The sequence below is a fragment of the Prionailurus bengalensis genome, chromosome A2 (genome assembly GCF_016509475.1).
Source record: "Prionailurus bengalensis isolate Pbe53 chromosome A2, Fcat_Pben_1.1_paternal_pri, whole genome shotgun sequence".
In the NCBI taxonomy this organism is placed as follows: Eukaryota; Metazoa; Chordata; class Mammalia; order Carnivora; family Felidae; genus Prionailurus; species Prionailurus bengalensis.
Window position 1 is genome coordinate 30,758,250 of NC_057348.1, and position 72,089 is coordinate 30,830,338.

At 40.6% G+C, this 72,089-nt stretch overlaps 1 long non-coding RNA gene across 1 annotated transcript; it reads right to left on the reverse strand.

The window, feature by feature from the left end:
• Positions 1–12,624: 12,624 nt before the first annotated feature.
• On the reverse strand, positions 12,625–49,786 carry LOC122487390. Its single transcript, XR_006298364.1, has 7 exons — positions 49,611–49,786; positions 30,655–30,782; positions 30,111–30,291; positions 29,350–29,677; positions 23,401–23,524; positions 16,877–19,402; positions 12,625–12,739 (listed from the first exon to the last, which is right to left on the reverse strand). It is a non-coding gene; the product is annotated as an uncharacterized LOC122487390 (long non-coding RNA).
• Between the last annotated feature and the right edge of the window lie 22,303 nt (positions 49,787–72,089).

Genomic DNA, 72,089 nt, shown 5'->3' on the forward strand with positions numbered 1-72,089 from the left:
TTGTCAAAAACCTAATACCAACCCAAATAAGTTTCAAGTTTATGTGCTCTATGAAAATATTCAATTATTAGTTTAATTACAATAACCATGTTTTTAGAGTTATCAGCACTAAATTTAAAACTTTTATTCTGCCCTGTTTACTTAAAATTCAAATAAATTGATGATATCTGTCACAGAGTGTTTTTTAAAAATATCTTGATGACTGGCTTTGATGTCGCATGAAGCTTTTATGAGTAACCTAAGCATAACTGTTAAAAACAAGTAAATTGAACTGATGCAAATAAAATTTTTAGGAAAACTTTAAGTAGCTTCCCAAGTCTCTTTGGTAATCTAAAATCTTAAAGTTTTACTGAGTTGGTTTAAGTGATGAGTTAATTCATTAAACATGTAGATCATTTCCAAATAAGACAAAATGCTGAAACATTAATTAGTGACCATTGGCTTATCTAATTTTAGCTTTCTAATTACAGAGGAACTAAAGATAAATCTGGATCTCTTAGTAAACATGCTTTTGTGCAATACTAGAAGACTGTATCATAAAAAAGCATGTTTCTAGAAATTATGAAATGTGTTCATAAGTTTGTTAATCTAAAGAATGCTGGTGTAACAGTTCACAATTGCTTACTAGTTTTACTTGGTTTGGGTTTTTGAGGGTTAAAAATTCTAATTAATATATGTAACTAAAGCCACTGGAAATAATAAGGGAAATATTTTCTTATGCCAGGAAAGTAGGATGTGTGTTCTTGGTTAGAAAATATGAGGAATGGAAACATATTTTTGTTGAGGGAAAAGAAAGTAATTTTGTCCTCAAGTGAGGCTGGTTATTTAAAAAGGGAAAAGTTAGAACAAAATCTGATTGTAAAAAAAAGTTGTAGAAAGATTATGGAAAAGGAATCTTTGGAAAGAAACTTTCATATGTTATCCAACTGACTCTTATGCAAAGGCAGCAGTAAGACAACCTATAAAGATCGTGGCATGTGGATAAAGTCCATTCTGCTCTTGCGAAAAAAAAAAAAAAAGGGCCCCTCATTGCCAGACTTCTGCCATTCTGATGTCTTTGTAACATGGCAAGTCTGCTCCTGAATCAGAGAAATTAAGGTTGGTAAACAATGGCTGTAAATTAAACTAATAGTTGGAACAATGGGAAACTTGGTTCTTCCTGGCTCCCTGGAAAACCTCATTTTTTTTTTTTGCATGCCTTCACCCACCATAAGGCATTTAAGATGACTTAAATTACGAATAGACATTTGTGGGGAGACTCCTACAATATTGCACAGTCTACCAGCAATTTCTGACTTACCAGGTTCATAACCCTGGAAAAACTTGTGTTCCTAAAGACCTCAGCCCTCCTCCTTTTGATCAGTCCTGCAGCTGGACTTTATTCAGTTGCCACTTAGTATAGGTTATCCATATGTATTATTGTACTTTATTGGACATTACTGTATATAGGTCTTCTACATGGGTTGAAACCTTCATCTGCTGCAAGGCTGATGCCTTCACAGTAGCAATATAAGTGTGAGAAAATGTGTTTCCCACTTGGGGTATACCTTACATGATCCCCAGTGATCAAGGCACCTATCATATGAGCATGAGCAAATCATATGAGCCTTAACATAAACTTTGCAAACTTTTTGTAATTCTATTAGAGTCAACCTTCTGCTGACCTCTTGTTGTCTCATGTATGACCAGCCACTATAAATTTCTAGTGTCTTATACTCAAGCTTATCACCAGGTTAAAAAAAAAAAAAAAAGAAAAAGGCTTCCTGCATCCCAATTTAAAGGATCCTGTTGGACACAGTTTAGTGCCTGGTGATTGGGCATTCTGGAAATGTCATCAGAGGATGGCAGCGCTTGAGGTCCATTAGAAAGGACCTTACCAAGTGCTCCTAATCACTGACTGTGCTGCAAAACTAGAAGGCATTAAGCCTTGGATACACACAGCTAACGAAGGCTCCATGTGACACCTGGTCCTGTACAGATTTTGGAGACCTCCAAATCAAATTGACAAGGAAGAGATGTAGTTGACATTGAGGTGGACTGCTCCTACCCAAGATGACAGATCAAGACCTAATACTTTAAACATAAAATCATTCTCCTTATTTTCCTTTCCTTTACTCTGGCACTGACCTGGAAAGATAACACCTTCATCTGTATCTCCCAAACCACTGCTAAGAGGGGTAACCTTTGGAATTTACAACATTTTGTTGAGTATAGTTGACACATCATGTTACATTAGTTCCAAGTGTACCACATGGTGATTTGACAAATTTACACATTATGCCATGTTCACCGTAAGTACAGCTACCACCTGTCCTGTTACATTGCTATTACAGTATCACTTGCTGTATTTCTTAAGCGGTGTGACTTTTATATCCAGGATTTATTCATTCCATAACTGAAAGTCTGTATCTCCCACTCCCTTTCACTCATTTTGCCCATCCCACCACCTCTCTCCCTTCTGGCAATTACCAGATTGTTTTCTGTATTTATAGGTCTGATTCTGCTTTTTGTTTGTTAATTCTTTTTTTTTTCCTTTAGATTTCACATATGAGTGGAATCATATGCTATTTGTCTTTCTCGGTCTGACTTATTTTACTTAGCATAATACCATCTAGGTCCATCCATGTCTCAAGTGGCACAATCTCATCCTTTCCTCTGGTGGCATAATATTCCATTTTATATATATATATATATATATATATATATATATATGTGTGTGTGTGTGTGTGTGTGTGTGTGTGTGTGTATACACACACACATCACATCTCCCTTATCTATTATCTACCAATGGACACTTAAGTTGCTTTCATAGCTTGGCTATTGTAAATAATGCTATAATAAACACAGGAGTCTATATATCTTTTCAAATTAGTGTTTTCGTTTTCTTTGGGTAAATAGCTAATAGCGGGATTAAGAAATCCTATGGTATTTCTTAACTTTTTATGGAATCTTCATACTGTTTTCCACAGTGGCTATACCACTTTACATTTCAACTGACAGTGCATAAGGGTTCCTTTTTCTCTGCAACCTTGCCAACACTTGTTATTTCTTGTCTTTTATTTTAGTCATTCTGACAGGTGTGAGGTGATATCTCATTGTGGCGATTTGTATTTCCCTGATGATTAGTGATTTTGAACATTTTTTTCATGTGTCTGCTGGCCATCTACATGTCTTTTTTTGGGAAAAATGTCTATTCAGATCCTCTACCCGTTTTAAAATCGGACTGTTTTTTGGGTGTTGAGTTGTGGAAGTTCTTTATGTATTTTGGATGTTAACCCCTTATCAGATATATCATTTGCAAATATCTTCTCCCATTCAGTAAGTTACCTTTTTGTTTTGTTGATGGTTTTCTTTGCTGTACAAAAGCTTTTTATTTTTATGTAGTCCCAATAGTTTGTTTTTGCTCTTGTTTCCCATGCCTTAGGAAACATATCTAGAAAAATGTAGTTTTGGCCAATATCAGAGAAATAACTTCTTGTGTTCTCTTCTAGGATTTTTATGGTTTCAGATCTCACATCTAGGTCTAATCCATTTTATGTTTATTTTTGTGTGTGGTGTTAAAAAGTGGTCAAGTTTTATTCTTTTACATGTGCCTGTCTAGTTTTCCCAGCACCATTTACTGAAAAGACTTTTTCCCATTCTACATTCTTCTACTCCTTTGTCATAGATTAATTGACCTTATTATTTCTGTGCTCTCCATTCTGTTCTATTGATCTGTGTGGCTATTTTTGTGCGTGTGCCATGCTGTTTTAATGACTACAGCTTTGTAGTATATCTTGAAATCTGGAATTGTGATACTTCCAGCTTTGTTTTTCTTTCTCAAGGTTACTTTGGCTATTCTGGGTCTTTTGTGGTCCATACAATAGAATTATTTGTTCTAGTTCTGTGGAAAACACTGCTAGTGTTTTCATAAGGACTGTGATGAATCTGTAGATTTGCTTTTGGTAATATGGACATTTTAGCAGTATTTGTTCTTCCAATCCATGAGCATGGATATCGTTCCATTTGTGTCATCTTCAATTTCTTTCATCGATGTCTCATAGTTTTCAGAGCACAGGTTTTTTACCTCTTTGGTTAAGTGGATTCCTAGGTATTTTATTCTTTTTGGTGCAATAGCAAATGGTGTTCTCTTAATTTCCTTTCTGCTACTTCATTATTAGTGTATAGAAATGCTACTGATTTCTGGTATTAATTTTGTATCCTACAACTTTACTGAATTCATTTATTACTTCTAGTAATTATAACTTCTAGTAATAATGGTGGAGTCTTTAGGGTTTTATATATATATAGTATTATGTTATCCACAAATAATAGGAATGTAACTTCTTTAACAAGATGGATGCCTCTTCTCTTTCTTGTCTGATTGCTGTGGCTAGGACTTCCAGTATGGTTACAAGTAATGAAATTATATTAGTAATCAAAAAATAAAAGCCTAGGACCAGATAGATTCACAGGCGAATTCTGCCTAAGATATTGATTGATTGATTGAGAGAGACAGAGAGCGAGCATGAACAGGAGGGGTAGAGAGGGAGAGAGAGAATCCCAGACAGGCTCCACTCCCAACGCAGGCCTTGATCTCACAACTCTGATATCATTACCTAAGCCCAATTCAAGAATTGGATGCTTAACTGACTGAGCCACCCTGGTGCCCCCTACCACACATTTAAAGAAGAGTTAATACCTATTCTCTTCAAACTATTCCAAAAAAATAGAAGAGGAAGGAAAGCCTCCAATACATTCTATGAAGTCAGCATTACCCTGATACCAAAACCAAAGACAGGACCAAAAAACAAAAACAAGAACAAAAACAAAACAAAAAAACCTATGGTCATCACTGATAAATAAAGATGCAAAAATCTTCAACAAAATATTAGCAAACCTCATACAACAATTCATTTAAAAGATCATTCACCACAGCTATGTGGGATTTATTTCGGAGATGAAGGATGGTTCAATATTTTCCAATCAACATGATATATCACATCAATGAAACAAAGGATAAAAATCATATGATCATCTCAACAGATGCAGAAAAAGCAGCTGACAAAATTCAACATAGATTCATGATAAAAACCCTCAACAAAGTGGGTTTAGAGGAAACAAACCTCAACATAATAAAAGCATATATGAAAACCCACTGCCTACATCATATTCAATGGTGAAAAACTGAGAGCCTTCCCTCTAAGATCAGGAACAAGATGAGGATGTTTACTCTTACCACTTTTATTCAACACAAAACAACCTTTTATTTCAGGTTAGGAGAAACTAACTGTGACCCTCACTTTCATAAGCAGAGCAAACTATCTTATAGGTTAACTGCCCTGAATTTACATAATCAAGTTAGAGAGAGGACCTACCAGGAGGCTTTCATAATTCAGGGTCCATTCCTTTGGCAAGTTCCTACTTTCCTGGTTAGGGATAAAGTAAATGAGGCTAAAATCAAGAACCTCTTCATTCTTGAAATTGTTGCACAATCCACTGTTAAAGCAGTAGCTGCCCAACAAAGATTCTTAGAGTTTCTGGCCAAAGCTGTTCTTGGTAATAAGATAGCCCCTGATAATCTTTTAGCTGGGCAAGGAGTCTGTACCTTTTGCTGCATATGGACAAATACTTCACAACAGGTAGAATCAGAAACTACTAAGCTACTTAAATTGGCCAAGTCCCTAAGGGACCTTCAAATTTTCCCTCAGGATGGTGTAACTTTGTACTTTCTGGTATTTTTAGTTGGTTCTCTTCAGGACTTGGGGTTCTTTTGCATTCAGATTTACAAGTTTTACTATTAGTCATTAAGCTAATCTGGATCTTAATTTTTATGTTTAAGTTGTTTATAATGTGGATTTTCTGATGTTGTTCTGCTACTCAAAATGCCAAAATAATGGTTGTTCAAGGACTTGAAAATATTCACCCAACGTACTTTTTGACAACAGGAAATGAAACTTTACTTGATGTAGCCTAAAGTCCTTCTCCCTAAAAGGCCTCTTTGTTACTCAAATGTGGTCCTAGGACTCCCACATGACAGACGTAAATATATATAAGAACATGAGACTCCCCATTACAAGGGACATGATGGACCCAGAGCAGGTACTAACCATTCTAGCAACACAATGGAACCAAACGGAAAGGATTCACCATTGAAACTTCTTGTCAAAAAACAAAACAAAAGGAAAAAACAACAAAACAAACAAACAAAACTCAATCAAAAGGGGAAAATGTACAAGAAGATTTCAATATGGAGCAAGCAAACCTAGCTCTTTTAAAAATAGGGTCTCTTTTTAAAGAGAGCCTCTTTTTAAAATAGGGTCCAGAGGCCATATGAGAGTAGGAATTGATGGACATCCTCTTTGCAGAAGCCATGAACTTTTTAAAAACTTTTCAGCCATCTGCAAGCCCTCAGTCTGCACTAAAGTTCCTCCTCACCAGGACTCCTGAATCATCTGCATTCATCACTTCCAAAGGAGCCGGTGCAGTGTAACAAATTTCGATCCCTCATTTGTGTAGTGACCTAATCAATTCCAGTTAACCTGGTTTCAATTCGTTTTGCACAGAGGACCCACATAAGAACTACATTTGTAGCCTTTTGCCTATTTAACCCTGCTCCCACTTTGTCTTCCTTCGAACACAGTTTAGCTTTCTACCTAAATAGGTGTCTTCCAAATTGAAATTATAATTGCCCCAAATAAATGCCTGTTTGCTTAAATTTTCAGTGAATTCTTTCTTGGTCAACACTGAGAGGTCCTTTTTTTAGATAACCTGGTCAGAGGAGGCCATTTCAGAGGGGCTAATAGACCAGAGGCATAAATGACAGAACCACCTTCTTATGCGGAGGGAAATACAAATTAAAAGGCCCTGAGTGGGCAAGGGCCTATTCTGTTAGAGTGTCTGAACCAGGCAATATGGTTTTAGGGATTACAGAACAGTGATTAATTGGGTGGGCTCTAAAGCCAGATGCTACCACTTAATAGCTCTGTGATCTTGGGCACACCATTTAACCTTTGGGAGCCTCAGTTTCTTCATTTGTAAAATGGAATAATACAGTTACTACCTTGTAAAGATGTTGTAAATATTAATAATGTATGTTAAGTGATTATCACCATACTTGCACATGATAGGGACTCTACAAATGTCATTGGGTTGGTCATAACTCCTTTTCTCTCAAAAAATTCAACTCAAAGTGAGCTGTGTTGTTTCACATAGCAGAGCGTTCTATGGTAAGTCAAACTTTCAGGTGTGGTTTGATCTAGAAATTTACAAGGGACTCTGGCTCTCATTTCCCTTAATTCTTGTAGTTATGTCCTGGTGAATCTACATTTTCATGACTAGCTCCCCACATAATGACAAAGCAGGCTGCATCTGCTATGGGGCTTATTCTGCACATTCCTGAAGGTGGTCTAGGCCTCAACTGACATTCCATTCTGTCTACAGAAAGAAAACAGGTTGGGGGTGGTGGGGAGCTGCATGGCTCAGTCAGTTAAGTCTCTTAACTCTTGGTTTCGGCTCAGGGCCTCATCTCATGGTTGCATGAGTTTGAGCCCTACATCAGGCTCTGTGCCCGCAGCGTGGAGCCTGCTTGGGATTCTTTCTTGTTCTCTCTTTCTCTCTCTCTCTCTCTCTCTGTTCCTCTCCCATTCATTCTGTCTCTGTCTCTCTCAAAATAAATAAACTTTAAGAAACAAGAAATTATATGCAAGAACATCTATTGTTGAAGTTCATCAGAGTCATCTGATTGGATTGTTCAGGGTCATGCTACCCTGAACAAATCACTGCAGCCAGAAGGTGGCTTAACTTAGGTCATGTGCTCCTGGAGTTGGGAATGGAGTCAGATTTTAAAGACCCTATGGATTTCCAATGAAACTTGGGAGCTGATGGGAAAGCAGAAGGGGAAATGATGCTGAAGATACAGCACTATATCCAGGGATATTGTATTTTATTATTATCATCCTACCTAGAAATTAGAACATTGGCTTGGGGCAAATTAACAGAACTGTGTTGTAATTTTGATCTTCTTGTAGCTCTAAGACTTACATACTCAACTGACCCTTAGAGCATCAGATTCCTCATCTTAAATTTATTCGCTCAACAAATTTCTTAAACCTCTATGATGGGCAAAAAATAAGCAGAACTATCCTGTCCTCACCAAGCTAATGTTTTAGTATGGTGGGACTTAAATATGGATTTTATAGCCTCAGCAAGCAGATGTTCCAAACATCAAGGTACAATAAAATTTGGTGCAATCTGTTATTTTGCCCTTGTGTCTTGATTCTCCTATTTTACTTTGCATGAGGGCAGAAACTGAAATATAATACCAAAACTGTTAAAAAGTTCATTTTAGCTTCCTTTTTTTCTTTTAAACTTTTCAATTCAAGGGAATTTGGAACCAACTGGAAATTATTCTTTCATGATTACATTTTGGTGTTTAATTAACAACTGGTTTCCATAAGCATTTGTTACGAAAAAGGTTAGGTTGTAAAAGCAGAAATAATACCACAAAAATGCAATTTATTTGTCAAGAAAGATAAAAAGGTAAATAAAGATTTACAGCTTCCCTTGGGGGGAAGTGTTTGATTTAATAAGGAATCCTAATTAACTGGTAAAAATCAATCATAGAAAATAAAGCATGTAATTTGCACCCTGAAACGCAAACTTTCATTTCTGTTTTTCTTTTAGAGCTAGTTGGAGATGTTTGCTGGTTTTGTTTTACACAAATAATCTTTTTTTTCCCTGCTGAAATTTACTGCTCCTTATAAGAGCTGAGAATGGTAAATTTTGCAGTGAGTTCCCACCACAGAGATTATTACTGTCACTGGAGACAAGGGCCAACAAATTATGATAATGGAAAACGATGGGATGTCTTCTTTGGCCATGGCTACCATTTGGAGGGAAGACTGATGAATTCCTTCTTCTGGCCAGTATAAATGACAAGCACAGGGGCACCTGGGTGGCTCAGTCGGTTAAGCGGCCGACTTCGGCTCAGGTCATGATCTCGCGGTCCGTGAGTTCGAGCCCCGCGTCGGGCTCTTGCTGACAGCTCAGAGCTTGGAGCCTGTTTCAGATTCCGTGTCTCCCTCTCTCTGACCCTCCCCCGTTCATGCTCTGTCTCTGTCTCAAAAATAAATAAACATTAAAAAAAAATTAAAATAAATAAATAAATAATAAATAAATGACAAGCACATCCAGCTTATTCTCCCTTTGCTTTGTAGTACGTGAGCCCTACTTCTGCCCTTTATTGGACCAATGTCTCACCAACCATAGGATCATGTAGGACACTTACTACTTCTGAAAAAAAGTTTTTTCATTAAGCTTTATTGAGGCATAAATGACCTATACAATTTTTAGATATCTAAGTGTACCTTGTTGTGATTTGATACATGTATATACTACGAAAGGATTCCCCCCATCTAGTTAAGTAACACACTTATCACCTCACAAATTTATCTTTTCTTTAGAATGTAACTGTTGTCACAAAAAAAGAAGAAATGAAGTCATATCAAAATTTGACTCTGGCATTAGGCATCCAGAGGCAAAGACTGACTTCTCACTTGATGTTATCAGGGAGCACAGAATGGCCAACATCTTTAGGTTTCCCTAAGAGCAAAAGTGGCTCCGGGTGAGCACCTGGGTGGCTCAGTTTGTCAAGCAGCCAACTTTGGTTCAGGTCATGGTGTCACAGTTTGTGGGTTCGAGCCCCGCACCAGGTTCTCTGCTGTCAGCACAGAGCTGGCTTTGGATCTTCTCTCTCTCTGCCCCTTCCCTTCTTGCAGTGTCTCTCTCAAAACTAAACATTAAAATAAAAAAGGCGCAAAAATGATTCATTAGGCTAGGATGTTGAACTTCCTTGGGGACTCCTCCTCCAGTCTCAGTCACGAGCTTCTGAATGAAGCAGATTCCACCCCAGCTCCAGGGGTAGATCTTGTGACCCAGGCCTCTGCCCACTGAAGACTGTTCCCCTTGCCTGTGCTTTTAGTTCATAAATGGGTACGCACTACCTAATCAGCCCAATCAGAGATTCAACTAGAGGCATTTTTTTTGGTAAGCTCCAAGAAGAACAAGCACTCTCTGCCCCACTGGACACAAACGAGGAATTCTATATTCAGAAAAGTGTTGATGCATGTGTTTGGAGCACAGGGAGTGAGACTGCCAAAACCAATTTTCTACAAGGAGAAACGAGAAGTAAGAAATGGAAACAGAAGCTAAAACCTGGTAACATATCTTAAGCACCTGGATCAAAGTTTACCTGAAGCCTGCTGGGCTTTTCAATGACATGAACTAATAAATATTTCTTTATGTTTCCAGTTTGCACTGGGGTTTCTTCTGCCTTCAACAAAAAGATTTTAATGGATATGCTATAAAATACCAATAACATCATGTGAGTCTCCTCTTTAAAAATCCCCCAGTAGTTTCTTATTTTCTTCAAGATAAATTCAAACTCGTGAGCTTAGCACAAGTTCTGACCCCTCTTATACTCAGCATCTTCCCTCTGGAAATACCCAATTTCTTTGGATTTTTTTTTTAACCTGTGTGCTTTGCATGCATCAGCATAGCATAGCTTGGGTCTAGAGAAAGTCTCAATTCCATTAGCTGTAAATTGGGGATAATAGCAGCTTGTTCCCTATAGGTTGTCCTAATGGTTCCTGTGAGATAGTAATATGTGTAAACTATTTAATGCATGGCTCCTTCTCAATAAATATTTATTAAATGGAAAAAAGTGACTGACAAATTATTATTTAAGGAAGCAATTGTCTGAAATCCAGGATGACCCACGTGGTAAGTTAAGTGTTTCTGAGGAATATGTACATTTCCAGACCTTCTGCCCACCATGTTGGAATTTTTACACTGGAATGATCCAAACGTAAAATTTCTAACAATTAAACATGCTCTCAAATGTAAAGGGGAGAGGTGATCTATTGGCTCCCTTAACCTCAGAGGTAATCACTGCTTCTCTTGTCTAGTAAGTACTGTCGTTTGCTTCAGAAGTCCCAGGTGTCTTTATAGATTTGTTCATTCTAATATTATATTCTTTGCTTCTGCTGGGTACATATTCTTTGCTGCTACCGAGACTCCATTCTTTTTTTTTAATTTTTTTTTTCAACATTTATTTATTTTTGGGACAGAGAGAGACAGAGCATGAATGGGGGAGGGGCAGAGAGAGAGGGAGACACAGAATCGGAAACAGGCTCCAGGCTCCGAGCCATCAGCCCAGAGCCTGACAAGGGGCTCGAACTCAGGGACCGCGAGATCGTGACCTGGCTGAAGTCGGACGCTTAACCGACTGCGCCACCCAGGCGCTCCTCCATTCTTTTTTTTAAATACCAGTATAGTTAACACAGAGTGTTATATTAATTTCAGGTGTGTAATATAGTGACTTAACAATGCTATACATTACTCAGCGCTCAGCAATATAAGTGTGCTTTTTTAACGTTTATTAATTTTTGAGAGAAAGTGCAGGTGCACAAGTGGGGGAAGCCCAGAGAGAGAGGGAGACAGAGGATCCGAAGCACGCTCTGTGTTGACAGCAGGGAGCCCGATGTAGGGGCTCGAACCATGAGATCATGACCTGAGCAGAAGTTAGACACTTAATGAACTGAGCCACCCAGGTGTTCCAATACAAGTGTGCTCTTAATCCCCGTATCCTATCTCACCCATCCCCCCACTCAACTCCTCTCTGGTAATCAGGGGTTTGTTCTCTACAGGGGAGAGTCTGATTTTTGTTTTGTCCCCTCTTTCTTTGTTCATTTGTCTTGTTTCTTAAATTACACGTATGAGTGCGATCATATGGTATCTGCTGAGACTATTCTTAATGACTTCACCGGATTTTTCATTGAGGCCCTTTTCACATGAGTCCTGATGAAATTTATGGGTCTACCCCACGCCTCAGTTAACTCAGCTGGGGAGGAGCCAAGATGCCCCAAGTGACCTGAGTGAATCAGAACGTGGAGCTCAATTCTCATTCTCCTGGTGTCTACAGACCTGGCCTTGCAGCACTCTGACAAGGTCAGAGTCGTGATAAAGGACGCAGAGTGTAGTGGTTAGGGCTTTGGCTCAGGAGCTGGGCCCACCAGTGCTCTAGGTGCAAGCCACGTGTAGTCCGCTGACTCCTTGAGCTGTGGCTGCTGGGATTGCAGAGTTACATTTTTTATTTTATTTACTATTACATTAAATTTAAATTAAAAGATAGATACCCCGTCCAGTTACAGGAAACTTTTAAGTACACTTAGAACCATTTGGGTATGTGCGTCTTCTTTTTCAACTCTACATTTCATGAGATCTAAGTATCTAGGTATTTCTGCTGAAAATTCAGCATTCCGATGGAGATGCGCTCTAAGTATAAAATCGTGCTAGATTTCAAAACTTAGTAGGATTAAAAGGAATGTTAAATATCTCATTAATAAACATTACATTGATTATACATTGAAATAATATATATATTTTTTTTGGGGGGACAGAGAGAGACAGAGCATGAACGGGGAGGGGCAGAGAGAGAGGGAGACACAGAATCGGAAACAGGCTCCAGGCTCCGAGCCATCAGCCCAGAGCCTGACGCGGGGCTCGAACTCACGGACCGCGAGATCATGACCTGGCTGAAGTCGGACGCTTAACCGACTGCGCCACCCAGGCGCCCCATCTGTGTGACCTTGTTCCACTCACTTTTTGTGTCTGGTCTCCGTTTCTTCTTATAAAAGTCACTAATGCTGGAGATGGTGATGTCTCAGCTCCCTTTCAGGTATAAAATACTGGAATTCCTCTGAAATTAAAGGGCATGAAGTCATATATACATTGGAAAGAAACCCAGTTGGTAAATTGGGAAGAGGGAAAGACGAGTGGAGTATTTAAAAATGTAAGTTCTTTCAATGGGGCTCTCAATATAGGTCTTTTCCAAACCAGTTCTGCTCAAGTTCACTTAACTCAACTAAGGAGGACCCAAGATGCATGAAGTGGCCCTGTGTGAACTGGGTTGTAGGATTCAGTTCTCCTTTTCTCAGATTCTATCACTCTGTTAGTGTAGCATTAAAGAGGCGGAGTGGAGGGGCACCTGGGTGGCGCAGTCGGTTGAGCGGCCGACTTCAGCCAGGTCACGATCTCACGGACCATGAGTTCGAGCCCCGCGTCAGGCTCTGGGCTGATGGCTCGGAGCCTGGAGCCTGTTTCCGATTCTGTGTCTCCCTCTCTCTCTGCCCCTCCCCCGTTCATGCTTTGTCTCTCTCTGTCCCAAAAATAAATAAACGTTGAAAAAACAAAAAAAAATTAAAAAAAAAAAGAGGCGGAGTGGAAAGGTGGTAGTTTACCTAATAATACTAGTAGTTAATGCACGGATCCCTTACTATGAGCCAGGCACTGTTCCTTCAATTGATAAATACTCACAACCCTATGAGGTAAGTTTTAGGACAGGGCCTAGTTCCTGAAGGGACATGCAGGCAAAAGAATTTAACTGCCCAAGGTCATCCTTCTGGCACTGAATTCAAACCCTGGTGGTCTCAAGTGCAGTGCCTTCCTGCTGAACACTGTGCAGTGCTGTTCTGGCCTCCTAGTGCCAAGTACCACGTCAAGTGTTGGGGTTACTGGGGAAAACGTGACATGTGGCTCCTGCCTCATAGAGGTTAGAGGGTTTTTGCAGAGTTGATACACATTAAATACACTAGGGAGCTACTGTCTATTGCATATTCATGAGGTCCAAGGCATCATGTGATGAGTATGTTATGGATCATCTTGTGTTATTTTTGTTACAAAAAAAGGGGGAGGAAATCTATCATAAATACTAGAAAGATTTGGTGAGTAATGTGAAAGTATAAAACTGGGGACCTTGACCTACTTTAGGTGCATGAAGAACATCCAGGGACTTCCTCCTAAAGAAAGAAATTTCATCTGACATCTGAGGTTGCATAAGAGCTAAACAGCAGTGTGTGTGTGTGTGTGTGTGTGTGTGTGTGTGTGTGTGTGTATGGCTACTAGCAGGAATGATGGAGAGTATTCTGGGCAAACGGCCTCGAAGTGTTGCACTCAGTTTCTGTGGATGCAGTTTGTAAAATTTCAAGGGTGTTTTACATTCTAGCATCATTCTTTTGTTACTGTGCTTTTTTTTAAGTAGGCTTCACACCCAGTGCAGAGCTTGAACTCATGACCCTGAATTCGAGACCCTGAGATCAAGACCAGAGCTGAGATCGAGTCAGACGCTTAATCCACTGAGCCACCTAGGAGTCTCTGTTATTGTGTGTGCGTGTTTGTGTATGTGTTCTTTTTTTTCAATGTTTATTTTTGTGAGAGAAAGAGAGAGAGAGAGAGAGAGAGAGAGAGAGAGAGAGAGAGAGTGAGCAAGCAGGGGAGGGGCAGAAAGAAAGGGAGACAGAGGATCTGAAGTGGGTTCTGTGCTGACAACAGAGAGCCGGATGCCAGGCTCATACTCACAAACCATGAGATCATGACCTGAGCTGAAGTCAGCCACTTAACCGACTGAGCCACCCAGACTCCCTCTGTTACTGTGTTTTTAACATCAGCCCCACTATCACATCTGTGGGGAAACGGTCTGTGACTCTCACAGTCTTGTCAGTTCCCCCTTTTGATACATCTTCATAGGGCTGTGCCTGCCTCCTTCAGCTCTGAATGTCACGTTTCAGTTGACTTGCAGGGCTCTTTGATTAACACCTGACATTCACCAGACTTAAAGATCCATCAGGGCAGGAACCAAGTTTCTTTTTGCTCAACATTCTATTTGTAGCACTGAAAATTTCGTTAAATAAATCAATCAAGAGGTATTTTCAGAATGAGATTGTTACTAGCTTAAAATGATCACCATGATGGGGGGTGTGAGGTGATGGGCATTGAAGAGGGCATCTTTTGGGATGAGCACTGGGTGTTGTATGGAAACTAATTTGACAATAAATTTCATATAATAAAAAAAACTGATCACCATGAGTTCACATTTATCTCTTAAAGCATATGACCCCAGATGAAATAAAAATGAATTTTGGATTATGGATCATTATAATCTGTTAATAGGACACAAAGAGTGGGTCCCGTTTGCCTTTCTAGCAAAGCCTTTAAAAATGATCTATCTTTACATTGTTTTCTAAGTAATATACATTATGCAAAAGCACACTGACAGGTCTACGAATGAGTTGGTAAGATAGGTAATCTAAAAGTTTCTTTATTCTTTGAAGAAAAATGGGTAACTGTCTTCTAAAAAATAAATTATAGAACACTTTTCACTGATTCTCTGATTTTTCTAGGTAGTGAATCAAATATATTATTTATAATTAGTGTCTTTTGGTTACTTTTCTGCATGGTTTTCCCTTTTATAACTCTCTTTTTAAATCTAAAAGAGATTAAGAAGTAATGTGTTTTGTAATATGTCAAATGAAAGAACCGGATCAAAGAGTATATATAATTTTATGCATGTGAAGGCCAAATAGGCCACACTAATCCACTGTTAGATGTCAGGTGAGTAGTGACCCTTTAGAGAGTAGACCCTGGTGGGTTTCTTGATCAGGGTCCTTGTCATGTGGGTGTGTTCAGTTTGTGAACAGTCATCTAGCTGTACAATTATGATGAGAGCACTCTTCCTGATATATGTTGTACTTCAATAAAGTTATACAGGGGTGCCTGGGTGGCTCAGTCGGTAAAGCGTCCGACCTTAGCTCAGGCCATGAACTCACGGTTTGTGAGTTCGAGCCCCACGTTGGGCTCTGTGCTGACAGCTCCGAGCCTGGAGCCTGCTTCGGATTCTGTGTCTCCCTCTCTCTCTGCCCCTCCCCCACTCGTGCTCTGTCAGAAATACAAAATTAAAAAAAAAATAAAGTTATACAAATTCAGACACATAATGAGTGTTCTGAAGCAAGGAATTCATTGTGTTTTTGGAGATTTCCCATGACTTAGGTGGAAGGCCCTATTAAAATAACTGAGAGTTAAATATCTCAGGAAAATGGTGTCAGAGAGGTTAGTTGAAGGAACGGCATTTGATTCTGGTCAGTATCTTTAAGAAGGGATGCGGTATGCTCCTCCTCCCTCGAGTGACTAACTGTGGTGTCCAGGAACTGTAGAAACTCTGGAGAGATTTGGAGGCCGTGTTCCAATCCTGGCAGCCTGACTCCCGACCACAGCACTTTATTGAGGGCAATGCCCCTGGTCCTACAGCCTGGCTGCAATTGAAAGTACCTGGGAACTTTAAACAAACAATGCAAGGGGCTCACCTGTAGGGATTTTCAGATGAAACCCATGTGGGATCTGGCCATCAGGATTTTTTAAAGCTGCTCTGGTAATTCTGATATGAAGCAAAGTTTGAGAAATACTGTTCTTTTCTATATGATCATACAGTTGCCCCTTGAACAACACAGGGATTGGGTCACTGACCGCCACTACCCAAATGAGAATCCACTTAACATTTCTGACTTCCCCAAAACTTCACTACTAATAGCCTACTACTGTTGATCAAATAAATGCCTACCTAATAACAGTCCATGAGGTTCCGTATTTTGTATGTTCTATATATTACATACCGTATTGTTACACTAAGGTAAACTAGGGAAAAGAAAATGTATTAAGAAAATCATAGGGAAGAGAAAATACATTTACAGTACTGCACCGTAAAAACTCCACCTATAGGCAATGTGCCCAGTGATCTCTGGATCTGTCTCTTGCTTCAAAGTGTATGCACAGAACAGACTCAGGGATGTCCCTTCCCTGAGGTGCCTCAGGGGTGCCTCCCACCACCCTCCAACCTCTTTTCCTTTTTCTTAGCCATCCCCTGACTTCGAGACCAGCCAGCACCATCTTCTGAGCTTAACTCCTTACTGCTCATCAACCAGGAGCTTCCAGATTTCTCAGAATTATTCCAGAGGTGGAAGCTGTGGCCAACCACTTGGTCAACCTGTAGGCCTCCTACACTTACCTTTCTCTGGGCTTCTCTTTTCACCTCGAGGACGTGGCTCTGGAGGGCATGGGACACTCATTCGAAGAGTTGGCTGAGGAGAACCTTAAGGGCACCCGGCATCTTTTGAAGAAACCAGTGCCCTCTTCGAGGACTTGCAGAAGCTGTTTCAAGATGAGTGGGGTAAAACCTTGAGACCAAGAAAGTTGCCATGATCCTAGAGAACCTGAAACAGGCGCTTTGGGAGCTGCATGCCCCGGGTTCTGTAGCTTCCGGGAGAAGTGCTTTCTGGATGAGGAAGTGAAACTCATCAAGGAGATGGCAACCACCTGACTCACCTCTGCAGGCTGGGTTGGGCAAGTAGCTCTTCGAAAGGCTCACCTTCAAGCATGAGTAAGAGCCTCAGGAGCTTGGCAGCCCTGGAGGGTCCCCTCTGGCATGACCCTGGTGTCGGGGCTGCTGCCTGAGTGTCTTCCTGTAGCCACTAGGCAGCTTTTTAACCATCCTGGAGCGCTCTCTCTAGCTGTGGACCAAATGGAAACAATAAAGCTTTTTGCAGAAAAAAAATCCAAGTATAAGTGGACCTGAGCAGTTCAAACAGTTCAAACCCATGTTGTTTAAGTGTCACTGTACTAAATTATATCATACTTTACTACACTATAATACTACACTATGCCATGCTGTGCTATGGAATGCCATGCCACAGTACAGTGTACAGCTACCCAATGCTATGTATTGCCTAAAAACACATACATATGTAAGATAAAGAAATGCATGAAAATGATAAGCCCCGCATTCAAGATAGTGATTACTCCTAGGAGAGAGAAAGGGGGCTGAAACCAGGAAGGATACGTGGGTCAACTCAACATACATACGTACATAATTTTTATTATGTTTATGTCATATTATTTATAACTTTCTTAAGCTGGAACGTGCGCGCTGATAAAGCTGAGATCAATCATTCGTTAGTTATTTGTTGAGCCCTGCCTTGTCTCAGGTTTTTTTTTCTAGGTTCTGCAGGAAAAAAAAAAAAACAAAGAACAAAAAAAACGACAATACCCAAACAGACAAAATCCTTGACTTCACGGAACTAACATTTTAGTTATGGCAACCGGGTAATAAGTTAATATACAACTAAATATATGCTTTATGTGGTCAGTGTTATGGAGGAAAACAAAGCAGGTTAATGGGATTATGAAAGGTAGAGATTGGGGTGGGCCAGAGATGGCTCCTTCATGCAGGGCTTGTGAGGAAAGGCTTCTCTGATTAGCAGAGACCTGAAGAACTCAGGGAAGGGAGTCAAATAGATATTTAGGAGAAGAGTGTCGAAGGCAGAGAAAGCTCTAAGTGCTAATGCTCTGGGAGTGAACACGGGGAAACAAGAGGAGCGGGAGGGGGCAGTGAGAAGGGGGAGAATGGTTGGCAGGTGGGGGAAGTGTCTCACGAAAGGCTGGGAAGCCAGCGTTTTGTTCTCCATGAGACAGGAAGCCTTTGGAATATGTTTCATAGAAAAGCCCCTATTCTTTGTGCCTGTTGTATATGCCTTCAACATTTCTAATACATTTTTAAAAATAGAGGTGTTATCACACACAGACACGGCAATGTTAATTATTCTATTAGATTCATCATCTCTGGTATAAGAAGGGCTGGGGACAACTTGAGGGCCCTGTTAAAGGTGGGGCAAATGGACCCAAGAAGGGAGTGTGTGGGTGTGCATGTGTGTGTGTGTGTGTGTGTGTGTGTGTGTGTGTGTGTGTGTATAGGGAGCAGCTGCCGAATACAAATTGTACTTTCTCAATATGACAGCGTGCAAACAATGTTCAGGGATGTGCAGGGAGTCCTGATCTCCAGGCAGCAGGCTGGTGCAATTCTTAGGAGACCAGAAGGCATTTTCAATGAAGGCAGAGAGGGATAACAACTCAGGTCAGCATACAAACAGGACAAACTGCCTTTTTTTAAAGCTCCTATTGTAAATGTTTCCCATTGCTTCTGTGTCAGTTCAGCTACGATTGTGGAAGAAGGGCAGGTATGTTGCATTAGAATTCGAAATGACTTGGCTGTTCTTAGAAGAGACTCTAGTAAATTAACTTTTTACAGCCTGACACCACCTTCAGTCCATTTGCTTTGGGGCCAGCATGCTGCTCTGAAGAATTTCCGAGCATTGGAAATTGGTACTTTCCATTTGAAAGTCCTAAGGAATATATTGCCTTTGCTACACTCCCAGCTCCTACTCAGGGGAGATGGAGAATTCTCAAAGCCACAGGCTGAACTGCTTACTTCCCTTAGAGGTTTTCAGACAGCACACACAGGTTCTGATGCAAAGCAGAAAAAAATCCACGAAGAAAGCGCTGTTATCCCCAGCCCAATGCATACTGTCTCCAAGCTCTGTTAAAATATGCTCAAGGAAACTAGAAATGATCACCTGTTACATTTTCACCCTTTGTTCCCTTATCTTTCATCTTTTTCTATCAATTGTGGGTATGGAAAGTGGTGATCAAGCTGCCAGAGTGTGAAGAATCCATTTAAAACCGATATATTTGTTTATGGCTGTGGGGAGGGAAAAAAAGTCGATTAATAATTTCGTTTTAATGTCAGCCTGCCAGCTTGGATGAAGCTGTGAGTTTACAGTCCACAATGAGTTCTGGCCCAGTGATAAATGTCTGCCCTTCAATTCTAGTCTTATAACTGATCATCAAACCTAAGGAAGTCAGAGTTCACACTGAATACTGTATAGGAAAACACTGTTGATCGTTGCAATGATGAAGGAATTTTCAGAAGACGAAAGTCATGCACAGTATGGTAAAGAAGTGCACCCATCATGTGGGAGAGGATGAAACTCAGTATTATTCATATGTCTAAAATTTTCCACAGAATAATAGCAGTGGATATTTATCGAGCATTTACTGTATGCCTAGCATGTGTAATATGCTTAAGATCCACGTTTCAAACAGTGATGGGGTGCAGGTCACATGGGGATCTTGCTAAAAGGTAGTTTCTGATTCAGTAGGTTGGGGGTGGGGCTTAAGATTCTGCATTTCAAAGAATTTATTTTCTTATTTTTGGGGGGGGGTTACAATACACTCTTTTTTTTATTTAATTTTTTTATTTTTTAAATTTACATCCAAGTTAGTTAGCATGTAGTGCAACAATGATTTCAGGAGTAGATTCCTTAGTGCCCCTTACCCATTTAGCCCATCCCCCCCCCCCACAATCCCTCCCGTAACCCTCAGTTTGTTCTCCACATTTACGAGTCTCTTCTGTTTTGTCCCCTCCCTGTTTTTATATTATTTTTGTTTCCCTTCCCTCATGTTCATCTGTTTTGTCTCTTAAAGTCCTCATATTAGTGAATTCATATGATTTTTGTCTTTCTCTGACTGATTTCACTTAGCATAATACCCTTCAGTTCCATCCACATAGTTGCAAATGGCAAGATTTCATTCTTTTTGATTGCCGAGTAATACTCCATTGTATATATATACCACATCTTCTTTGTCCATTCTTCATCCATCAATGGACATTTGGGCTCTTTCCATACTTTGGCTATTGTTGAAAGTGCTGCTATAAACACTGGGGTGCATGTGTCCCTTCGAAACAACACACCTGTATCCTCTGGATAAATGCCTAGTAGTGCAATTGCTGGGTCGTAGGATAGTTCTATTTTTAGTTTTTTGAGGAACCTCCAGACTGTTTTCCAGAGTGGCTGCACCAGCTTGCATTCCCAAGATTCTGCATTTCTAACAGGCTCTCCAATGATGCTGACAAGCTGGACCTCTGTCCACAAGTAGCCTAGCAAGGCATCATACAATGCATTCTACAATCCAATCAGAGCACAGTCCAGTGAGGTGGTGAATATTAGCATCTTTTTTAGAAGTCAGGAAATCAAAGGTCAGAGAGGTTAGGTGCATTGCCCCAGGTCTCAGCTAGGACATGGCAGACTTCATTCTGACTCCAGAGCCTCAACGTGCAACATCTTTTAACTCCCTTTTATCAAAATGGAATTCCTCTTGATGGCTTTTTCCCATAATTAATGAATGACTTTTAATAGGTAATAATATGCCTGAGCCTTTCAGTTTGGTCAGGTCAGTTTCCCTTCATCTTAATAGGTTTCTGCAGCCTGAGTAAAGCTCAGTTTATTAAAGGGAGCTTGTTTTCTTCCTTTAGACCAGCTTGTAATCACACACCACACTGACATTTCTGAGACCACTTCTGGCATACTAACTGTTTTAAATGTTAGTCTGCTTTCATGGGAGATATTAAGGAGAACATCAATCTCAGCTGAGAAATGTGCCCTGCATTAAAATGCAGGCTGGAAAAAAAATTGCAGGCTGGGTAAAGGGTTCTTTTAGCATTTCCCAAGCTAATCATTACGGATAAGCACATTTTAAATGTTCATATTTGCTATTGAAGCAATTTGTCTACATTCAGTTCAATTGCAGAAGCATTTATTAAGCACCTACTAGATTCTTGATGCCGTGACTCGGGCTACAATGGAGGCAGACATAAATAACGGTAAGCCAGGTTTTCCTAAGGTCTTATAGTAGTGGCCTCAACTCTCTATGCATCTGAATTTTGTGTAATTAACATTACTGTTAAAGTGTAAGAACCAACCATGGGCACGTTTAGAAATGGGGCAATAGGAGTGTCTGGGTGGCTCAGTTGGTTAAGCATCCAACTTCAGCTCAGGTCATGATCTCATGATTTGTGGATTCAAGCCCCGCATCAGGCTCTGTGCTGGCAGCTCAGAGCCTGGAGCCTGCTTCATATTCTGTCCGTCTGTCTCTCTCTCTCTCTCTCTCTCTCTCTCTCTCTCTCTGCCCCTCCCCCGCTCATGCTCTTTCTCTCTCAAAAATAAACATTAAAAAAATTAAGAAAAAAAAACAGAAATGGGGCAACAGCTTCTTGTGTTAGACACACTTGATTTTAAAGAGTCTTGATTAACAGGTATAATCTGCTGATGGGATTCCTTGCCTTCACCCCAAATGAATCATTTGCCTTCTGTGGAAATATTCAATTGCTCCTGTCTTTTACTAGCTGAAATTCATATCTACTTAAGTTGAAAAAAAAAGAGTCTATGTATATCGTGGGTAAGGACGTTGGAAAGAGAACAATGGGTATTATCTGTGAGCATAAAAATTCATCCAATCAGCTAATGTGTATTGAATACCTGCTAACTCCAATATTATCAGTCAAGTTTTGGAAAGGACAATAAATGTATTAGTCATTGCCCTGTCCTTAAGGAACTAACAGTCTAACTCAGTGATACCTAAAATCTCATGTGCATAAAAAACACCAAGGGTATATTCATACACTCAAGTTCTACTTAGTGATAATAAGAAATGAACTATTAATATGCTTGGCAATATGGATGCATCTTAAAATTATTATACGAGAGAAAGAAGTCAGACATCAAAAGTGTATCCTGGGTGTACTCATTAGCTATTACGAATACACCAGACAACTGTCTAAGAGCCTCATGATTTTGAAGCTGTTTCCTAGAAACTATCCTTGACTACTCAATCTAAAAGGGACCTTGTCAGTTTGTTTTCTTTGTAACATTAACCATAAGTTGTAATTATACGTTTATTTACTGATTTACATGTCGAGCTCCTGTCTCTGTTCTAGACTGTAAGTTCCAGGAGGACAGGAATTACATGTTCATTGTTTGCTACTATATATCCAAAGGCTTTTACAATGTTCACTATCAACAGAATGTTCCCTAGGAATTTGTGGCAATAATGATCACAAAGTCCTTGGCTCATTTTTCTTTGTCTCTCATAACTGACAGTGAAACACAAAGGGGGCTTTCAAAAATACTTTTTGAATGAAAAATCACCAGAAACGATTGTATAGCTCATCTAGAAACAAAGAAAGCAATGCAGGATTCTTTAGGGAATCCTAAAGGGTCTGAAGGGAAATGAATTCATTGAGTAAATGATGCAAAATAAGCCTTTCATTTAAGCTAATTAATGAAATAAATAATTCAAAAGCTGCTCCTTTAAGTTAATCTTTATTTTCCACATTTCTGAAATTAGCAGAGTTTAGATAAATGCTCCTCAGTCCCAACTGCACATAGAACCACCTGGAAATCTTTGTAAATTGCAGGTGCTTGAGTTTTCCCTCCACCCCCTGAGGCTGTGATTGAGATGTTCTGAATGGGTCCTGGGTGTTAGTTTTAAAGGCTTCCCAGTTGATTCTAATGTGTTGTCAGGGCTAAGAACCTCTGTCTAAGGAAAAAAATGTATATACAATATAATGTAGGCTTTGGTCAGAACTCACAGGATTCAAAACCCATCCCAGTCACTTTGTAGCCGTATAGATTACTGAACCTCTTGGAGCTTCAAGGTTTACATTTACAAAATAGTATACTAATGTCTGCTTTTTAAGGTGGTGAAGATTAGAAATTATATAACGTTCCAGTAGGCTATCATAATTGGTCACTTTTGTCATTTCTATATGTAGGGAAAGTAATTTTTGCTTGCTGTCTTCAGTTTAATCCCAAACAAGTCAGGTGCGTGTACGTGGAGCATGGGGTGATAGCATCTTACCTGGGCTGTGGAAATGGAACTTGCAACTTTAAGACATCAACTGGCAAATAAGGTGACAGCTTTATTATCAAAGTGAACTTTTGAGTGGTAGACCGCTCTCAACTCACACTATTCCAAATGAGATCTAAAGAAATAAGGTAAATTGATAATAACAGAAAATCAGTAATGATATTTAACCTTTCTTATGTATTCGAGCTATAAACTCTCCATTTCATTTAATCCTTAAAGCATCCCTACAGGACTGGGTGCTTTGGTACTCTTATTATTGCCTCAACTACAATTAAGGAAAATGAGGCACAAAAGATGAAATAATTTGCCTAGGTCCCTCAGTTGGTAGGAGGCAGGGCAGAGATTTGAACCTCAACAGTCTGATTTCAGTTGTCCTGTTCTTAACTCCCCCACTCCGATCACCTTTTTCCAAAAATAGCCCTACTATATAAGTATATTTACAAATCCAAGTAAGGGAAATGATACCTAACTAGACTGATAAAACATATGTTTGAGGATTGGGTGACTAGGATTTCAAAAAAAACAAAATGGACAGTATGTGAAATTACAGAGAATTTTTTGAAAGCTATCTGTTGAACAATTTTGCATCTAAGTTTTTATTTTTTTTTGTTTTTGTTTTTGTTTTTTGTTTTGAGAAAGAGAGAGCATAAGTGAGGAAGGGGCAGAGGGAGAGAGAAAGAATCTTAAGCAGGCTCCAGGCTTAGCACAGAGCCTGATATGGGGCTCAATCTCACAACCGTGACCTGAGCCAAAATCAAGAGTCAGGAGCTCAACTGACTGAGCCACCCATGCACCCCAACATCTAAGTATTTTTTACATGTAGTTTTCCTTGGGAGATAAGAAACATCTTCGAATACATTTTGCCATTTTAGTATTTTTGGCTATAGCTCTCCCCTCTTTCTCTCAAGTGAATTGTGTCTGAGACAAGGGCCAGGAAGGTGTCACTAATGGAGGTGAATCTCATCTACATTCAAGCATCTTGTCAGGACAGCCCTATAATTACCCTGAGCTCCTTTGCCCACTTGATGTCTAATGTACATGTTAGGGTGGGTGGACCAGTGATGACAGTTTGGAATGACTATGCTTTTTAGGTGAATACATAGATGTTTCTGGAAACCAAAGTGTATCTGCAACTTTTATCTCTAGAAATTGGCAGCAATGTGTTGTTCCCCTGAAATTTGAAAACTGCCAAAGAGAACATAACTTTTGGTTGAATTCCCTTATTCTGTCATTCAACAAAAACTAATTGATCAATAACCTAAGGCCTGACTATAGTAGGCATTGGGCATACAACTGGAAGGAATGTAGTGTCTTCTCCAAGAAGCTCATAGTCTGGGGTGAACTCAAAGTAAAGGACTTACGTTCTTGTCCTGTGGCCCTATTAGGCAACCTTATGAAAAAGGGAAACTAAAGGGTGTTGGGAAGAAGGCTAGGTCCTCATCCTGCCTCACCACTCATTGTAACCCAGTCCTTCCACCTGCTGGAGTTAGGCCATAGGAGAGAGGTCTGCAGGCCAGTGGAACCTGGCCTGAGTCCCTGCTCCTCCCCTTACGACCACGTCATCTTGAACAGCTCATTTAGCCTCTCTAGGTTTCTCATGTATAAAATGGGGGCAACAAAAAGTCCTTCTCTCAGTGTGACAATTCAAGAGCTGCCATGTAACGCTTTTATCGGGGTATGGATACTTGGATACTTGGTAAAGGCTCAGGATGATGATTTATCGTGTGTGTGTGTGTGTGTGTGTGTGTGTGTGTGTGTGTGTTTCTCCTCTGCAAAGGAGATCTCTGAGATTTCCTCACTTAGAACAACCTCAGATTCCCCAACATCAAACGAGGAAACAATGGCTAGCAAATTGCAAAAGGATCAAAGGACCCCTATGGCAGTCATGGCTATGAAAAGGCCTTAAACCCTGAATATTGTCTAGCTGGAAACACTGCTGAGCCAATAGTGGGAAATAAAGATACATTATTTTAACATTTTAAGAAAATCAGTATCTCTGCTGGTGGGTTAGTAGTAAAGGAGCTACTTCTTGCTAATCAGGGCTTTATTTATTTACATATTTGAGACATTTTCTGGTTTGTCCCCTCACACAGTAGAGTGTGGTGAGTATGCGGTATGGCTTTATTTTACCCTATTGAAAACAGACTTCCCTGAGGTTTTGGGCAACAGTCGAACTTGGTGTTTTTATTTATGGCATTCTCTGCTGCATGCCTGACTGACGCCAAACACAGGAGCCCTGATTAATTTTGTGCTTGTCTTGCAGAGTGATTTACAATAATTGAGGCTCTTCAGATTCTCAAGAGTCATTTCCTTTGGAAATGAATACAGTTTGGGTCTGGACAAAGCAGAGCAATTTGAAAGTAATGGTGTGCCTTACGTTTTTTTAGAAGGCTACATTTTGCAAACCTTTGGAGTCTGGGAACTGGTGGGCCTCAGTGAATGTCAAAGGTCTGGGTCACTGGAAAAATATGATCCCTGTGCTTAATGGATGGCCCCTTGGGAGTGCCACCCCCTGGCTTCACCCTCATTTCCCAATGCTTTGAGTTGGGTACATAATAGTTTGCTGAGGAATAAAGTGCAGTATTGATAGAGTGTAAATCTGCTGCTAAAAATTCAACTCACCAGCTCATTTCTCTCTCTTTGGTATTATTTCAAGGGGCTCCTAAAGGGCCAGACACATGCAAACCACCCTGTCTTCTCCCCCTACTTTGCCTACCCCCACCCCCAGCCTCTGGAGACAAAGACTGGGCTCTAAAGAGGAGGGAGGCCCCGGGTCTGTGCCTACAAACTCACAATCCCCTGGGATGATTTCTCTCCTGAGAGTGACAAGCTGCAACTCCATGATTCTGCTCCTGGGATTTGCTGACTAGGTAAAGTGGCTAATGGAGAAAATACCAACTAAGGAGAAATGCAAAACCACAGAAACACTGTCGAGATTCTGAAGACAAACTCTACATACCCTTTCTCACCCTTTTTATTTTTGCAAAGAAAATAACATTCCTCTACTTAAGATCCCCAACCTGACCACCTTCTAGTAAACTTCTACATATCCTTCAACACCTTGTGCAAATTCCACCTGTCCCCAAAGCTTCACTAACAGCTGTTTACATGTTTACAGCAGTTATCTCCCCCCACACCAGCAGGTGACCCTTTCCAGGACAGGGACCTGTCTTGTTCAACTTTCTGTCTCTGAGCATTTTACTGGAGAGAGAATGTGAACTGACACTCAGCTCATGTCTGCTTCACGTCTGACATGGTGGCGTGGGCTCTCTCTTTCTCTCCTGTGTCAGGAAGCTTCGGCAGCTCAGGGGCTAGGCACTAAGGATGTCTCACTTTCTCTCTCTCTCTCTCTGTTTCTCTCTCTCTCTGTCTCTGTCTCTCTCTCTCTCTCTCTCTCTCTTTTTAACAGGTGTACAACTTAGTGATTTGACAAGTTTAGGCATTATATGCGTTCACCACAAGTATAGCTGCCATCTGCCCTGTTCCCTCGTTATTACAGTATCATTGACTGTATTCCTTATGCTGTGCCTTTTATTCCTGTGTCTCACTCATTCTCTAACTGGAGGCCTGTATCTCCCTCTTCCCTTCACCCATTTTGTCCAGCCTGCCACCGCCCGCCCCCCTCCCCCCCACCGGGAACCATCAGTCGGATCTTGGTATTCGCAGTTCTGATTCTGCTTTTTGTTTGTTTATTCATTTTTTTTTATTTATGAATGAAATCATAAGGTATTTGTTTTTCTCAGTCTGACTTATTTCACTAAGCCTAATATTCTCTAGGTCCATCCATGCTGTCTCAAATGGCACAATCTTATCCTTCATTATGGCTGCATAATATTCCATTGTATATTTACCCCACATCTCCCTTAGCCATTTGTTTAATGATGGACACTTGGGCTGTTTCCACACATTGGCTGTTGTAAATAATGCTGCAATAAACATAGAGGTGCATATACCTTTTTGAGTTACTGTTTTCTTTTTCTCTTGGTAAATATCCAATAGTGAAACTACTGGATCATGTGATATTTCTATTTTAAATTTTTTGAGCAACCTCCATACAGTTTTCCATGGCTGCCGCAGTTTACCTTCCCACCAACAGTGCATCAGGGTTCCTTTTTCTCCACATCCTCACCAACATTTGTTGTTTCTTATCTTTTCAAGTTTAGCCATTCTAACAGGTGTGAGGTGATCTCTCATGGTGGTTTTGATTTGCATTCCCTAATGATTAATGACATGGAACATCTTTTCATGCATCTGTTGGCCATCTGCATGTATTCTTGGGGAAAATGCTTGGCTACTTTTCTTGTCCCTGGTAGGTATCCTTTGGATTCACTTTTTTTTGTATAGTAGTGGTCAGACCTCATTCACTGGTGGGCCTGGGAAAGAGGTCTGGGAAATGGACAAGAGAACATTTCTCACCAATCATTTGATTCCAAGTGTTTAGGTGTTTCAAAAAGACATCTGGGATTTGTTTTAATCAAATATGGTAATACATGCAACCATGGAAATGATGGTCATGAAGGAAGAATTTGTGGTACTCACAGTTACCTAGAAGTAGGAAGCACATCACTCCATGAAGGGCTACATGGGGAAACAGCAGCATTAGTCAGGAAGTAGAGGGAGCCAGGGGGAAACATGGCAAGAGCCCCCATTGTGGTTTCTGCAGGAAGGAACTTGTGAGGCACGTAAACAGCTTTAGGATTGGCCAATTAGAGTAATTTCAGTGGATTCTGCAGCAAAGAGGCTGACGTAGTCCTCCAGCTTCTAGCTCTGGGGTGATTAGGGCTAGTGGATATTGGGCTAGAGTATAAGCTAGACAAAGGAGGTGAGTGTGGAATATGGACTCTGCATTGGTTGGTTTGCATATGAAAGGCACACTCTTGAAGAAGTTGTTTGCTTTCTGAAGGAATTAGCTAACTTTGGGAGGGACAATCTCTTCTGAGTGAGCAAAGTTCCATGATGTCAAAGCATCAGAATAAAAGCCCTTTAGAACCTTAGACCTAAGGCGCTCACAGGAGGCCACCTTTGCTTTGTCTTTTCTGAGGAGAGTTCTGTATTGAGCTTTGGACCTAACATCATAATGACACTTTGGAATGAAAAGAAAAAAAAAATGAAAAGGAAAGAAGAAAGAAAGAAAGGCAACAAGGAAGAAAGGAAGAATTTACAAAAGAAAAAACAAAGAGGGGAAAAAAAACCTGATCGCACAGTACATACTCAGAGTATAGCTGATGAATAAACAAATAAGTAAATAAGTATCAGTCTATCTATCATTTTCCTATCTCATCATAGTGTATCATTACTATGAATGCAAGTTCCTGTGGTAGACCCAACAAAGATATTTGCAATTTAAGCCTTATGTAATCAGAGCCTTTGTGTGCTGTAAATTTGTGCGATCACTGAGCAGATGGATGGATGTATTTTCCATAAGCCCTAAAATTATAGTTTATAAGGAGTAAGCTTGCTGGTCTACTTGGAGGGTAGTTTCTGCACTCACTTGAGGGACTGTTCAGTCAGTCACTTAATCACTGAGTGTAGTCTGTAGGTTTAAGAATGACACTTGTGATTCTAGGTGAAATCTCAGTGGAAACACTGCTCAGACTCTCAATCCTGATTCTACCTACGAGTATACCCAAGGATGTCTCCATTTTTTTTTTAAATCTTCCTTTCCAAGGCAGACAAATGACTTCAGCAAGGACGTGACACTGAGTTGCTTTACAAATAAACACCTCCAATAAATGGAAGTGTTTATTTACAAATCATTATAAATCAGCTTGTCAGAGAGGCTTGGACCGGCGAGATCTGGGAGCTGAGAGTTACAAGATAGCAGAGACTCACAGATCTTGCCATGATCAATCAGCAGTGACGAGAACACAAAAAACAGGTCTCTGAGGAAACAGGATCAATTTACAACAATGTCACCTACATACAACTTTTTAAGTTTACCTCTGCAGGGTGGGGTTCTCGGAGATGATGGTGGAGGTGAGACAGGGACGCTGCATTCAAGTAGCTGGAAACTTAATTTTTCAATCCTTAGAAAGGACGTAAGTAACTCTTACCGTCAACAGTCAATCTTCCGGAAATTTGCAACAGATGACCCAGATATGCGTAATAGGGGACTGGAGTGTGGACACCCTTTCTCCTCCATGCAGGCACTGACTTACATAAGTTAATGCATGTGGCAAATTGAATGCGGAGTTGTCCTTAGTTCTTCATACCTCCTCTCCCTTGTCTTCATGCCCATTGCGTGGCCAGTGCTTGTCAACAACCAACTCTGGCAAATAGAAAGTGATAGAAGAGACAGTGTGCCAGCTCCGTGCTGAGGCCTCGAGGGGCCCGTGTGCTTCTGTTTTCTCTCTTGGGAACCCTACTGCACCTGGCAAACAAGTCTAGTCTGCGGGATGAGGAGATGGGGGCCCTAGCATGTCATCGTTCCCGTCAACACCCAGCCAGCCCTGACTGGCCAGGCCCCAGAAGGCCCTGCCTGCATACGCATGAGGAAGTCTAGCTCAGGTTCTCCCCGCCTGGCCCAGTCCAGCAGGGCTACCTGACGGCTGAGTACAGTCAACAAGCAAAAATTAACTTTTATTACATGCCATTGAGGTTTCATTGCTGTTTACTAGGTAGCATTATTACAGCAACAGCTGCTGCAATGTGCAGAAGCGCTTGGCTCTTGGGTGGAAAGAGGAGAAGGTATGTGCACTCACTTTTCAGTTCTGATCAGTCACCAGGCGGTGCTCATCTTATGTCCCAGAACACGTCCACTGCTCATCATCCTCACTGCCACTCAGCCCTGAAACTTCTTGAGCTGTCTGGTACCACTGGGCACCTCCCTCCATGTATCATTATAATCTGCTCCAGTTTGGGAAGACTTGGAACCCGATTTTACTGAGAGAGAAGGGAGATGGGTTAACATTTATTGGGCATCTACTTTATTGCAAGCACTTAATTAAGCTTATTACACATATAATCAGACTCATAATAAAACAGCAGACAATATTTATTGAGGACTTTCTATGTGGCAGGCCCTAAGTTAGGGACTTCTATGCTTTACTTCACGCTTCATAAAAACCCTAAGAGGTTGGTGTTGTCAATGTCCCCATGACAGAGTTAAGGGAAGGAGCTTTCCTAGTTCCTCTTTAATGTGGCCTAGGTCACACAGCAGGTAAATGGGAGAACCAGACTCTCTCTCTCTCTCTCTCTCTCTCTCTGTCTGTCTGTCTAGATAGATAGATAGATAGATGCTCTTACTTGATGATCTCTATGAAATCAGATCTGGTCCAAACACGGCATCACTCCTGTTTGATTTGTGGTGGTTGCTAAGGATCACACTTAGGTGTGTGGTCACATGTTCATGTATTCAAAACCCCAGGCGTCTCCTCAAGGACAAAATACATGTATTTGGGTAGAGAGGGAAAAGGAGAAATTAGGTGCAAGGAAATAGCTTTTTCCCAGATGCAGAGGGAAACTTGTGCTGAATTGGTATGCCTTTATATTTTCTGCAGCTTAAAAAAAAATTAGTCATTAGAGCAAAACAGGTAGCAGATCTCCCGAGAGTTCTACATTGACCTCCTTGTTGTTTCTGTAACACAGCTTGCTCCGACCCCAAGGCACTTTCATTTGTTGACCCCCAGATAACCCTTAAGGGCCCTGCTTAATGTCTTTGCTCAATGCCACCTTTGCTCTGTAGCTCTTCCTAAGACCGCCATGTTTATTTTGTTTCATTATAACGTATCGTCAAATTGGCTTCCACACAACACCCAGTGCTCATCCCAACAAGTGCCCTCCTCGAAGGACCACCATGTTTAAACACTGTCACCTCCCACTGTACTCCCTACCGACGGTCATGCTTTTTCTTGCTCTGTGGCACTTACCATCTTCCAAATATTATACAATTCACTTGTTTATTGGCCTTCTTCCTCTACAGACCAGAGCCTCATGAAGCCTTTGTCTCTTTGTTTTGGTGGCAGTGCCTGACACATACTATATGTTCAGCGAGTTTGTGCTGAATTAATGAGTGAACTTCAACAGGGCCTACTTTAGCGCAGCATTTAAGAACATGTGCCTTGGAGCCATACCACCTGGCTGAAAATTCATGCTCTACCGCCTGCTAGTCTTGGGGCGTTTATCTCCCCTCTTGAAGCCCACTTCCTCATCTGCAAAATGGGCAGGATGAGAGAACACAACTCAGAGAGAGGATGCCTACAGAATGTTTAACTCAGCATCTGGCATATATTAAACACTCAATGTACATATTAACTGCTACTATGTATTTTGAGAATCAGTACTCAAATGCTTCTTTTGCCTTCTTTGGAGGTGATTTCAGAACAAAAGTGAAGTACGGAGGAAGGGTATTAGTATTCAATGAACACCTCAGCTCATCTAAGCCTCACAACCCTCCTATGAGACAGTGCTATTTTCCCAGTTCAAAGAATGAGGCCATGGCATCTCATGAGTGAAATGCCCAAGGTCACATAGAGGCAGAGCGGGGCTTCACATACATATTTGGTTTACCCTTTTGGCCTTACTCTTGCCACTGCAGCAGGCTTGCTTCTCTATCCTTGCTGTAGCAACTTCCAACATCTTCACTTGCTCCGAATACCTCTGAAATCCTAGTCCCCTTGAAATCCTCTCTCTTCAGTCCCTGCTCAAATGCCTTCTGCTCCCAATAGCCCTTCAAAGAGCCCTCAGATTCAACCCCTTCCTCTGCTCTACTTAAGACATTCACTGACTTCTCCCTTGTGCTTTCATTACACTTCTCCCCCATGAGGCTTCCTCCCACATTCAAGGATGCCCTTGAATTTGGCAAGTGCACTAGGATCATCTCAGGTGTCTCCCTGGTGCCTGGTGGAACACAGTGGAGTCGTAACACAGGCAAACCCAACTTGCAGGCTAGTGTGCAATGTCACCACTACACTTGTTATTTTAAACAATCAGTGGATGTAAGTAAGCCTGCTGGAGTGGCCAGGCAAATAGGTCTTGATATAATAATATCAATATCCTCAAGGGAAAAAAATCAAGTGCTTATTGTTAGTCATGGAGTAATATTGAGTAAAGAGAATATAGGTAAACTGCTATAGGGCTGTAAACACAAAAGTCACAATACAGTATGGTACACATTGGGTGAGTAAGGAGAATTCATAGGTAATTTTAGCATATGCGGTTTTTGTCTAAACAGAATAGACATTCAATAAATGTTTGCTAATATGTGGAGTTGGTCTGAAGTGAAATAAGCCATACATGTATGACTTTGAAATTGAGAGGATACAAAAAAACACCCAGAAAAGAAAATTCCGTTCTATCCCTTATATAGTTTTCCATAATTTGGTATATAAATAGAGATAGATCTTGAACACTAAAGACAGCACAAGTAATGGAAGGTGGATGGAAGGATGACAAGTGACTTGATTAGAAAGGAAAATTCATCTTGTCACTTATTACCTGAAATCCAAATTTATGCAAGACCAGCCAAAAGGCAATTTTGGTTTTATTCAGGACAAACCAGAGCTTAAACTACCAAAAGCTGGTCATCTTGAATGTCACAGTCACTGAAATAAGTTGGTGTCCTCTTGTTATAAGTGTCAAGACGCCTTGATTTTTTAAAAATATTGCAGAGTACGAAATCATTATAACAGGATTTGCTATAGGATGACACTTCATTTGCTGGTTGTTGAGTTACAAAGACTATTGTATCTTTTTGTAAGGCAGACAGTCTTGGTGGTCCTACGTCATGAAACTCCTGCCTGCCTAGGACAGTTTTACGGTGGGACATTAGTTGTGTATTGATTTCCTGCATCCTTTATGTGACTATTTCCCTTAATTGATGTTTCAACAATGGCAGATCATCAGCAGCAGCAACATCAACCCAGCTCTTTATATCTCATAATGGCTATTTTCCTTTGGACCTCTGTACACATTTCCACCCTTCTCCACTGGGCTTTGCACCTTGGGAGGCTGGTCCCTGTGCATACAGCTTTCAGGATCCCCGCCCCTTGGCTTCTGATTGGGTTCCACTAATTATGGGGCAATGGGAGAGGTTAGAAAACAGGAAGAGAATGATTTGGGGGTGTGTATTTCTGATGAGACATGATCCAGCTGGGTTTTGTTTGTTTGTTTGTTTTGTTGTTTTTAAACCACAGCCTCTGCTGAGCATCTCTCTTACAACTATAACAACACATTCCAACTTCCAAAAACTCCTCCCTCTCCTTGGGCCTCCATGCCTAAACGTGGTAGAGGGACCATCACTAGCCCTTTTCAATTTCTTTTAATCCTACCCACAGCTTTGTAATCCCTCATTAAACTCTCTTCAGTACCATCACTTAAGTGTGCCATCTGTTTCCTAATAACTGTGTTTGGTACGTGCCCTAAAATCCGATGACGTCAATAAAATAACAATGAAATGCCTATTTGTACAGTGTTTTCCCTTATACTTACTTCTTGAAACAGCCCATGATCATCTCTGACTATATCTACAGTAGGGGACTGTACCTTCCACCAAGTCACCCTGTTTATTTTTCTCATAGCACATACCACTCTCCAGTGGTATATTATAGATTTATTCTTTTTCTTTCTCATCTTTTTCTTTCACCAGAATGTAAACCTCATGGTGCCATGTATCATATTTATTTTGTAAATTGCTCAGTAGTAATTGAGACCCGGTAGAAATAAAATTTCTATCTGACAGAATCAATAGGTAAAACAGGGCCAGTTACCAGTTCAGGCTTGGTCAGAAAACCTAGAATCAAACAAACACATGGTCATGAGCTAATCTTCAGGAACTGTGCCGGTCCCAGTCTCAAGGTCACCTTTAGGGGGGAAAGGACAGTAATATTTGGGGTTCTCTGCATTCTAGATTCAGGTTCAAGTTTGCACCAGTCTATCCATTGTTAGAGATTATAAAGAAGAAGGAAGAATGAGATTCCTTCAGGCTGGAATGGCTGCATAATGACCTTTAAACAACATTTGAGGGGCGCCTGGGTGGCGCAGTCGGTTAAGCGTCCGACTTCAGCCAGGTCACGATCTCGCGGTCTGTGAGTTCGAGCCCCGCGTCGGGCTCTGGGCTGATGGCTCAGAGCCTGGAGCCTGTTTCCGATTCTGTGTCTCCCTCTCTCTCTGCCCCTCCCCCGTTCATGCTCTGTCTCTCTCTGTCCCAAAAAAAAATAAATAAATGTTGAAAAAAAAATTTAAAAATAAACAACATTTGACTTAGAAAAGAGGTTTAACAGGGGTGCCTGGGTGGCGCAGTCGGTTAAGCGTCCGACTTCAGCAGCCAGGTCACGATCTCGCGGTCCGTGAGTTCGAGCCCCGCGTCGGGCTCTGGGCTGATGGCTCAGAGCCTGGAGCCTGTTTCTGATTCTGTGTCTCCCTCTCTCTCTGCCCCTCCCCCGTTCATGCTCTGTCTCTCTCTGTCCCAAAAATAAATTAAAAAACGTTGAAAAAAAATTTAGAAAAGAGGTTTAACAGATATCATATTGTAGTAACTGGAAACATCATTGGTACATGAGATTTCGAAGGGAGAACAAGTGGGGCACATGTGTGGCTCAGTCAGTTAAGCGCCAAACTCTTGGTTCAGCTCAGGTCATGATCTCATGGTTTTGTGAGTTCGAGCCCCACATCAGGCTCTATACAGCTGGCAGCGTGGAGCCTGCTTGAGATTCTCTCTTTTTTCCTGTCTCTGCCCCTCTCCCACTCACGTGGCTTCTGTCTCTCTCAAAATAAACTTGAAAACAACAACAACAAAAGAAAAAAAAAACAAAACAAAGGAAGAATCAGTTATAGCATCTATGACCAACATGGGAGTCCAGAGGACTCACTACCATGTAATTCCTCAATGGGAAGATTAAAAATGTTCATGTGATTTCAAATGATTGTCATGGGTATTCTAAGATGTTGTGGCACAGTGGTACCTAAGGGCTTTACACGCGAAGGAATGCCATCCATACACCTATCTGATATGGGATACCTTCTCTGCTGAGACAATTGGAAAATTTTCTTTCTACCAAACGAATAAGCAAAAACCACTGTGAAGGTGACAGTCCCGATGCAGAACATACAAGTAGAATGCAGAGAGGGCTCAGAGAGATACCAAAACCTGCAAAGGCATGGAAACTGAAAGGGAAACCATTACTGGGTTAATGGGCAAGAGGCAATTTGCAGAATGCAGGAGAGGGAAGCAACGTCAATTTTTAATTTAGTTGATCAAGACTTTATTGTGCTTCAAGTGAACTTACCACATGGAGATTCATAATATCAATAGAAAAGCATATCGTGAAGGTCAGAAGAAAGCAACTGGGGACTTGAGTCCACAGACTTCCTCAGAAACAGATAATTCAAGTTCCGCCTTTAATGTTCCCTTGAGAATCAGCCTAATCAGTGTAAACGCTTTACAAATGCTGCCTGATGTGCTTAGGTTCCTTTCTGTAGGACTCTTAGAGCTGAACCATGTCTCTCTTAATAATAATGATGAGCACTTAGCAGCATCTAACAGGAGGCCCTTTGTCTCTTCTGCAGGACCTACATCACCATTATAGATGAGTGTTTACCAAGGCTTTCAGAGAAATGCCAGGTAAACTCTGAATCTAGGGCATTAGCCACACTGAAGCTTAATGGGTCCCTAGGAAAGGGAGGGGTGCAGGGATGAAACTAAAAATTATGGATGAAGATAGAAATTGGGATCATGCTATTAAAGGGGTTCACTTTCCTGATATGTTATTTAATAGCCTTTCCCCCTCTCTTGGATCACAGGTTCTAGGCATCCCAATTTCTACTTGGAAATATAGTTTTGCAAGTATAAACTGGCATTTACAAATCAAAACATCTTGCTTTCGGGGCTCCTGGGTGGCTCAGTCGGTGAAGCATCTGACTTCAGCTCAGGTCATGATCTCACAGTCTGTGAGTTCAAGCCCCGCATCAGGCTCTGTGCTGACAGCTAAGAGCCTGGAGCTTGCTTCAGATTCTGTGTCTCCCTCTCTCTCTGCCCCTCCCCTGCTCATGCTCTGTCTCTCTCTGTCTCAAAAATAAATAAAAAACTTTAAAAAAATTATTTAAAAAGAAAACATCTTGCTTTCCCATTTTCTCATCTAACTGCAATGGGTGGCCTTGGTTATATTATGGTAAGGCGCGGTAGGCTTCTAAATCGTTAGGAAGAATAGATTCTCTATGTCATTGGATCTGTTGGGAAAATGACTTGCCTATTACTCTCTTTCTCTGTTTCTTTCATGGAGGGGAGAATGGAATACCTTAGGAATTGCCCATAAATGATGAATTGACATTCAACCCATCACGTAACATCACCTTGTACTTTCTCAAGAATGGAGACCACTTAAAAAAAAAAAAAAAGGAATGGAGACCATTTAAATTCTTATCATTCCCTTAGGTTTGTTGATCTTAAAAGCTTACCAGTTTCCTTGTGCAGTATGAAATTTCATCACTTCCAGTTTTAGAAAAGGTTCATGAAAAAATAATATATGAAGACGAAGCATTCAGTAAGATGTCCCCCTAATCCCCCAACTCCTTCAAATTAAATCTTTTAAAACTTTTATGCTATCAAGTAACTTGGCTGTGAGTGCATCAGTAGCAAAGATGGCACTCAATGCATCCCAAGTGTTGCTACTTAATTGGATTCAATAAGTGGGTTGAATAAATGAAATATAAATCTATATATAGTCACCCTGAACTGAAATGTATTCTATTAAGTTTATTTATTTATTTTGAGAAAGAGAGAGAGAGCATGAGTGTGCGAGAGGGGCAGAGAAAGAGGGACAGAGAATCCCAAGCAGGTTCTGTATGGTCAGCACAAAGCCCAACGTGGAGCTTGATCCCACAAACTGTGAGATCATGACCTGAGCTGAAGTCAAGAGCCAGACGCTCAACTGACTGAGCCACTCAGGCGCCCCTGAACTGAAATGTCTCTTAGTCACACTGTGTTCATACCACCCAATTCCCCCATTCCTTTTCTCCCTACTGAGCTTGATTTTAAAAGCATGAAGTGAGTCAAAATTTAATAATTATCTGGTTAATTTAGCTAGAAGACATGGCTTAAGTAGATGAAGGCACCAGGAGATTGATATTTACCTGGAATGTCATCCATATGATCAAATCAAAATCAGTTATGCCCATACAAAGATTGTACAAGAATGTTCATAATAGCTGTTAATAACAGCTCCAAACAGGAAACAATGCAAATGTCCATCAACAGAAGAATGAATAAGCAAATTGTGTCTATCCACATGATAGAACACTATTCACTAATAAAAAAGGAGCTAACTACTGATACATACGACTACTTGAATAAGTCTTAAAATGTTTTGTTGGGGTGCTTGGGTGGCTCAGTCGGTTAAGCATCCAACTTTGGCTCAGGTCATGATCTCACGGTTCTTGAGTTTGAGCCCCACATCAAGGCTCTGTGCTGACAGCTCAGAGCCTGGAGCCCGCTTTGGATTCTGTGTCTCCTCTCCCTGCCCCTCCCCCATTCACACTCTGTGTCTGTCTCTCAAAAATGAATAAACATTAAAAAAAATTAATGTTTTGTTACATAAAAGAAGCCATACACAAAGAACACTCACTGTACAGTTCCATTTATATGAAGCTCAAAACCAGGCAAAACTAATCCATGGTGATGATAGCAATGAGAACCAAGGTCCTTGCATGGGGTGATGTGACCCGCTGACAGGGGAATTTGAGAGCTGCCTGCTTCTACCAGGCCAGGAAAGGGACAGAAAATCAGCTTCCTCCTTGGCCTCATGGACATCAACTTGGGCCCAGTGAATCAGAGTGCTGCTTGCTGCTTAGATGGGCATTCAGCTCCCTGTCTGACTTTGCTTTAAACCCTGAAAGGGGGTGACTTTGGAGAGGGTGCATTTGCTCTGTTGGTGTTTGGTTAGCATAGGGTGGTCATTACCCAAAGGTTTTCTATTGCTAGTCTGCTCTTTTCCTGGTCCTTTGGTTAGGAGAATAGGCTTTTATTGGAGTTTTTTGTCTGTAATATCTGGTAGTTCAGAGCTGAAGGCTCTGATGTATGGATGTAGAGATGCCAACAAGGGAGTCCAAGGAACTCAGTGATATGTTATTCTTCAATTCCCAAGGTCCTTGGGCAGCCCGCCCTCTTCTTTGTACTTTTCAAAGTCATCCTGTACTGTTTATTATGGTAAGTCCAGAGATTTTTCATTGCAAGAGGGGGGCCCCAGATGGAGTAGAGCTACTCTTTGGGGTATGTGAATTACAGTCCTATGAAACTGTAAATTGTTACAATTATCATTATGATCTTGATGCTGGCCCAGTGAAAACAAAAATGTGGGTCTCCATAGAACTGTTTTTGTGATTTTTTTCCTTGTATGGGAAGTTGTATTTTCAGCAGGTGCCTCATAATTTTCCAAGGCGTTTCTAGTTTTAACATTCATAATATACTTTTACCCTTTGTGTGTGGGGCAGCACGTAAAGAGGAAGTACATTGTGCCTCATTTTAACCAGTGCAGTGAGAAGAATAATAAAACTTCTCCAGGGTAACACCAAACAGGAGCTCTTGAGAGAATGATACATTCTCACCCCCGTTGGAACAGCACCACACTCAACATTAAAGGGAATATACTAACCAAGGCGTTAAATGGATTTGCTTTAGATTGTACATTTTCTCATTTTCTTATACACTACTTTAAAAAGGCAGTGGTGAAATTATAAAAACCCACCCCTATTACTGACCCGGACCTATGAGCTTTCTATTAAGTACAAGTGATTCAATAAAAAAAAAAAAAAAATTAACTATTCAAGGAACTCTACGTGCTCCAGCGACCGGCCCTCCAATGGCTTTGATATTTTCATAAATGTCGCTGAAGACAGGACACACACAACTCATGGGTTCCTTGCTGATTCTCACCTCATCGGCCCACTATTGTGGCCTGACCAGGAGACCACCAAGACTAATCGTGTGAGGCTCTACATGAGACGTTGGCAAACTACAGTCCATGGGTTACGTGTGGCCCCACCAGCTGCTTTTGTAAATAAGATTTTATTGGAACACAGCCACGTTCATTCTTTTATGCACTAAGGCTTCTTTCAGGCTGTAACAGCAGACTTTTGTAACAGCACCTGAGTGTGTGTGGCCCACAAAGCCAAAAACACTTGCTATCTGCCCCCGACCCCACTTGCTTTACAAATAAAGTTTTCCAACCACTGGTCTACATCTTACTCACCAACGTCACTGTTCTCTTTGCTTCCTTCTCTTCATCTTCCTGACTTATGAGCTCTTGAGTCTTCCAAGGAGTAGTTCCTACATGTCCCTTCATCTCTTCTGACTTCTTAGGTCAATGGTTCTTAATCCCAAGAATCACTTGGAAAGCTTTTTAAAAATATTCATGACTTGTTGTCATGGCAGAGGTTTTGATTTAATTAGTCAGGTTGTGGCTCAGTCCTCAGTATTTTTTAAAAACTCCCAAGGTGATCCCAACGGTATAGCCAGGGAGTGGGAACAGTTACTCTAGACGATCTGGATTAGCTTCAAAGCTTTATATTAACTACCTATCAACAACTTCCAAATTCTATCTCCAATACCAACATCTCCTCTGAATTCCATATTCATGTGTCCAGCTGTTTCCACCTGCAGTTCTAACAGGCATCTCAATCAGAACACGTGGAAATCAGAACTCGTGATCTTCTCTCCTTCTCTCAGCGAATGATATTCCATTCTTTCAGTTGCTCAGGATAAAAATCTTAAGGCATTTTTGACCCCTCTCCCTTTTTTAATGTCCCACCTGTAATCCACTAGCAAATCCTACTGTCCCTTCAAATTACATGAGAGTCCACCTGCTTACCATCCCTCCTCTTGTCCTGTGCCCCAAGCTATGATCATGTGTCGTAGGGTTCCTATTGCCATGGTCTCCTGGTTGCTGCCCTTGGCCCCTCTGAAGGTTTTATTAAAACAGAAGCCAAAATGACTGTGATAAATAATGAGTCGGATCAAATCACTCCTGTGTTCAAAGACTAAGAACGGCTTTCTAACTTTCTCAAAGTAAAAACCAAAGTTATTACGCTGGCCTCAAGGACTTGAATGACGCAGCTTCCTGTTATGTCTCCCTCTGTCTCTCCTCCCACCTTGTTTCTTCTCACTCTGGCTGAGCCACACTGGACTCTTGGACAGTCCTTCAATATACCCTCTCCCCAAGAATATCTGCACCTTCTCCCCAGAGTGCTGCCTCTACCTTCGGATAGCCTCATGATTTCCTCTTGAGTATTACCCTAAAGGGGATGCGTGCTCAGACCACAAAATCTCAAATAGCTTTCCTAAATATTTTCTTTCCCCTTATTTTATTTTTTTCCTCAGAACACTTACAGTGATATTGTTTGTTTAGGCTTTGTCCCCCTGCTTACTAGAATGTATGCTACAATTACAGCATAGCTGCTGTGATGCACAACCCCAGTGGGTGCACATCATTGTCTATGTGAATGTGTCCCTGAGAATTGTGCAGTGCACAGCATGAGCAGCTGCATGTAGTAACCATGCATCAAAGCAAAGAGCTTAGTTTAGTTTGCTGTATTTCTGGGGCCTTGAACACTGCCTGAGGCAAAATAGGCTGCTATGTTTGGTAGATGAACTGTTGAACATATACCATTTATAATTTTGTCTGGATTGATATTCATGGAAAAGATGCTTTGAGGTACTTTTCTACACTGTTTACAATATGTTCTCTCTCATCTTGACATTTTATATAATTTTATGTAATCCATATAATATATAATTATATATAATTTTATGTAATATATAATTAATGATTTATATTATAAAATTTGTACAGTTTTAGATGAAGTTTTTTCTTCATATTTTTTAATACTGTGATATCAATACCTATTTTTCTCTTGCTTGTTTTCATGAACAAGATGAAGTCTTCCATAAGTTATTTGACTAGCAGCCCCTATCATTCATTAACATTGAGCTCCAACTTTAAAAAAAAAATCACATTGGGGTGCCTGGGTGGCTCAGACAGTTAAGCATCTGACTTCAGCTCAGTTCATGATCTCGTGGTTCATGGGTTTGAGCCCTGCACTGGGCTCTCTGCTGTCAGCACAGAGCTCTCTTCCAATCCTCTGTCTCCCTCTCTGCCCCACCGCTGCTCCTTCTCTATCTTTCTCTCAAATAAATAAATAAAAACTAAAAAAAAAATAAAAAAATAAAAAAAAAAATCACATTTTTAACCTGTCATCATAAAAATATTATTTATGGCATGCCTGGGTGGTTTAGTCAGTTGAGCATCTGTCTGACTCTTGATTTTGGCTCAGGTCATGATCAGGGTCATGGGATCCAGCCCCGGGTCGGCCTCCACGCTGAGTGTGGAGCCTGCTGAAGATTCTCTCTCTCTCTCTCTCTCTCTCTCTCTCTCTCTCTCTCTCTCTCTGCCTCTCTCACCTATCTGTGCTCTCTCTCTAAAATAAATTTTTAAAAAAACTTACTTATTTTATGTCTCCCTCTATAGTGGACAGTAAGCTCCAGGGATGTAAAGATTTTATTTTGTTCACATCTTGGTCCACAATAGGTGCTCAATAAGCATTGGTTAAATGAAGAAAGGAAAAGAAAAAGAAGGAAGGAAAATTAGAAGGAAGGCAGACAGATATAGAGGAACTCAGAGGGATCAGAAAAGTTGGTACTAACAGAGCTGGAGGCTTGCCTATTAGTCAGTGTATCTGATTCATACACAGACCAAAATAGAGTCTGTTCTCAGCTATATGGGTTGATGGTCTGTATCAATCAAATTCCAAAGATTATTTCCAAATATTATCTTCTGAATCAAAAAAGAAAAAACTAAATACGTCCCCATAAAGATCATAAACATTTACAGATGAATGGATAAAGAAGAAGTGGTAATATATACAGAGAAAGATTATTCACCCATAAGAAAGAAGAGAATTCCACATTTGTACCAATATGCATGGGTCTTGTGAAATAAACCTGGTATTACTTATAAGTGGAATCTGAAAAGAAAAAAAAAAAGGTCAAACTGCAGGAACAGAGAGTAGAAAAGTAATTGCCAGGGGCTGGACAGGCAGGGCTAGAGACAGGGAGAAATTGGCCAAAGGTACAAACTTTCAGTTAAGATCAACAGGCTCTGACGACCTAACGTAAAACATGGTGACTTGGGACCCCTGGGTGGCTCAGCCGGTTAAGGGTCCAACTTCAGTTCAGGTCATGATCTCACAGTTCGTAAGTTTGAGCCTGCCTCGAGCTCTGTGCTGATAACTCAGAGCCTGGAGCCTGCTTCAGATTCTGTGTCTCCCTCTCGCTCTGCCCCTCCCCAGCTCACACTGTGTTTTTCTCTCTCTCAAAAATAAATAAATATTTAAAAAAAAATGTGACTTGCTGGTAACCCTATATTATATCATTGAAATCAGCTATGAGAGTAAAACGTAAATGTTCTCACACAAAAATAAAATAAATAAATAAATATGTAAGGTGAAGGATATGTTAATTAGATGGGGGAGGGAATCTTAGGCTATATATATATATATATATATATATATATATCTCCAGTCACCATAATGTACACTAAATATCTTACAATTTTGTATGTCAAATGTACTTCAATAAAGCTGAATTTTTTAAATGAAGAAAAAAAAGACGAATTAGCTGGAGAATCACAAAAGGGAGAGGTTAAGGGAATATATTTTGCAGTCATACTGACCTTATCATCATTGCCACTTAAAAAAAAAATACTTGATGGTTTTGGAAATAGAATCAATGGGGATAGTCAAAATTAAATTAAAAAACATACTTAAAAAAAGTCACTTATAAAATCTAACTTGTTGAATATAGGAGAAAAAAGTTAATGTCATTAAATAATTAGAAACAATATTATAAAAATTAGGCCTGAGCATAGGTCCTTTGCGTCAAATAAAACTCTAGATACTTAGTATTCTGGAAATCACATTGATTTTGTTTATTTGTCTATTTTTCTAATGCATTTATTTATATTGATTATCTTGATGAACTTTGTTGTTATTGTTTTGATAATTTGCCTTCTTTTCTTTCTACTTCTATCTTGAAAAGATGCATCCCCTGAATTTAAAGAGCAGAATGATGGACAGGAATCCATACGAACCAAAAGCTTGAGAACACATTTTTCCCCCCCCATTGACAGCAAATCTTGATCTGTTCCAGAAAAAAAAATTCTTCCTTATGATAATGAAGGGAAGAACAAACAAACTGATATATAGAAAAGGATTATCCCACAAAGGTTGAAAAGAAATAGTGGTGCTTTCTAAAATTTTTCCCAGTGTCCTTATATTGCTTTCATGTTGAACTCTGCATCTTTTCATGAAATGTCACCGATGACTTTTCTCCAGTCAGCTTTAACTGCTATATCTGTGAAATTTTTGTCTTGAGCCACATAATTGCAAATTGTGAGCAACTCATCTTTCAGATGCTAGAGGAAAGAAACTCAATCTCCAAATGATACTTTTCTTATCTATGGATAAGGGGGAGAAAGTCTTATATATACTGTCATGTTTCCTCAGAAAAACTGCCATCTCTTTAAAAAAATACTGTTTGAAAGCAGTAAATGGTACAGAACAACAAGCTGTCAGAGGAAAGACCAGGGATATTTTAAGACCTGGCATAACATTTGTAGAAATTCTCAGCACCGGAGTAGACATCATAATCTTGGGAAAGGTTGCACTGAATTCAAATGACTGATCTTCACATGGATGGAAGGGTATTTCTCTGCCTTAAAGGAAAAATGTTCTTTATTGGAAAAGAGATCTGCTCAATTTATGCCTTTTTTAGATTCTCTGCTTCAAACAGATTGTTGTAAGACTGTTAACTGATTTTTTTAAAAAGTCTGTTAACTGATAATATTTTAATCAGTTTATCTTAATTCCTTCAGGCAACTCAAGGACAGGAAAGACTAAACATTACTGGGATATTAGGAGTGGTGATGGGGAAATTTTTTTTTTTTTTCTGCAAGAAGCCAAACAATGTAAGGAAAGAAGAATAAGGTGCAATTAATGATTACTTTTTAATGTGAACAATGAAGAAACATGTCCAGAGGGAACATGTGAATTTTCAAATGAGAAGAAAGTGATTTCTTCTCTTATACGAATTCTCTATCTGTAATATAAACATTTAATTAACTACTTTATCTGCCGTTGAGAAAAAGAAAAATAGAAGACTGAAAGATAAAAACTAAATTATACTGTATCAACCAGGAGTGAAATACTAAGTAAAACTATAAAGAAAATGCCTCACACTTAAAAAGAACGAAATACAGACAACAATGAGATGAGAACATTTCCCTTATTTCCTTCTTTAATTAACCAACCTGAGCTGGTAGCAAGATACTCTGAGTTCAAAGTGCTGCAGAGACTGAAAATGATCCACCTTCACTGTGCAATCCTTTCACAAAACGATGGGCACTAAAGAAAACCGTCTCTAACAATGAGAAGTCTATCATTTCTCACAATCAAGCTTTCTACGCTTGTACTGCAAGTTTTATCTGTAAGTATTTTTACACCTATTGTCTACTGGATTGGACAAAACAAAGGGGAAATATCCACAAAGCTAATGTTGGTGAGTAATTGAAGCGATAACTAAGTTCTGAGTGGCATTTCCATTTCTGTTCTGCTAAAGTGAATGATGTTAAGTAGATGTTAAGTCGAAAACTCTAATTGCTTTTGAGATGGGGATTAAATCTATCAATGATTTTTGCCCTGTTCTCTTATTTTAGATATGGTTGTGAATCCTATATGAAAGTATATTCCTTTCCTCTTCACTCCCACACATTCAGGCCACACACAAACTCACGTATACATTTACGGTTTTGTATATGGTTTGCAGACACACTACCTTATAGAAAAGGCAAGTAACATAAAGGAGGAAAAGCCTGTATATGAGACAAGAGTGAGGACTGCAGCAAACTTGAGTAAGTCAATCACTTGAGGGGATAACTCCTAATTATCTCCAGTCAATTACTGACACAGGAGAATGTAAGTCAGTACTGCTAGACTTTCTTATTTTGCAAGAGAAGCCATGAACCCATATGTTTTATAAAATCTCTCAATATTTATACAGTGTCAATTAGTTCAACCTAACTCAACAAACTAACAAGGGAACAGAACACCTTCCTCACTAAAAGCTTATGTCAGTAGGTTGTTTTTAATCAGTTCCCTATCAGGATATTGCCTCTGGCTTGGCAGAGAATACGAGGAGGCTTATATTTTAATTTCTCCTTTTCACTCCCCTAGGCTGGGAGGTCTTGGACAAGTCCTATAAATATAAGGAATTTGTATCACAAAAACAAACTGATTTGATGTTTTAAAGGATAAGAGAATTTAGAGAACATTTTATCCCACTTATTTATTTTAGAGATGAAGGTATTCAAGTCTAGATAGACCGCTTGATTTATCTAAGGTCCTAGGGGAAAGTAATGTAAGAGTTTACACTAGAAACATAACTTCAGGACCCCAGTCCATGGAGCTACTCTTGTTTAAAGCAACGAGAATATTCAGGTCAAGCAGGGATGAAATCATAACTATAATTTTTAATTAAAAAAATTCACTGTTTAAGAACCACTAGAGAACCTCTCCAGCAATACAGCATAGTCTCTATCACAACCTTTTTTTAGAATTATTTTTTAAATGTTTATTTATTTTTGAGAGACAGAGTGCAAGCAGGGGAGGGACAGAGAGAGAGGGAGGCACAGAATCTGAAGCAGGTTCCAGGCACTGGGCTGTCAGCACAGAGCCCGATGTGGGGCTTGAACTCATAAGCCGTGATAGCGACCTGAGCTGAAGTCAGATGCTCAAATGACTGAGCCACCCAGGTGCCCCTCTATCACAATTTTACTCTGAAATCTGCACTGAATGGATCAATGAGTAAATGAATCCATTATGAGAGAAATCATTGTAGTCAGGACAAAAAGGTTGTCATTAAGAAGCCAATGACCAAAACAACGGAGGGAATCTGTGGTTCAGGGATAAACTGAACTCATGAAAATGCCTTACTTCTCACTGGAAACAGTATTAAATAAAAGAGAACAAAACAGCTCCTTCCTGATGAATCTCTGATTTAGAGCTGAATGGGAATGAATATAGTCTTTCCTAGATATGATTTCTGACTGCTCTTTACTAATGCTGGAAATTCAATTTATTGACTCTATCAAAGTGCCCTGCAGAGAAGAGTATACGCCCCGGCTGAATGTAGGAGATAAAAAGAAACTCGATATTAAAGATGGTTTACATGATAGGCCACAGAAAATATAGCCAAGTCAAGCATGCCCTTGCTTGTGGCTTATTAAAATTCCTTTCTTTTTTCAGGAAAATGCATATACTTTATGGAGCTCTGGCCTAGAATTTAATGCACGTTGTTTTTATATTCCCTGTGAATTCCCGCTGCTCCCAAGCTCAAAAAAACTTGTCTCCTGCCTTCCTCTCCAGTTGGCCTACTGATTAACTTTTCTCTTTTATGAAAAATTGAAATGCGAGACGAATAAGACAAGCATTGTCCAACTCTTAAAAATGTTAAGGATTGGTTTGAAATATTCTTATAAAGTATCAAGCAGAATATATAAATGATACAGATGACAGTCAATGAATATGATAAATTATGCCATCAATATTCTAGTTTGATGTAACAGGGTGAAGCTCCCCTCCGTAAAATATTTCTTGTTGCATAAAATTTTAGCTATCATTTTTCCACCTTGTCCTTTAACACCTCCATAAAATGGGGTGTTAGTAGAACACGTAAGAGAGGATTGTAAATTTTATTTACGATTATTTGGTTTTAGATTTGTAGGTAGCTGGCTGGAAAGGTCAGGTATGAAGTCCGGGTGGAAACACGTGACGGGTGAGTCAGAGCCATGGTCAATGCCACTGCAGGACATCCACACAGTGCCTACACTCAGTATGAATGCTTGTGGAGTTTCTGCCCATTGTGGTTCAAATCACAGAAATGGGGATTTTGAGTCAATGCAAAAAAGACCCTCTACTGAGATGAGAAATGCGTTGCATTGGTTCATGCCGGTTCTTTGCTTTGTGTATGTGTTTGTTTTCAAGTCTCCTTTTCCTCGAGATGAGTGTAAGCAGGTATTTCAACTCATGAATATCTATCAGTTGGCCTATGTGTATCCCATTCTGAGACACAATGGCTACTCTTGGAGGCTACGAAACATTCTTTGGGAAAGTGATAACTGGCATTTATTGAACACTTACACGTGCTAGGCACTAGGCACTAACTTCCATGTATTATCTCTTGTAAATCTTACAATAACTGTATCAGTTTGAGTCTACTGTCGACTTCTTTTAGCCTAACACTTAGGTTAAGCCACTTGCCCCATCCAGATCTTTCTGCCTAAAATGTTAATCCTCGCAAGGTTTCAACTTCATTCTTTAGTGTCACGATTGCAGAATGACTGGGGACTTGGTAATGGTCATAACATTAAGATCATTCATTTCAGCCATGAAAATAAACTCTGGAAAAATACCTGAATCTATCGTGAATCGGACAAGAGCTTTAAATATGTTTTCTGTCCTAGGTTCTTAATCCCCTTTGGTTTTATTTCCATGGGGATTTATGTTGTTTTGGCAGCCACAGCTCACTGTTGACTCAGAGTATTCCTACCAGCCATTAAAATCCCCATCTTTTTTTTTTTTTTTTTTTTTTTTAAATCCATGCTACTTAGAAGTCTTGTTTTTTCCCTTCTCTACTCACACTGGAGGAACTTTTGGACATAAGTGCTGAATTTAGCTTTGTTAACAATATTCATCTAAATTTTTCTGATCTTTGTTTTTAAATAAATTATAGACAGTTCTAGGAATTATGATGTTTTGGTATTTTCTTGATCTTCAACAGCAAAACATCCATGGATTTTGGCCATTTCTGAACTGCCCAGTTTGAGCATCGTTCCTACTTGGAGTGAATTATTAGTCTAAATCATGGTGGGAAGCAGATCCTCCAGCCTCCGACTATAGAACTCAAAGGAGGCAGAGTCCCTCTCCCTGTCCCTGGCAGCCTGGGCATGAGCCCGTGACTGGGACTGGCCATTCACATGATCCTGCCAGGGCCCGAGAATCTTTTTTTTTTTTTTAAACATTTATTTATTGTTGAGAGACAGAGAGAGACAGAGCATGAGCAGGGGAGGCGCAGAGAGAGAGGGAGACACAGAATCCGAAGCAGGCTCCAGGCACTGAGCTGTCAGCACAGAGCCCGACGCGGGGCTTGAACCCACGAACCGCAAGATCATGACCTGAGCCAAAGTCAGCTGATTAACCAACTGAGCCAGCCAGGGGCCGCGGGGCCCGAGAATCTTAAGGGAATGATATGGAGATGTAGGAACAGTGCAGACATACTCACAGGGAGGTGGCAAGGCAGAGGATGCAGCTTTGAAAGGCCGAGGCATGGGGCTGGCTCCTGCGTTTTCACAGCATGGCCTGGGCTGGTTCCTGCTGCCCACGTTTCTTCAGTTCTTGAGCATCCACAGAGTTGTTTCTTCAGCTTTCACATACGTGCCTCTCCCACCCCCGCAACTCTCTTTGGTGCTAAAGATAGCCAGTCACTTTCCAGCACTTGCAACTGCAACCCTGATGGAGGCAGTTCACCCCTCTGGTCTTCTGCTCTCACATGAAAGTGAGAACCCGCCATCTCACAGCTGGACCAGAGCCACAGTCTCCTGCCTCTGCGTTCCCCCACACCGTGATCTTCATCCTGCAGCCCACTGGGCCATCACTTAAAACTGCAAGTCGTGTGAGGCCACTCATCGCATAAAACCCCTCAGTGGCTTTCCATCACATGAGGACCCAAACCCTAGCCTTCTGCCTTGATTGCCTCCATTTTCAACCTCACATCCCTTCACTTCCTCCCACCCCCAAACTCCAATCCTTGATTACACAGAGCCTGGGCTTACTTCTGAGTATTTATGCTTTGGGGCGGTTGCTAGATTTAAAAAGCTCTTTCACTATCAGGAGGATTAAAAAAAAAATCAGTTGCTGTTTACCTGGAATTCAAATTTTACTGGGCGTGTCCTGTATTTTTGTTTGCTAAATCTGGAAACTTACACCTGCGGTTCCTCGGCCTGGCCCTCTCCTCTCTCACTTCCTCACTGAGGCCTCACTAAATCACCTATCCAAAGATGCCACCCCCCACCAATGATGCTGCCTTTACACCATATTTATCAAAGCACTTACTCTCTCTCCAGTTACCTTACACTTCCATTCGCGACTATATATAGGCTTACCTGTTTTGGATGTGTCTCCAACTAGAAAGTGAATTTCATGGGGACACTGGTCTTGACTGCACTGGCCTCTGCTGTACTCCAGCACCCAGAACTGTGAATGGCAAGCGGGAGATGTTCCATAAATATATACTGGAAGAGGAAGTGAAATTAATGTCTGATAGGAAGCCAAAGAGGGAACCCGAAATTCAATCATTTTCCAAGGAAAATCTTTCTCCTTTCCTTTTTAAAAAAAGTTTCTAACTGTGTGCCAATTACCCCCGAACTTTAAAAGTAATCTATATAGTAATAGCACTGGGCTTGCATAAAAGTCCTCTTGCAATAAGGCATCTTACCCAAAAACCATGGTTATTTCATTAGGAATACTCAACGGGACACTGACTCCTAGGAAGCTATGTGTAGTTTCCTTTCTCCTCAATGAAGGTAGGATAATTATACCATTTTTCAAATCTAATTTGCTTTGTATCCTCTCTCTGAAAGGCGAGAAAGACACAATGAAGACTTGCCTTATTGTTTTTCTATTTTTGTTTGAACACGGATTTGAAAAGGATCCCTCACTGTTCCCCTTATTTCTCTGACACCCTGAATGTTCCTTGTGCTACCTCCAGTATGATGAATGGGATGCCAGGACCACATGAGTTTATTATGTAAGGAGGCATATGTTTTTCCCCTTTTCAGTCCAGCTTCATAGGAGCCATCAGTATTTTAATAGAGTTGGGTATCTGTCTGGAGGTTTATAAACCTGGGAAAATGAGTTTGTGTTCCACAACGTAGACATGGATAGTTTTATTAATTTGGAGAACTGATCCCCCTGGAGAATGAGATTCTGTTTGAGCTGTCGGCTAGCCTTTCAGTTGTTCTAAAGTCCTATGCTTCCATTTTGTGAATAGAACTGCAGAGCCTACAGAGAGATGCGACCTTTCTATAATTTGGAGAAGGATGGGGCCAAATGTGAAGTGAAACTGAGAATGCACATCATTGTGACAAGAGCCCCATCCAGACTGAGAGAGGGAGGGAAACAGAGGCAGGAAAAGAGGGGGCAGATGGGGAGGAAAGAATTTACTGATCCTGTAACTGAGAAGTCTGGAGGTAGGTCTGGCTCAGGTATGGTTTGATACAGGGGTGCATCTCATGCCATCTCACTTTTTCTGTCTCCAACTTCCACCTCCTTCTTGTCTGGCTCCATTTTTGGTAAAGTTGTCCATAAAACAGTGGCATGATGGCTGCCAGTCTCTCCAATCTCTATTTCATCCAAATAGTGACCTCAGCAGAAATAAGAACTTCTCTTTGCTAATTGTGTCAACAAATGTCCCAGCGCTGATTCTCGAGAGGCTAACAGCTGGCTTAAGTGCCTTCCCTTGAAACCATGTCTGTCACCAGGGGGATAGAACATACTTATTAGCCAGCCCAGGTCAATCCTGCCCCTTGGTCAAGGAGGAAGTGGTAAGTAATATTGACTGTGAGTGGGGAAGGGCTGATTTATTGAAGAAATTTGGGGTGCTGTTTCTAAATAAAGAAGGAATGATTATATAGCCTTCTTCTCCACCCCGCCCCCACTTCCCCTTTCCCCATAATGCTCTACTGCTTACACTAATGACTTACTAATAGCTCAGTACACTTGGAGGCCCAGAGGCTGCCGTCACTTCATTGTACCAAGATGAACACTGCAGACATGTTAATATAAACTAGACACGATGTACATTTGGCTTTCAAAAGACTAGACAGCAACCAGCAAAGTATATTCCTGAAGGTGTTTTCTTTCAGGCAACAAGTCACAGAGCAGAAGAAAGACCCTTCCTTTGCAAGACTTTCACATACTACATGTTTCCTCATCCCATTTCTCTCAGTTCTCTCAAATTCAGGAGTGTTTTTGGAAAGAACAACACAGCTTCGAGTAACAATAGGGACTGCCTACATTATTCATCTAAATTTAACTTATAGATGAAATAATGATTATGCCCCATTCCTAAATATATAAAACCATCACAATGCATAATAATGATAAGCCATCTTGCTGTGTGCTTCCTATTCCCCAGTCACTAAGTGAATAATGCTACAACAACCTTATGGGGCAGGTACTATTATTACGTCCATTTTACAGATACAGAAACCGAGGCATAGAGAAGTTAAGTAACTTACGCCAAGTAACACAGCTATGAAATTGTAGAGCTGGATTCAAACCTAGGCAGTCTGATTTGGGCTTTCACCATCAGATTTTGTGTTTCTTACCACATTCTGAATTTGCACAATCATCCTCCCTGAAGTGGTGTATCTGAGTGTTATCAGCCATACTCTGCCAATGATGGAACCAAGGCTTAGAGAAGGGAGGAGGGCAGGTTTCAGATTTTCTGACTCCTATCTTAGCATTGTCAGTAATTCGTGGCTCGTGTTCTAAGCTTTCCTGCCTGCACCATGCTCTCCCATCCCCCTACCACTCCTTCCAAGCAAACCTAGCGTGGGATAAAGAAACATCAGACCAACCCATGACATTGGTGAGAACAAAACTATTGGACCCAGACGGCTTTCGTCTGGATGCCAACTCCATCTCTTACTCACGGGCCCATCACCCCCAAACTTTAAAAAAGTAATCTGTATAGTAACAGCATAGGTTATGACTCCTCTGGTCTTCAGTAAGTGCCCCAAAGAGTCCCTATAAATAAGGATGAAATGAATTACTGTCTGTAAGAGTGTTGAGAACAGTGCCTGGCACACAATACATATTCCAGGACCCATGTGTGCAGGGCCTCTTACTATTAGTTGTCAGGACTTCATACTGTTTAAAACACAAATCATCCCTCCCACCCCACACCCAAGGACATGTGGTAGTGAATTTACTTTATATTCTAATGATCTCTCTCTTTCAATATCTATATCTACACTCAACCTTTTTTTTACTAGTGTTCTTACTCCAACAGAGAGAGTCTCATGACTCTGGCCATTTTCTGTCAAGTTAATCTGCTGACTTGGGATAACAAGCATGAGGAGGTGTGGGAGACCAAAGCCTAGGTGTGGAACAGTCAGGAGAAGTGAGACGGAACCTGAACCCAGGCACCTAAGGACCTGTGTGATCTTAGGAAAGGTACTCGACTTCTCTGAATTCCACTCCGTTCGGTGAAAAATGAGACTAGGAACACTTCCAGAACCGAGTGATGTGAGGCTGACTAGTGCATGTACTAAAGGCATGGCACACAGCCGGAAGTGGCAGCCGTTACCAGTAATGATTCAGCAGGCCTCCAGTTCTTATGACAACAGTGTTTTTCTGATCATGTGCTTTTTGCCTGTGAGAGCAGAGTCTCTGGAAGGTCTTTCAGAATTTTGCCTGCTTTGTGATGGTCTTTGCGGGCAGACGGTTCAGAGCAATGCCCCTGTTTACTGGCCAGCTCTTTAGTCTCCAGACATAAGCATTTTTGTATTTACTCTTCATGAATATAGCAGTTATGTGATGTTTTAAAACTGTGGCCCAGTAATAAATGCCCAGCAGCCCAGACTCAGCTTCTATTTACTGAATCTCTGTGTGCCAGACATTTTACTATCGTCTACACACTGAGCCTAGGACACTGGGAATTAATGGAACAGGAAATGCAACTTGCCTAAGTCATCGAGTTCCAAAGATGGGGGGCCAGCTCTAAAACTCACGCTCTTCCAGTCTATTAATTATTTTCCTTCCTCTCCTTCTCCCTTTCCCTCCTGTCTTCCCTTCTTTCCTCTCTTCTTCACTCCCTCTCCTTTCTTCTTCCTTTATCACCTCTTCTTTTCCTCCCATTCTCCCTCCCTTTCTTTTTTTTTTAATGTTTATTTATTTTTGAGAGAGAGAGCATGAGTAGGAAAGGGACAGAGAGAGAAGGAGACAGAGAATCTGAAGCAGGCTTCACGCTGACAGCAGAGAGCCGATATGGGGCTCGAACTCACAAACCAAGAGGTCATGACCTGAGCTGAAGTCAGATGCTTAACTGACTGAGCCACCCAGGTGCCCCTCCCTCACCTTCTTCTTCATCCAACAGATGTTTTCTGAGGACCTACAAGAATGTCAGGGTCTTGCTGATGTCTGGGACAAAAAAAAAAAATGAAGGAAACACTTCCAGATACAGGTGACTTACTAGTCTCGAAAATCATTTTCTCAAGTAACTGTGGGGTTCTCGTGAGTGAATACCCACCAGAACTCAAATCTTGGACAATCTACTAGGTGTCATCCCAGATGATTTCAAGTAAAGTTCTTTGTTTTCTTTTGAAACATTGACATGTAGGGGCGCCTGGGTGGCGCAGTCGGTTAAGCGTCCGACTTCGGCCAGGTCACGATCTCGCGGTCCAGGAGTTCGAGCCCCGCGTCAGGCTCTGGGCTGATGGCTCAGAGCCTGGAGCCTGTTTCCGATTCTGTGTCTCCCTCTCTCTCTGCCCCTCCCCCGTTCATGCTCTGTCTCTCTCTGTCCCAAAAATAAATAAACATTGAAAAAAAAATTAAAAAAAAAAAAAAAAAAGAAACATTGACAGGTAGGCTCTTGCCAGGAAATTTGAATTTAGAGTATGGATTTTATTAATGAAAGAAACAATACAAATATAAAAAATAGAAACATCTAAGGGTGAAAATTAGGCCATGAAACTATCAGTATATTGGTGCTTAAAAGGATATTACTGTGGTATCATATTTTATGCCCATATAACTTTGTTAAATCCATTTGTATAGGCCTGACAAAGAGAAGGAAAGGTAGAGTAGAAGGGAGATGACAGAGAGAGGACAATGTAAATAAGGCAGGAAATGTAAGCCATACTCCATCAGTGTCCGCCTTGGATTGAGCTTGGGATCTGATGGGAATCTACTATTTCCAGGCTTATCTCACAGTGCAGGTACCTTGCCATGCTTAATGTGATTCTAGAGCTTAAAAGTAATTTTTTTTTATTATACATGTCCCCTAAATGCCAAGGACCTAGTGCTCAAAAAAGGGGGGGGGCGGTGATCTTAATGGCTGTGCAAGAGTGACGGACAACAGCATGTTGATCTCTAATGCAGTGCCATTTAAGGGCTTATCAAGATGGTAATTTTGATGGCACACATCTTTCAGCTTACGTTCTGACTTAGGAAGCTTACCGTCTTGTGGTAAAACACACCTCTGCAGTATGTTTAAAATCAGCGTCTGCTAAGCTCCCTATGTAATATATAATGGATGTGCATTTGCAAATTGTAATAATCTCTAGAAGGAGATAATTTGCAAGGACATTAACTTGATAGGCAGGGCACCATTAATTAGAAATCTTAGCATGTTGACTTCTAAATGGCGAATTAAGCCTCTATTGAGATCAACTGCAGGTAAGAGGCAAGGAAGAACAACCCAGGAATATGAAAATAGTGTTCACCTTTGAATTTGACTCAGCTCAGAGAGACAGTAAAGTCCAGGAGGAAATCTGGGTAAGAAAAAAGTATCCACCAACATATTAAAAAAGAAACCACAGGGAAAAATAAAAGCTTTCAAAATTAAAAATAGAATCCATTACCTGTTGAAACACTTGCATCACTGCGAGATCTGAAAACACTCTCCGGATTGCTTTTTTAAAACAAGTGTGTAAAATGTCTTGAAATCCTCCAGAGACACACCAACCATTTCACTAGATTTAAATATTTCTTATATAATTTGACATTATGGTGATTTTCCCCACACATCACAAGAATGTAAAGTGATACCATTTTAACTGTCAAGAAATAGAGAAGCATCACACTTATATTTAAGTCCTGCCATTTTGTCACTTCTTTCTCCCTTTTAAAAATTTGATGGGCATCAGGAACCTCCATTCCTTAGTTTTAAACCTATCCATCACAACCTGGATTTGGACGTTGCTGAGTGTGTGCCTTTGAGAAGTTTTACCGAGGGTTGATCGCGGGGAGGGTGCGGGAGAGGGGTCAACGGGTGATGGGCATTGAGGAGGGCACTTGTTGGGATGAGCACTGGCTGTTGTACGTAAGCGATGAATCATGGGAATCTACACCCGAAACCAAGAGCACGCTGTATACACTATATGTTAGCCAACTTGACAGCAAACTATATTTAAAAACAAGAAGTAAGTTTTGAACTCTTCAATTATTGATGATTTGCTACAGTTTCCTGAGTAGTTTGGACTGAAAGCGGCAGGCTTGCCCAGAATCACCAAGAAGAGGGATGGCTGGTAAGGCAAAGGACGCCCAAAGTTTTCTTCTCTCCTTCACGGACCACTCTCCAGAGGCGCGCTGGGCAGTAAATAAACAAGCTCCTCTTTTCTTCTGACTCTCATGACCCCAGGTAAAACATGCCCCTGAGAAGCACATTAGGGAACCGACAAAAGAAAAGTACCCCTCTTTCAGACATCTTATTATTTGGAAACCAACAAAGCGTCAGGTAACCATTTCACAAGCTTTTGATTAGAGTTTTCTCAGTTTTAAGCGACAGAACAACCCTGGACCTCTTTCTTATCTTAGGCAAGAGAAAGCGTACTCTGGAACCATAACCTAGAGAAGGTGCAGGCGCATGATAGAGGCTCCAAGGCAACTTCAAAAAGTGGTGACCCCAGACACATTATTACTAGGGAAGGGGCAGGCGGCCACAGGGCCTTTGCTGGGGCAAGTCCCACTGGCCCTTCCTCTGCTCCTTCTGCCATGTCCTCAAGATTCAAACACCTAGGACAGAGAGCCTCAATGTCAGCCTTTAGGTAATAGGACTGCCACTTCCAGCCCAATCCAGCCTTCTAATGAACTCTGAGTTATAAAAACTGTACTAAGTTCTCTCTTTTTTTTTTAATTAAAAAATTTTTTTTTCAATGTTTATTTATTTTTGAGAGACAGAGAGAGACAGAGCTTGAGTAGGGAAGGGGGAGAGAGAGAGGGAGACACAGAATCCAAAGCAGGCTCCAGGCTCTGAGCTGTCAGCACAGAGCTCGATGTGGGGCTCCAACCCACAAACCATAAGATCATAACCTGGGCCGAAGTCGGACGCCCAACTGACTAAGCCACCCAGGCGCCGCAAAGTTCTCTTTTAAAGAATAAGCCAGAGCTAAATTTTCCCACTTTCAGTTACCTGTGTTCCACTTGCCATCAACATTCCTTAAACATTTATTTTGGGTATGTAGATAATAAATTGGAAACATGTTTATTAAATGACAACAAATAAGCCATTACTAATTAATTCTCCTGATTTGGAGTTCATTTACTGATATTTGAAGTAAAATGTGCATTTTCTCCAGAGAGCTACTGAAGATAAATTGTTTTCTAAAAGAATGGGAACAAAAATTTGTCATGCAAATTTTTTCACTCATTCGCAGGAAAAAATCCTCATGGCTGGCAAAGAGTCTTATTTCAGTGGTTTCTTACAGTGTTTTGATGAAAGAGCCGGTTTGAAGCTGCAAAAATATGTATAGAGGGGCCCCTGGGTGGCTCAGTCTGCGAAGCACCCAACTCTTGGTTTCAGCTCAGGTCAAGATCTCACGGTTCATGAGTTCAGGCCCCACATCAGAGTTTGCGCTGGCAGTGAGGAACCTGCTTGGAATTCTCTCTCTGTCTCTGCCCCTCCCCCACTTGCCCTGTCTTCTGTTTCTCTCAAAATAAATAAACTTTAAAAAATATGTACAGAAAATATGAAAACATATTTTTATTATAATGGGACACCATTCACGGGATTCCACACAAGGTGAGCTGGGGACATACCTCTGCTCCAAGTACAACATAGCATTCCAACAAAAACTGAATTGTTCTAAACTAAATTGACCCCAAAGGCTGGTCCTGGAGGAAAGCACCTGTGTCTCCATGAGTCCACAAGGTGGTTCTGGAAGAGTTACTTGTCTGGGACTAGGGAGCCTCCCATCTGTTTTATCTTCCACTCTCAAGTGTCTCAGTGTTAAAGTAAAAATTCTGGGCTCTATGCCTTCTAATTCCTCTTCATCAGCACTAGACTTAATTATTTACATGTAATTTGTGGGAAGGTTAGCGCTTAATTTTTAAAGCAAATGATCATCAGTGCCTTAACAAGTCATGTTTCATACCGATGGGGGTGTAAAAAATGCGAACTATTCAGTCTCCTGTTTTTCCCATAAAATGAAAAAAATCTGAAACCACCTATTTCCCATGATCTCGTCATAACCCACTCCCTTACCTTCTGTTTACTGCTAGTGTTGAAATTGGCATGAACCTGGCTGGATCCACTATTCAATGAGCTGTGTAGAGATTACGTGTCATAGAAGGAGTCCAACAACAATTATGTGCCAAGAACTCTCACTCCAGGAGCCTCCCACCTCTGTGTGGCCATGGAAGAGTGGGGGGCATGTCACAGCAGAGTTTCCAGTTCACTACATACTATTACAGTCTTATAAATATCAATGCTGCCACGTTCTATCCATTCTTCTTTCTGATTTTCAATATTTTCCAAATGGCATGCGATATGAAAAACTTAAGGTACATCAGACCCAGGAGAAGTGGGAGAGAACTTCATTAGACATACTAAAATGTGTTAACATAAATATTACTGGATTTAAATATTAAATTTTACCAGCATATAGCTTGTGAATTTAACACCTCTGCTGAAAATGACCCTGCTGGAAGCTTGCCCTGTGTGTGTAATTCTAAGAAAGAGATTCAAGAGTTCTCCTTCACAGAAATGGAACATCTGTCATCATATCGCTAACTGGACTAACTAGAGAAAGCCAGCACTGGGGACTTTGCATTTTTATTTTGGCATTTTAAAGACTTCTCGTGTCTTTTCCCCGCCATAATTATCTCCATTTCCTCTTACACTTCCTTCTTCCTCCTCTGCTGCCGCTTCTCCTTAGACACAGCTCTGTTCTCATTTCCATGAAACTCTGATCTAACATCAGTTAAACATTCTCTACAGGGCCTGGAGCTCTTTGGAAAATAGATGTTATATAGATCTAATGAATAAATAAAAGACCAGCTATATCCTCAGGCCCTCGCATTGCCTACTGCTGATGAAGTTAGCAATTTTCCAGGATTTGACTAAGTATGTTACTGCAAAGAAGACTATGAAACAGAGTAAACTTCATTTAAATGAGGAAAGGAGACTTTGGGGATAATTCCAACCACAGTAAGGGTCTAATCATATCGTCTGTACTTATTCCTTTTGTATTTTTATATTTTTGGCTAAGGTATCTGCATCCAGCTCTTATTCATAAGACATTAAAATGCATTTTATAAACCTTCACTCCTTCTGTATTGCACTTCTATTTTTCTGTTGGAATAACACATGCATAGTTAGGAAGCCTGTGTGTTTATGTAATTATATTTGGGTTTCTGGAAAATTCCTCTAGGGATACTTGATTGATTTAAAATAAACGAAAGATCATTTGTAAGCTTATGGGAGGCTTGGAGAGTTGAAAGCAGCGGTATGCTGAGTACAGACTCTGGTATCATTATAAGAGGACCATAAACATTGCTGTTTCGGCTTTGCTGATCCCTCAATTGCCACAGATTCTCCACTTAATCACATATCTCAACATCTAAAAATTCGAAAAAATTCTCTTTCTCTTTTGTCCCAACACATTAGGCTTTTTTATTATTCAAGCAAAGGACAGTGATGTCTTTGGAAGTGACAATTTATTTCGTGCCTGCTTCTCTCCACAGTGTCAATGGCTGGAGCAAGGGAAGTGATGTGAATTGCACTCTGTGAAATAACGAAGCAAATAAGGGGTGTCTTCAGATGGGAGTGAGCACATTTACATTTGTAAATATTTCCTATATGAGTGCTTTAATTGTGTGAAAATAATTCACTGACATGGATATAATGTGGAGTGGAAAGGGAAGGAACACAGAAGGATTTTATAGGCACTCCCCTTGGGACAGTTTTCGTGGAATGAGTCAGGCCTAGTCTCCTAAGCTATATGGATGATGCGTTTTATTGGCTTTCCCTGTCATTTTAATAAGATGATTTTGGTCTCAGAAGTATGTCTTTGTTTAATATATTGGCCAGTATGGTAATGAGCTACTGCTTAAAAAAAAAAAAGTGGTATGCCATTAAATGGGCTCATCTTGGAAGATTTGCGTTTTTCTCTGGAAAATATTTATAAAGTAAATTTCCTGAAAATTGCCTAGTACATTTAATCACAGCTGATTGGCCTAAGAGTGAGCATCTGGCATACAGTTAGTCAAGCCATAACAACTAATAACCTGTGAGACAGCAGAATTCAGCAATAGAAAAAATAAATTGAGCCCCTGTGATTGTCTATTTCTTGGGAGTTTGAACTGGGAAAAGCGAGAGAAGGAGTCTCGCTCTGTAAGTCTGAAAAGAGAGGCCCTAACAGGGTTAGACCATGGCAGGCAGTGGCTAGGAGGGATCTCCAACCACGAGAAAGTGACAGCTATATGATAAAGATAGTATCATATCAACAGGGCACAAAGTTAGAAATCACAGTTGGATAGGGAATAAAGCTCAGCACAAGTATTTGCTATATTATCCCCTTTTTCCTTCCTTTCTCTCTTCTTTCCTTTCTTCGATCTATCTTCCTTTCCTTCCTTCCTGCCTGCCTTCCTTCCCCTCTTCCTTCATCGTTTTCTTCTTTCTTCTCTTCCTTTCTCCCTTCTATTTCTTTCACAAACATTTCCTAAAACTGTATCTCAGGAGGCAGCCATAATGATAAACAAGACAGACATAGGTGCTGCTTTCATTATGGGGGCTTTAATCAAATAAAGGGAATGGACAAGTACCAAGTCCTTGCTCTAACCTTGGTCTCCAGATTCATGGAGTAATATAGGTGAAGGCATTTGGTCAGATGGCAGGATCTTAGGGCATACAACATGGACAGGGACACAGACCAAACCTGAAAGAGCAGGGAAAAGAAGTGACAAGTGCCAGAATGACAACCTCCACCAGCCTACTCTCCACGATCCCACCCCACTCTCCCTCCTCTCCATGCAATTTTCCAGAAGACACAGACCATTTCTGACAGGTGGTCCCCGTATCATGAGAGATCATAACTCGTCCTATAATATCCTAAAGAGGCCATGGTTAGATTCCTTGGATCCAGAACTCGAAAGTCTTAGAACACTCTGTACCTGATAACCCTGATGAGTTACTGGAGGTGTCCTCAGTGTATAGTAGAGTGTTATGGTAGAGGATCCCTGTTGTGCCAGGATATCTACTGAGTGGATGGATGGATGGATGGATGGGTGGATGGATGGATGGATGGATGGATGGGTGGATGGATGGATGGGTGGATGGATGGATGGATGGATGGATGGGTGGATGGACGGATGGATAGGTGGATGGATGGATGGGTGGATGGGTGGATGGGTGGATGGTGAGACTGGAGAAGCAAGCAGAGGCCAAGCCTGCACCCCGCTCCAGCACATACGGCAAAAAGCCTCAGGCCATGCAATCGGGGCATGCCTTCTTCAAGGTGTATAAACCATGGGCATTTAAGGGCAAAAATCTCTACCAATGGGATTTTTGTTCCTACTGTCAAGATTTCAAGGAATGAAAATGATGGTTTATTTTAAGCATAATAGGTTTCCTACACCAAGAAATCGACGATATTAACTACATCTTGCCAAGAATCCTGGCTGCACCTGAAACTGCCCATTGGAAACTAAAGAAGGTATTGAATAAACCTTAAATCCAGCCTCTTTTTGGATGTCATTAAGGTGGCAACCGAACATTTATCTGATAATGCAATCAATGCAGAGACTCAGTCTGCCTATTTCAGGCCCATGTTTTCTTTGGTCACATTTTTGGGTGTTTTAATTTCCCAGTTAACTACCTCCACTCTCCTCTGTAGCGACTTGGGGTGGACACAAATTTGTTTTCCGGATGGACAGAACACCCCATCATTGGAAATGCCTTACTAAAGATGAGAGCAGTTCCAAGGAGGTATTTATGGAACACTGGCTGTGGGCCAATCATATGCCAAAGTGTAAAATATGTATATAATCTCATTTAATCATCTGGGCACTCCTACTAGATGATTACATGTAGTGCCATGTTCAAGGTCACACATGGAAGGAATGGTCGGAGTAGATTTTGAACCCAAGAAGGGTACAGAGAAACATACAAAGCAGGCAACCTCGTGGAGACAGAGGCAGAGACGAGTTCAGCTACCACAGCCGAGGAATGTCCGGGGCCACTGGAAGGTGGAATAGGCAAGGAAAGATACTCCTTCAGAAACACTGGAGGGAGGAAGCCCTATCAATACCTTCATTTCGGACTTCAGGCCTTCAGAAATGTGAGAGAATACATTCTTATTATGTTAAGCCACCAGAGTTATGGCAGCCGTGTTACGGCAGCCCCCAGAAACTGGTATGTTCCCCATCAAAAAGACAACCAATAAACAGACATAGATGGATATATAAGTGAATGACTTGAGGAGTCAGTGAGTGGTAACTAATTCTCTACATCAAACCAGGGACTTTTAGAAATTTACTGGACAGCTAGATCTTACCAGGTGGGTAAACGGAGATATAAAGAGGTGAAAACACCTGCCTGAGGTCCCAGGATGAGTTAAGAACCCATTATTTCTGGACTCCCACTCTTTCCCACCTACCACCAAGTTTTGCTGGCACTCTGTTGTCAGATTCTAAAGCAACTTCTTGTAATTACACTTGATCTCTGCAAGAGCTTCATAACGGAGGCAGAATCAAAGTAGGCTAGGCATTGCGATAGATGAGCTAAAAGCTAAAAAGGTGCAATTAAGAATCTCTTAACTGTAGTGTCAGTTGCAAAAACTCTTCCACAAGCTTGAAGGCTGCAGAGTGGGAGGCTGATACGTCAACGCTTTTCTCTTCTTTGCTTATCTCAGCCAATGTGATATTTTGTTCTTGTAGGGGAACGTGTTTGCTCTGAACCTCTCCACCTCTCTGCCTTAGCCCACGCTGTACCCTCTGCTTGGATTGCCTGGCCTGTATGTCTATATATCAAAATCCTACTCTCTTTAAACTCAAACACCGGCTCTCCTCTGACCTTTTGAGCTCTGAGCTCTCTAGCATTTAGAGATGTCAGCAACTTCTGGGTCTTAGCTTGCTGGACTGGCTTTACCTTGTACTAGCCAAGCAACCATGATTAAGTCTCACTTAATTTCTCTGAGCCTTACTTTGTGCTAATTCATTCAATCATACAATCTTCAGTATTTTGTGAGCAACCAATATGTTCCAGGTAATGTTCTTAGTGCTGGAAAATGAGGGAAAAATACAGACAGACTAGGATCCTGCTGTCATAAAAATTGTATTTGAGATTGGGAGGGGCAGATAACAAACGCATAACAAATGGCATAATATCACGTAGTGGTAAGTGTTATGAAGAAATAAAAGCAAGCTCTCTAGGAGAATGGGGGCAAGGAAACTGGAGGTTTAAAGGGGTATTCATGGAGGAAATGATACCCTGGAACCTGATGAGGAAGAGCCTATCTGGAGCAGATATGGAGGAAAAGCACTCCCTGCAGAGACAGGAGCAATAGCTCCAGTGTGGAACCTATCTTGGTACCTTCAAGGAACAGAAAGACCAATATAACTGGATCAAAGTGTGATGGGATAAGGGTCATTGGAGGTACATATGAAGCAGTAGACAGAGAAGATGCTGAAGGACCATGTAAACTATGGAAAGGATTTTGGATTCCATTCTGTAAGTAGTAGGAAGCCATAAAAACATTCTAAACAGGGTGCTGTCATAATCTGATTTACTTTTTAAAAATGACTCTGGCTACTAAGTGCAAAATGAGCAGGGAATTAACAGTGGAAGCAAGGAGACCATTTAGAGGACAATGTCTTAGTCTCAGTAATAGATGACAACTCCTGAGGTCGAGGACTATGCGGTGGAGCTGGAGAATGGTGGCCAGATTTGGGATATGCTGTCGAGGTAGAACTGACACAATGGACTGGAGGTTGGCAGTAAAGGATGGTGCAATCACTTAAGGATTACCCCTAGGTTTCTGACTTGGGCCAGCCGAGGTGCCATTTACTGAGTGGACACTAACTCCACACCTCTTTACTGTCATGATCCAAGCAGTGGCATCCCTGGATTTGTGAAATCTGTATTTGTGAGGAACTAGAATGTAGCAATTAAGAATTTGAGCTCTGGGGGCGCCTGGATGGCTCAGTCAGTTAAGCGTCCAACTCTCGATTTCATCCCAGGTCATGATCTCACCGCTTGTGAGTTCAAGCCCTTCACCAGGCTCCACGCTGATGGTGCGGACCCTGCTTAGGATTCTCCCTCTCTCTGTCTCTCCGTCTCCTCTTTCAGTGCTCTCTCTCTCTCTGAAAATAAATAAATTAATTTAAAAAAAAAAGAATTTGAACTCTGGAGGCAAACCTACGGTTGAATCCTGGATCTGCCATTTCCCTGCTGTGTGTGTCCTTGGATAAGTGTATCGACTTCTCTATGGCTCACTTTTCTCAACTGAAAAATGAGCGGTAGAGAACAGCTGTTATTTTGAGGATTTAATAAGATAATGTGTGTAAAGTGCTTAGTACAATTCCTGGGACATTAGGCATTCAAAAATGTTGGTAGTAATAGTCTTTGCTGCCCTCATTTCTTTTTTGTTGTACTTTCCTGGAAGAAGTATCCCAGCTCTTAAGACTTCCAGGGCCCCTGTGGTTCTTTCTGATTCTCCTACTCTCTGTACTATATAATGCTTCACCTAGGCTCCTCTCTCATAACATCATTACTCCTTGTCAAAACTCACTTGTCTCATGCCTAGCTCAGCCATTGTGTTGGCCTTCATTACCAGTTCCATTTGTACAGCTTTAGAAGAGGCTGTCTTATATAAGGGAATATTCATTGAACTTGGAGTCAAACATCTCATTCACTAAAACACAAGCCGGAACTTTAGTTTCCAACAAGGTAAAATAATTTTTTAAACAAATCCTTCTGAACTTGTAAAGCTGAAGTATCAAGACTTTAGAGGAGAAATTTTGTTGGGGTAAGGCAAGAACTATTATTTACTACTCTCATCACCCTCAGAAATGGACTGGCAGCACAAGTTTAAATTCCAGTGAGACCAAAATAGCCCTATGAACTAGAGCTTAATGCAAGGCTTTGTGTATTGTAGGCACTAAATAAATACCTAATCAATTGGTTTGAAGTAAATGTTTGTGCACTGCACAATTGTACTATGAATGAAGAGTAGGCAAGACTAGAGATACTCAAACAAGACTTCATTTGTACTAAGTAGTAGGGCAAAGTTTACCCACTTGCTCTATAATTTTAATTTTCGCCAAGCTTCAAGTCAATATAACTTAACATCACAGACCCAGATTTTTTCCTGCATAGTCCCCATGATGAATTACTTATCTGCATAATTTAAAATAATGTTTACTGTCATGAAAGAACAAATGGTAATTAAGTGAGGTTCTAGCATTTATTAAGCCTTTGAGATTCCGTCTGTGTGAGTGACACTTAAGTCTTGTCATTGTAGCTAAAACTCCGCTTACTGAATTCCAGCTCAGTTCCCACAATGGTTTAGTGATTGCACCACAGCTAAAACAATTAAGCACATTTCTTGGAAGTCAAATGGGGCTTGGAACAAAAGTGGAAATCTCTGAGTTTCCATTTGAATGGTGAGTTCAAAATGTAAATGACTTTCTTCTGATAAATACGAAGAGTAGAGAATGACAGGCAAATTTCTTACCTAATTAGGAAATACTTTTTACTGCTATAAAGTCTCTAGATTTAAAATTAGACTGGTTGTCAACCTATGGAATTGGTTGAGTCATGTAGACGTCTAATACAATAGAATGTGGATCTTGGCTTCTATATTTAGCTTCACTCAAATTCACTCTTTCCTATTTTTACATGCATACAGCCCAACTTAGTAACTGGTAATTACTGCATAAGATAAGAGATATCCAGGGTTTTTCTTAGATTGCAAGAAGGGCCTTGTCTATAGAATTGTATTTCTCAGTTAATGAATTCTAATGAGATTAAAACTTGACTTTGACACTTTGTTTGACAGGTTCACATAGAAAAAGACTGAGTCTGTATGGCCATTCACTGCACCCTTAACCTCAATCTAACCACCTCAAAATCCATGCCCTTTACCATGGCAGTTCAAGTCCTTTTTAGAGAGATTAAAGTACCATAACAATTTAAGAATTTTTTTTTCACTGTAATTACTAGCAGGAGAAAACTCAATGCACGTGTTTGGTTGTACTCATGGGTCTTCGGTTTTATCTTTATATAAAAAGTGTCAGGTATTTTAGGTGAGACTGAGATGGTCTTACATGCTACCTATTACAGAATAGGTGGTAAATGTATTCAGACATGATCATGCATAGTAACACCTCTCTAAAAGAGCCAAGCATATCCTGCTACATTAACAGCATAGTTTAGGATTATTTAAGGTGCTTTATGAAATGCCTCATCTTGTATACTCCTTATTTATCCTTCACAGTAAGGTAACATTTAAAGGAAACAAAATGATTATGAACACCAGATAAAGGAAATGTGTAAGCCACAGTCATATTGCCAGCATATTTACTGTCTTTATGAAAGCTCTAAATGGGAAAACACATGGTATTTATTTGTCTTCCAATCCCAACATATCTTTAAAATAAATCAACCTTGACCACATGGGCAAACTGCATTAAAAATTCATAAAGACTCTTTTTCAACAGGGCCAGCTGTTCTCCTTTTGATTCTAATTATTTTACTCAGGACAGGCACTGGGCATTTCCTACCACAAAGAGAGGTTCACATGTCTGTAACAGAATCTTTTTTTTTTTAATTTATTTTTTAAATTTACATCTAAGTTAGTTAGCACATAGTGCAACAATGATTTCAGGAGTAGATTCCTTAATGTCCCTTACCCATTTAGCCCATCCCCCTCCCACAACCCCTCCAGAACCCTCTGTTTGTTCTCCATATTTGAGTCTCTTTTGTTTTGTCCCCCTCCCTGTTTTTATATTATTTTTGCTTCCCTTCCCTTATGTTCATCTGTTTTGTCTCTTAAAGTCCTCAGATGAGTGAAGTCATATGATGTCTTTCTCTGACTAATTTCACTTGGCATAACACTGTCTAGTTCCATCCACATAGCTGTGAATGGCAAGATTTCATTCTTTCTGATTGCCAAGTAATACTCCATTGTCTATATATACCACATCTTTTTTATCGATTCATCCATCGATGGACATCTGGGCTCTTTCCATACTTTGGCTATTGTTGACAGTACTGTTATAAACATTGGGGTACAGGTGCCCCTTCAAAGTAGCACACCTGTATCCCTTGGATAAATACCTAGTAGTGCAATTGCTGGGTTTTGGAGTAGTTCTATTTTTAATTTTTTGAGGAACCTTCTGACTGTTTGCCAGAGTGGCTGCACCAGTTCGTATTCCCATGCAACAGAATCTTCAGTGGCAACATCCAGAGCAAAATGGAAATAAGCTTAAAATAAAGGGAGGTGGATAGAAATTCCACAAGACCATATCAGCTTCAGATTGCCAAGAAAACAGATGAGCCTGCCTGAGAGCTCAAATGTTTGTTCTTGAGTCAAATGAATATGCTACTTGCTCTTCAAACAGATTTTACATTACCTACCCATTTAATAGTTTGGGACTGGCACTGCTGGACACCTTACACTTGGGAATAAAAGCTGTCTTACTGAATGAATAATAGCAATTAAACCTTCCATCCTGGGCACGGAGTACACCAAGATGAGTAGAAAGAAAGGGTTATAAGAAGGAAAAGACATGAAAATATGCATTGAAAATGGACAAAATCAATTTCATGTTAAATCATTAGATAATTCCTTCAATTGGAAATATATTCTCTTTTTATTCTTGGCTGGGAAGCCTTATAGACCACAGTTTCTAAGCTTTACCTTGCAGTACATTTCATCTAAAAATGCTAACCTCTCACTGCCAAAGACAATTCATGGTTTCATTAACATCCTCTTCTTCTACAGACACGTACATCCTTAACATTCTCAGGCTTGAAAAACTCTGCCAGGCGACTCAACTAGTCAGGAGGAAAATCCATTTCCAACGAGCTTCTTTTCCTTCAACTCTCAGCTCCCGGTGTCGTCTTGCTGCATTTGCCACCTGTAGCTTCTCATTTCAGGGGTCTGTCAACAAATCCCAGTGCTTTCAGGCAAACAAGCAAGGTTTCCAGGCCTGCTGTCTTGGAGGTCAGAATTATCTGTCTCTAAATATTGGCCCTGCCACATTTCCACTTAGGGACTCTGAATAAATTACTTTTAACCTCTATGCTTTAATTTCCTCATTAGTAAAAAATAACAGACTAGTACTGGCTGTTCTCTCTACTCAGCACACTCTTGACCAGCCTCTCCTTCTCCTAGTTAACTTATGTCATGTGTCTCTTCCTCTACAGCAGCGCTAACAAATTATGGAAAGAGTAGACAAATTATGGAAAGAGCCCAAATGTCCACTGACTGGTTCCTGGTTAAGGAAGATGTGGTTTATATACACAATGGAATACTACTCAGCAGTGAACAAGAATGAAATCTTGCCATTTGCAACAATGTGGATGGAACTGGAGGGTATTATGCTAAGCAAAATAGATCATTCAAAGAAAGACAGATATACGATTTCACACATATGTTGGAATTCGAGAAACTCAACAGATGAACATAGGGGAAGGGAAGGAAAAATAAGAAAACAACAGAGAGGGAGGCAAACCATAAGACTCTTAAACACAGAGAACAAACCGAGGGTTGCTGGAGTGGGGGGATGGGTTAAGTGGGTGACAGGCATTAAGGAGGGCACTTTTTGGGATGAGCGCTGGGTGTCATATGTAAGAGATGAATCACTGGGTTCTACTCCTGAAGCCAAGATTACACTGTATGTGAACTAACTTGAATATAAATTAAAAAAAATAAAATTAAAAAAAGCTCCCCTGACTTTCCTGATGAGGTCAACTCCTCTGTTACAGTAGGTAATACCTACCTAACACTTTAAACACTAAGAACACCTGCCTAATCAATTTTAGCTGTTTTAAAAAAATATTTTTTATTATTTTTAAAGATTCTCTGCCCCACCCCAAACAGCACATTATAGTGGAATATATACAATCACAATGGTAATAATAATACCAAACATTGATTGAGCCTTTACTATGGATGAGGCAGTTCTAAGCGTATTATGTGTATTAGTTTATTCTATATGACTCTTTCACATTGTTCTATTATTATCCACAGTTATCGATCAGGAAACCGAACCTCAGAAAAGTTAAAAACTTGTCCATGCTCACATAGTGAGTAAATGGTGGAGGCAAGAATTAAGTCCAGGTAGTCTGGAAACTGCTACAATGTATAGTGGTAAAGTTTCCCGGTAGAAATCAGCAGACCTGGGGTCAAGCGCCAGGCTCGTCACTTGCAAGTTGAACTTGTGAGTTCAATCATTAAGTGCATCTCTCTGCACTGCAGCTTTGTCATCTCTAAAATGAACATAATTGTTCCCTGTGTATCTACGAGATATGACAAGGAGTAAATTGCAATAGTTTGGAGCACTTGATTAGCTCTCACGGGTGTGGATTATTCTTGTCAATCTTCCGTAATGTTTGTAGAAGGGTTTTATAAACTCTAGAAAAGCTATTTAAATGTAGAGATGCTGCTACTGCTGATCACACTAATTCCCAAAGGGACATGATCACGGCAAGAAATTGAGAAATGAATCCAGGCTGGTCTTCTTACCACTTGGGTGTCTGGGTGCTTTGTCTTCTCTGTAATGTAACATTTGGGGAGATTACTTCACTGCTCAATTCAATTACAAGGATGTTGAAAACTAAGTGTCCTGAGATCATTTCACTTACGCCATGACCTCTGCCTGCTAAAAAGAAAATTGCTGAAGACTTCTTTATTTTATGCCAAAAGTCCATGATGAAAAAGGTCTTTCTATGGGAAAGTGTTTTATTAATCCCTACAGCCAGGGTGATCTTTTCATAATCCAAATCTGAGTGGACCATCCCCTTGATCATTACCCTTCAATGTGTTCATTGCTCTGGAAATAGAATCCCAAATCTTAATCTGCATGCCCAGCATGGTGGTCTCCTGTCACAGCACACTCATTTTCTGCTCTCACCACGATGGTCTTTTAAATCCCTTTCCCCACAGTGCTCTTGCAACCGCTGTTCTCTCTGCCCAGCACTTCTTGCCCCAGCCTCTCCTCTCCTAGTTAACTTAGATCTTGTGTCTCTTCCTCAGAAAAGCTTCCCTGGCCTTCCTGATGATGTCAACTCCCCCGTTACAAGCTTTTGTTGGACCCTATAGCTCTCCTCCACCATTCTCAATGTAACTGTATATTTTTCAATATGATTACCTAACTTAGGACTCTCTCCTCCAGTAGAAGGGATGTTCCAATAAACCTATCAAAGGGTCAAGCCCTTTGTGCTCAATAAATATGTGTCTGTTGCACAAATGAACAGGAATATTCTTCTTCACTGATTTCTCCATTCTCATTTGAAAAACAAATAATTACAGCCAAGCTCCCCTGCTTTCCATCCTCTTGAATATATGACTTGCTTCCTGGAAATGGCAGAATTTGGAAAGGTAAAGAAAAACACAGAAAGCCTTCCAAGATTTTCCAAATAGAATAATACAGAAAAAGCAAAAGAAAAGTGATATTTTTCTCCCTTTGTATAGACACAGTAGAGAAGAAACAAAGTAAAATGATTAGAGAGAAGGTAAGCATATTAAATTATAGTGACTTCCAAGAAGCTGTCAATCAAAACTTCTTTTTGAGAAGAAACTGGAATAATGGGAGCAATAAACATAATGGGATTGTGAGTTTTGACGAGAAAATGTAAGAGAAGGAATCAACCCTTCATTTTCTTTCACGGTTTTAATTTGACTTAACATTCTGTCATAGTTGGCATGTTTTAGAAGAATGTCTTTCGGGAGTTTATGTTTCCCATGTTTCCTAGGCTGTGTGGCACGCTAGTGTGGAGTGGGGATTTGGAGTCAGATCCACGTGTATTCTGCCTGCCTCTGCCATCCACTACTTAAGTGACTCCAGGTAAGTTACTTCTCCCTCCAGAACTCACTTTCTTTGTCCATTAAATGTGAATAAAAAGTACCCATTTATGCAGTTACTCAGAGGAGCCAGTGAGATGAAGTAATAAAGTCTTGGCACACTGCTTGGCACATAGAAGGCACTTAATAAGTATTAGCTATCAGTATTATTATTGGCACTTCATGGTTATCTTTCAATATTCTAACCTAGAGACCTTGGTTTGCAGGTAACTTCATGTAAGTCACATGCTAGGTCACAGTGTGGAAGCCCAGGTGTAGATTCATGGCCTTTTTATTTATTTATTTATTTTGAGAGAGAGAGAGAGAGAGAGAAGAGAGAATGCGTGCATGCAAGCAGGGAAGGGGCAGACAGAGGGGAAGAGAGAGAATCCCAAGCAGGCTCCGTGCTGTCAGCGCAGAGCCCAGTGCGGGGCCAATCTCACCAACTGTGAGAAAATGACTGAAGCCAAAACTAAGAGTTGGGCGCTGAACTGACTAAGCCACTCAGGCACCCCTAATTCATGGTCTTCTTAACAATACTGTGAGCTTACTCTTTCAGAGCAGGATCCATGGTTTATGCCTCGAGAGAATAAACCAATTAAATTACCTTATCCTGAATCCGGGAGTCTCTCTTTCTCTCTCCTTCTTCTGAATGCCTAAGAGGGTCTTCTCCTCTGGCTTACTGCATGCTGAAAGAAGGATTTTAGAAGAGAACCTTGGATTTACTCAAAGCAGTATAGGTGATTCACTTGAAGACTCACATATATGTATGCATGGGATTAGTTACGAATAGAAGGTATTGTTATTACCCTGTCAAATCTAAGATTAAGGAAAATGCTTTCATCAGAATAACCAAAGGATTGGGTTGGAGAACAACTAAAAAATCATTTCATCTACTATTCCCAAACCTGTCTCATTATTAGAATCGCCTGGAAACCTCTAGCTCTCCAGGCTGACCCAAACTACTAAATGCGATTTCAACAAAGTTGGAGCAGACAAACTGATGGTCTATACCTCTCCCTGCAGGACTGTGGTGATTGTTTACGGTTGAGAATTACTAACCTGGAACAGAGCTGGCAAATGGGTATGATCCCATTGCCCACAGTGGAAACTGGGGTAGCTACTCGAGTGCTGGAATAAGAAATATTTTATCGGTATTTCTGGGTCCAGTGAGAAAGTGTGCTGTGATCAGTCAACAATATTTCATATGGTCTCAGGTTAGGAAAATGGTGGCTCCTGTGCTTTGTACTTAACAGCACTGATCTGATTCAAAACTCTCATTTTCATAATGTGGAAAGAGAATCAGAGAAAGAAACTGGGTTACACTACCAGTTCGCTTCAGCTATTTACAAACCCTCCCCAACATCAATGGCTTAAAAAAACAATCCTGTATTTGCTCATAATTTTGTGAGTTAACTGGATGGATCTTCTAATCTGGTGTAATTGAGGCTGGATAATCTAGAATAATCTCACTCACATTTCTTGCACTTGGAAGACTTGTTAATCTGGTGGTACATCATTCACAATCTGGCTATAGGCTTAAATACAGCATCATCCAGCTGGCTAGTC